The 60,948-nt window shown below is 41.4% G+C and overlaps 2 protein-coding genes across 4 annotated transcripts in view; both read left to right on the top strand.

Annotated features, from left to right (window-relative positions):
- The first annotated feature begins 557 nt into the window (after positions 1 to 557).
- LOC140119648 (baculoviral IAP repeat-containing protein 1-like) lies at positions 558 to 34,983 on the top strand. Of its 3 annotated transcripts, none has more exons than XM_072138909.1 (13): positions 558 to 1,035; positions 2,095 to 2,678; positions 4,539 to 4,638; positions 7,552 to 7,633; positions 9,220 to 9,271; positions 11,675 to 13,789; positions 22,063 to 22,125; positions 22,609 to 22,689; positions 24,355 to 24,525; positions 27,545 to 27,706; positions 30,654 to 30,740; positions 32,078 to 32,242; positions 33,434 to 34,983. In XM_072138909.1, the coding sequence occupies exons 2-13, from the start codon at positions 2,135 to 2,137 to the stop codon at positions 33,790 to 33,792; spliced, it is 3,981 nt and encodes a 1,326-aa protein (XP_071995010.1). In that variant the 5' UTR covers positions 558 to 1,035; positions 2,095 to 2,134; the 3' UTR covers positions 33,793 to 34,983. The 3 variants fall into 3 exon arrangements, with proteins under 3 accessions (XP_071995010.1, XP_071995002.1, XP_071994996.1); XM_072138901.1 differs by having other exon boundaries at positions 561 to 1,032; positions 33,431 to 34,983; XM_072138895.1 differs by having other exon boundaries at positions 561 to 1,035; positions 33,431 to 34,983.
- An 11,095-nt stretch (positions 34,984 to 46,078) lies between these two features.
- LOC140127026 (baculoviral IAP repeat-containing protein 1-like) overlaps positions 46,079 to 60,948 on the top strand; it is a 16,401-nt gene continuing 1,531 nt past the window's right edge. Inside the window, exons 1-7 of the mRNA XM_072147622.1 lie at positions 46,079 to 46,690; positions 47,641 to 47,740; positions 50,591 to 50,640; positions 53,525 to 55,672; positions 57,371 to 57,541; positions 58,973 to 59,128; positions 60,732 to 60,818. Coding sequence (XP_072003723.1) covers positions 46,141 to 46,690; positions 47,641 to 47,740; positions 50,591 to 50,640; positions 53,525 to 55,672; positions 57,371 to 57,541; positions 58,973 to 59,128; positions 60,732 to 60,818 — 3,262 coding nt within the window. The 5' untranslated portion in view covers positions 46,079 to 46,140. The remainder of the gene's footprint in view (positions 46,691 to 47,640; positions 47,741 to 50,590; positions 50,641 to 53,524; positions 55,673 to 57,370; positions 57,542 to 58,972; positions 59,129 to 60,731; positions 60,819 to 60,948) is intronic.

Raw genomic sequence — 60,948 nt, 5'->3', positions numbered from 1 at the left:
ATAATTAATAATTTCTTTACTTATATAGAGCACACAGGTTACACAGCTCTGCACAGAGCTTGCCAGATCAGTCCCTGTCCTCAATGGGTAGAGATAATACACGTCACTCTAGGAGAGTAGTTTTTCGGGTGCTCGAGTAGGCTACTAAACCATCGGCAATTTTCTCAAAAAGAATACTTGGCACTCCTTGTTCGTTTTCATTTGAACATGATAATTTTTTTTATTTATTACAAGTGGAGGTTTAGAATGGCAATCCAATTCAAAAATGCAACGTTTCGGTCTACGCAGAGACCTTCATCAGGCACTGTTCAAGACTGTCCTCAATGGGGCTCAGTCCTCAATGGGGCTCACAATCTCATCAACCTACCAGTATGTTTTGGAGTGTGGGAGGAAACCGGAGGGCCCGGAGGAAACCCACTCAAACACAGAGAGAACATACAAACTCATTGTTTTGACCTGGGGCGTAAGCCACCGTGCTGCCCATAATCTATCTATCTTGTATAAAATTCTCCCATATTACAGATTGTTTTACCATACTAAAGGGAGCCTCTTACTGACTGTATAAAAATTAATAAATGTATGTGGCTCTATGTAATTATTTTCAGCATTTTAACAATAGTGGGCAAAATTTTCTCTTTATAATTTCCTATGTAGAATCAAATATATCTGAAGAGTTTATAAAAAAAACCAATAGAAGCTTACAATAAAGCAAAGAGTTAATAGAAGGCCCAGCAAGGAGTATACAAATATGAATAGTGTCACAAGAGATTCTTTATGTTTTCCCCCACATGTCTGTCATTCCAAGAGCAAAACTTCTTTACAGAATATGTACCAGAAATAATAAAACAATCCAGTGTTTCAGGAAATACAAAAAATATGTGTCACACCTTGGTTTATTCAAAATATATTTTTCTGGCACTTCCTAGTAAGAGCTTCTCTGTTTTTGACCTTTCAGAAAGTTTCCAGTGCTTCTACAGAAGAGAAGTGCATTAAGATGTGTGGTGGACCACCCTAGAGTCTCTTGACTGACTGGTAGTGAGTTTTCTATGCTATTTTTTTTATTATTTTCTATTAATGCACATGTGTGCTTATAATTTTTGCTAATTACATTTGTGGTGCTTGTGGTTATACAGCCTAAGATACAATCATTGTTGTAAGATATAGTTTGATATGCATTTTGTGATATGTTTTCCATCCTCCACATTTGGGGCGCACAGTGAAAGCCGTAAAATCCAAGCCCACAAGAAAACGGCACAAATGCCATTTCACCACTTTCACTGCATTTGGAATTTTTTTCCCGCTTCTCAGTACATGGCATGGAATATTCAATACCATCACTATGAAGTGCAATTTGTTACATAGAAAACAAGCCGTCACACAGCTCTGTACGTGTTAAAAATAAAAAAAGTTATAGAACTTTGAAGGTGGGGAGTGAAAAAATAGAAATGAAAAAAGAGGGCCAGGTGATTAAGGGGTTAAAAGGCCATGATCAATGTTTAGTAAAGAGATATTTGAGGGTGCATTCACATATATAAATTTATTCCAGTACGTCAAACAAATGTACAATTGCACGTGCACCTATTCAGCATCGACAGATAAATATAGCCAGAATTATGTTTTGGGTTTTTTTGTCCGTTCAGAACTAAACCATTGGATCACTCAAAAGGGTAAACTGCTTTCTTCTCAGACCTTTCTGAAAAATCAAATAAAAAGTCTATAGTGGAACTTTAGAAATAGATTTTCTAATTTAATTTCTAAGAAAGTTTCAAACCGTTTCTGCGCAACTAGTGGTTTTTTGACCACATTCTAAAAAAGGGTAGTGGTGGGAAAGTGTCATCATGCTCGCCAGTTTTCTGGCATAAAGGATGATTCATATTAATAACAACTTCAAGTTTTGCCATAGATTTCTAAAATGCCAATAAGATGCCAACGTCCATGTCTATAGGACATTGTCAGTGGTGGTCTCCACTATATGATTGTGATACCTACAGTGTGGGAAAGTATAATGCCATGTAATGGAATCATGTTTTGCTTCCAACCCCCATTCTCCCATGTACTACTATGAATTTACATTTTTATATCTTTTTTTTACAGAAAGTTGAGAAAGTTGCAAGGATAATTGCCTTAAAGAATAATGGATCTTATAAATATAAATGAGTTTGATGGACCTAGAAGACTAGTATTTCCAGAATGGTTCTTGCATACGAATTTAGACAGTCTCCTTGATGATCTAAGTGAGAACTATAGGAAAATACGTGAACAGCTGCCTAAAGGACCCATCTATGCAATGAGAAGTGAAGCAAAGAGGTTAAGGAGTTTCTTAAATCTACCTTCAGAAAGTTCCTGGACAGCTAATGAGATGGCTTCTGCCGGATTCTTCAGTACTGGTGTGGAGAACAGCTGTCAGTGCTTCTGCTGTGGGCTGGTATTATGTAACGAGGCAATAAGGGCCATACCAATGAAAAGACATACACAATTCAATCCTGATTGTGCCTTTATTCAAGGAATTGATGTTGGGAATATATCAAAGTATGATATCCGTCCACAATCCATAGCGCTCAGTCCCAGTGATCACCGGATGCAGGATGAACAGGCCAGACTACAGACATTTTCCTGTTGGCCTCCGTATACATTAATGGAGCCGGACGTCCTTGCACAGGCAGGATTTTTTTCCACAGGTATTTTTTTTTAAATTATAATAATAATTCTTTATTTATATAGCGCCTATAGATTATGCAGCACTGCACAAAGCATCCAAATTGTTCCCTGTTCCCATGGGGCTCACAATCTAAACAACCTAGCAGTATGTTTTGGAGTGTGGGAGGACCCAGACATAGCCCACGCAAACACGGAGAGAACATACAAACTCTTTGCAGATGTTGACCTGGGTGGGATTCGAACGCAGGACCCCAGTGCTGCGAGGCAGAAGTGCTACCCACTCAGCCACCGTGCTGCCCTGTTATTATATATTATTATAGACAGTTATAGTTCATCAGTATTAAATCAGCTCCTTAATCATTAAAAGTAGATCAGTGTTCATAGTTCGGACACAGATCTTGCATAAACCTTAGCATGGCAACACAGGCAGAGCTGTGTTGTTCTGGCTTAAACACTGGGGGACATTTATCAAGCTGCCTAAGAGAAGACTGAGCTTAGTTGCCCATGGCAACCAATTACAGCTCAGCTTTCATTTTACCAGTACCCATGAGAATTTTAAAGGGGAGCTGTAATCGATTGCCATGGGCAACTAACCACATTCTTACTTGATAAATGTTAACTGTCTGTGTCCCTTCTATCACCTGATAAGTTTAGGTGCCTTCACATGGCAAGAAGAAGAGCTTTCCTGCACAAAACAAATTGTCCCTAAGACTCACTCCTTTTATGAAACATCCACGGCGAGTTCCAACTTTTTCCTTCTCTTAAAGGGAACCTGTCACCAGGAGACCCATTTTTAGCACTCCTCCAGTCCCCACGGAGCATAGTACATACGCTTCCAATGTGTTTTTGTATTAAAAATTGGTTTTACAGAAAAAAGATATGTTATATTGTACCTTTCATTAGCATATGCTGTGTGACTAGGCAGTTGGCAAATAGGAGGGGCTGGAAATGAGCAGTTTCCGCCCCACCCTTGGGAAACAGCTCCTCCATGTGACCTTTTCAAATATATGAAAACACCCATCACTTGGCTTAGCGACGCCCCCTGCTCTTGTACAGCCAATTCTGAGTGAGGGGAGTTATATATTTGAAAAGGTCACATGTTTCCCATGGGTGTGGGGGGGACTGCTCCTTTCCAGCCCCTCCCATTGGGCAACTGCCTAGTCACACCGCAGATGCTAATGAAAGGTACAATATAACATATCTTTTTTTCGGTAAAAACAATTTTTTATACAAAAACACTTTGGCAGTGTATGTACTATGCTCTGTGGGGACTGGGGGAGTGCTAAAAATGGGTCTCCTGGTGACAGGTTCCCTTTAAATCTCAATTCTTCACATTGATGACTTTTCCTTAGTAAAGTTCCTAGTTTACTTTGTTCCTCGTTTCCTTAGTAAAGTTCCTTAACTTCCTTAGTTCCTGGTAAAGTTTCTCAGCGCGAGAAACTTTACCAAGGTAAATATCATATGGTAAAGTTTTATAACTGACCAACCCCTTTGTGGGTAACCAAAGAATACACTGTAATAGCAAAGTGGGGAAACTCATAGTCATACTAAATTAACTTTTTTTCTTAATCAATTTCAATAAAATATGAGCTTTTAAGAATAGTTCTAAATATAGATCATAGAACGCAACAACAATGGATAAAATCATATTTTAAACTTCAGGATTATTAATATTTTGCCTTGTGCATTTATTAAAGTAAAAGATGTCCATACCAGATGTCTGAGGTTTACAGTCACCTGAATTAAATGGAACGTAGATAAATAGGGACGAGTTGTTCTGAAGGAAACTTGTTGGGAAGGCATCCCAGGTAGTTGGGAAAGAGAGATGAGCCTACTCCTTTCTTCCTTTATTGAAAATAAAGTTCCATAAATGCCCACAGGGACAAGAGACCATGTCCAGTGCTTCTCCTGTGGTGGATGTTTGGGAAACTGGGAAGAAAATGATGATCCCTGGAAAGAACATGCAAAATGGTTTCCTGAGTAAGTTTTCTTTTTTAAAAATTTGTATGGAAACTGTAGTGGGAAATAATTAATGCTAAAACAAATGGTAATGAAAAATTGGATATAATATAGCAATAGGATATATATATATATATATATATATATATATACGTCAAAGAAAACGGCAGCACTCCAAAATTGTGAAAAACTTGGTGTTTATTCCACCTCCCGCAACGTTTCGGCTGTGTTCAGCCTTTGTCAAGCAATGTGTGTCTAATTACATACAGGTATATATAGTCACAGTGTGATGACATCATCCAAATGGTAAACAAACAATGTGCACTAGTTTGTGCTTAATCTATACATGTTACAGTGATTATACAACAATCAATACAATAATACATTAATGGGGATCATACACCATTATAATCATGTAAAAAAGTGTTTTACGATTCTATAAAATAATAGAAACAATGTGCCATCTCACCTGTGTGGGAGTCTCCTCTCAGAAATCAAAACAGGCGCTCGTCGTGTACTGACAATGCGACTGCACATGACTGTGACGTATGGTGGAGAGCATGTCGCGCATGCGCCGAAAAGGGAAAAATTGATGTCAGCGCCATATTGGAAAAGGGGATATAATCTCAATAGCTATAAGCCGGCGCATGCGTGGAACATCAGCAAGTGTCCACGATCGCCATCATAAGTAAGGGGTAACTATAACAACAAAATGCCAATAAACAGTCCTGGGATGGGCATGTGCAGAGAGAGATAACTAAGCGCAATAAAATGTATAATGCGCCCATAGTAAATATATAGTGCCCTAAGGCATAATAAGGCATAACGGAGGTAACAAACCGACCCCAGAATTTTGGGCTAAGTGTATACTGTTAAGAGAGACTGTCCCAAAGTAATGTGGGTAGTAATGCCACGGCTTGCAAAAAACTGCCATCCGTGTATGTCAACAGGAGTTGCACTATACTGTAGTGGAAATGAACCCATCTCCACACCAGATAATGTGCGATCTCACCCACTAGTGGACAATGTGTGAAATAAGCCCTAGATGTCGGGATGTACCGAGTTCTGGAAGCGTATAGCTTCACTTAAATAGAACATGAAAAATCCATAGATAATAACCACATCCCATCACAGAGGGTAATTCCTAGGTAATAGAGAAAGGACTGTAGTGTATGATCTGCTACTCCATTCCCTAAGTCACAGAAAAAAGTATAAATAAAAAATAGCATGATTATAATCATTTTATTAATTAAATGCAGAATTTAACAAAAAAAGGGTCGTTGAGACAAGAGGAGAGATCCACATCAATTTTTCCCTTTTCGGCGCATGCGCGACATGCTCTCCACCATACGTCACAGTCATGCGCAGTCGCATTGTCAGTACACGACGAGCGCCTGTTTTGATTTCTGAGAGGAGACTCCCACACAGGTGAGATGGCACATTGTTTCTATTATTTTATAGAATCATAAAACACTTTTTTACATGATTATAATGGTGTATGATCCCCATTAATGTATTATTGTATTGATTGTTGTATAATCACTGTAACATGTATAGATTAAGCACAAACTAGTGCACATTGTTTGTTTACCATTTGGATGATGTCACCTGTATGTAATTAGACACACATTGCTTGACAAAGGCTGAACACAGCCGAAACGTTGCGGGAGGTGGAATAAACACCAAGTTTTTCACAATTTTGGAGTGCTGCCGTTTTCTTTGACGTATACCTACTGGACTCTGACTGGTGAGAGTTAAGGATAGCACCCATTACCTACACTTCTTACGGGGACTGTGCTGCTGATTTTTCAAAATATATATATATATGTTCAGTGCCAACAATATTAAATACATGCAGTGTTTCCAAAGGATATACATGCAACTCTTCTAACTTATACACAATAATATCTCCAAATAAAGCATCTCCAAATGACATATACATAAAGAGAGGATATATCAGTGCTTCTTTGCCAGATTTCTGCAGTAGAAGTACTGAAATAATTGCAAATTATTGGACACTGCAGAAAGAATGGGCTGGCTTGGGCGTTCCTGCCCCACACCTCTAGACTTCAGGCCTGAAGGTTTGCTGGTTCGGACCTGGCGTCGTTTTGTACACCAGCGCAGCACGGCCAACAGATACATTATAAGATCTAAGGCTGCATTCACACTGCCGCATGGGGGACGTATATACAGCCGACGTATATACGGCCAATATATGTCCCCCATAGACGGCAATGGGCGCACGACGCCCTATGGGAGCGGTACGGTGCAGCACATGTGCGACACCGTACTGCTCCGTACCCCGGGAAAAGATAGGACATGTCCTATCTTTTCCCATATTACAGCAACATGCGCCATACATCCCTATGAAGTGGGGCGGAGGTGAGCAGCGCTCACCTCCTCCTCCTCTCCCCGCACCCTGCCGTGTGTCCGCCGTGCTACGGTGCGGCGAGCAACAGCAGTGCGCATGTAGCCTAAGCCTCATGATTTATCATAAGCCTCTTAGAGCAGAACTGTTCCAGTGGCATCCGATCAGAGCTCGGCTTTCATTCTCCCATGCTGTTTATAATATTAAAGCTGAGTGCTGATTGGTTTCCACGGGCAACTAGAACAGTTTTACCTCAGAAACTTGATGATCAATCTCCCCCATAGAGAGCTAGGGTATGATAAATCTCCCCCATAGACTTTTTGCAAAAAAAGTATTGGCCCTTGTAAAGATGCCTTAACCTGACTCTTTGAAAGGCTTTTCAATAGTGTTTGTAAGTTATCTAGTTTAAGTTAAAGGTTACTTCATCTGTAAGTAAATCTTTGTGGAATTACATGAAAAGCTTTATACTACACTATACACAGGCTGGACACAGTAGTAGTAGACAATATAGCTATATGCACTCCCCATTTCAATCACGTAATCACCATATTATCTGTTTCTTTAAGGTGCCAATTTCTTCAAGGGCAAAAATCTAAAGATGAAATACAGCAGTACACTGACAATTATGAAGGATTTAGAGGAATAACGGTAAATTTTACAATCTTGTCATCAGACTTTAGATGTTGTTGGTTGAACGCAATGTAATAGAAAATTAGTTAACAAAAGTGTAGTTTCTTTCCATCCAAGTGCTATGAAGTATAGAAAGATTGGCAAGTAATATAATGCTTATATAATAACATAGGGGGATATTTATCAGGACCTCTGCGCACCGCCAGTGGCGCAGAGGCCCTGAAATAATCGCAAATGCTAGCTTATTGCTAGCTTTTGCGATTATTTCCCCCCGATAAAATGCCCCTCATTGTGTGCTGACTGCACCATGTCAATGACTTCTATGAGGGCAGAATTTATGTGGCCAGATCATGGCCCCCAATACGGGTGTGTGCATTGGGCCTAACTTCTGGGATCTCCCGTTCTCAACTCACAGATTCATTACTCTTCTCTGCTCATTTAACATGAGATTTCATATTAAAGAGGGATTTATAGAAAAAGACTTTTCATACCCTACCTGAAAGGGCTGGTGGTTTCATTGGGGGTAAAATGGAGTTTAAATACCACCTGAGAAAATGCAGTTAAATATCTTAGTCTGTCATGAAAATCTGAGGTGGTATCAGTAGCCAATGGCCCAGGTTTATTATTAGTGAGGCAAAGTGCACTAGGCCCAGGATGCAAAATCTAAGGAAAAAGATAGTGAAGACAAGAGATAACAAAGAGTTATGACTAGAAGAATACAATACAACTATTACAATAAAAGTACTAAGCAGAAGAGCCCAACAGACAGTTTGGACTAGGTAGGCCCAGCTGTTACTACAGGCAGTCCCTGACTTAAGGACACCCAACTGACAGACAAACATCTAATTACGGATAGATGTCTGACCACTGTGACCTCTGGTGAAGCTTTACTTTAGTCCCAGGCTGCAATGATCAGCTGTATGGTGTCTTTCATTAAGTTTTATTGATAGTCCTTGTTTCCATAACAGGAAAACATTTAAAAAATTTAATTGTCTCTTGGACAAAAAAAAATTTGGTCTTGTGCTAAAATTATAAAATATTCCAGTTCCAACTTACATACATATTTATAGAACCTATTTTGTACTTAACCCGTGGACTGCCTATACTTACCCAATGCAAGCATTTAGAACTAAGCACATTTGCTTGTGGTGAGGAGTAACTCCAGATGGGACTGAAATTTCAAAATACAATTCAAGCGTATGATGTGAACACATTATTTAGGTCCAGCATTAGGCGGCACCACTTCTTAAAAGCAATACATCTCTCTTGTGCCACCCAGGAGATTGTGGCCTTCTCATCTCCCCCTGGTTTGTGGCTCCTCATCTGCACAGATGCAGGTAGAGTTGAATTCCTGTAAGATACCCCTGCCAGGGCAGAAGTGTGGGCAGAGTCAGCAGTTGTCTAAGCCCACTGCTGGAATCAGTGGTACACCAACGAGCAAGTGTCTACCTACATATTCATTTAGTCGATGTTTTGTGTGTGATGTACTATATATATATTGATGTTTTATGCATTTGCTCTGTGGTCACTAATTTTCTGTTAATGAAATCATAAACCTATTTGACATATGTTATCCATAGTGTTCAATTGTGCTTTTTTTCTAGGGTTCATTTATATTCAGAAATATTCAGAACAGCGAGGTACAGTTTTCAACAGGTAACATTTTGTAGTATGTAATTACATTCAAGTATTCTGGGACTATAAAGCATTAAAGAGAACCCGTCAGGCGAAATAACCCCCTAAACAAAATATATTTTCATAAACTGCCATTAGAGAGCATTGCATCTATCCCTTCATTGTCCCTCTGCATGCCTGTAAATCTAAGCAATGAGGTCCTAAAGCTGTATGCAAATGACCTGTGAAATGTCCAAAGAGTCATTATCATATTCAAGCTGTCCACCTTATTCATTAGTGGGAGGCACAGCCACACCCCCAGTGCATGACTGACATCCTGTGTAATGCTGTGATGCTGTATAATTATGTGCTTCCTGGTGTTGGCGCCCCCTGCAGCCTGTGTGTGTGAGAGAGATACAATAGCTTCAGGCAGCCATGTTATAGCAGAACATGACAGGTACATGTGTAGCTGATGTCTGTGTCTCTGTGTATTAGGAGGATGCAGCATGTCAGCAGATGCAGCACACACACTAGCCATGCTTTACTATACATTACACACAGACATGAGCAGGGGGAGGAGAGGGGAGGGATAACAGGGGTGACATCACTGCCTCTGACCATGTGACCAATCTCATTTACATGATAAAGAAATGATGATTTTGCAATGATTAATGTATGAATTGACTAGATAAAGGTTGTGATGGGATTCTTGTGAGTGGCCCCAACAGGTAGAGGTGACAGGACAAGTGACACAGACCTGATGACAGGTGTCCTTTAAAAGTGATTTTCTTTTAGATATATATGTTACTTTTTACTATGATGAATATATGCACATTTGAAATTACTCTTTATTCTTTAGGTTGGTACAATCACATTTACCAAATTGATGTCATCTTAATACCTTAATATAGATGGGGTTTTTACCATTTTTACGTTGCGTTTTGGACATCCATACATTACTACAATAAACTGCGATACATTTAGGTGTTAAAGGAAAACTACTAGTTAGGTTACTTAAAAAACAAACCAGATATACTCACCTGCGCTTCTCTTCATTCCGTTCCCGGCTGTGTTCATTAATGTTGACACGCTGAAGCACGCGGACAAGATGTACGGCACTCCGGCTGCTAATTAGCAGATCATGATAATTAGTAGCCCAGAGCACCAGACATCTTGCCACCATGCTCCAGCCTGATAATTATATATCTTTTTTCTAGGCAATACCGCTGTATCAAGAGTGAGGTGAGTTGTTTTTAAGTAACCTAACTGGTAGTTTTCCTTTAAAGGGCAACTGATGGTTGCCCTCCATGACATCATGGTGGCAACAATTGTGGCCAAGATGGTACCAGCCATGCACAGCCACAATCTAAGTGCCGTATCATTGCGCCCTCTCCATGTGTTGCGTTTAGCAGTTAAGAAATGTTAGCCGGGGTGTTACACCAGCTTCATGATGCTTTGTGACGGGACTATTGCTTGAGTAATATTTCACATACTGTGCTGCCCAACGCCGCATATTGTTGTGTATTCATACTGATTTTCATATTTGTAATGGAATTCCAATAAATATGTCCTTGCTGTCTCCACTCACTCCCATAATGTTCACCCCTAATCTCCCTGATAGCATTGCATCAGGGGGATTTACCGTAATCGTTTTATCCAGGAGGCTTTATTGAAAGTCCAAAATGTGTTAGACCCTTGCTCCCGTTGGACCTGGTGGATAAACATCCTGTACTAGCAGATAGTCAGTTTACCAATGGCCGGATTAAGCACTTTGTAACCTCTTATTTAGTCTTAATCATTATACATTATACATAATATTAGTAATTTCTGATAGCTTTCAGTCATAACAAATGCACAGTATTTCCATATTGGTACACATATTGGGGCACATTTACTTACAGGGTCACCGGTGTTCACTGAAATTTCATTGTCTGTCTATAATGCTATGTGCAGCGATTCACTAAGATCGTGCACCAGAAATTATGAATGTGTCGCTGTGGTCCGATAGACTTCACCATCTTTTTTGTGGTGCATCTCTAACATAGGGTGTGCGACACAATTTCAAAGTTAAACACGACGATCGGTCCGAATCAGTTGGACAGTCCAATGGCACTCCCTTTAATTTGTGCAGCATGGAGACCAGCGCAGACACTTCTTAAATACCTGTGCAAGCCGTTTTCGCCATGAAGAACGTTCACAGTCCCTTAGTAAATGTGCCCCATTGTGATGCATGATGGACTCTAGACTGTGCACTTTTCCTTTGGATGCTACATTTATTTACAACACTAAACACTAATAACATAAATAAATGTATTTCTGCCAGCAAACATATCTTGTTTGTTTTTTACCAACAGTAAAAGTTGATAAAGTTTTTATGTTTGTACTTAGGGAACTCATTTATTTATTGTTTATCATTTTTTTTATTTCTAATAATTTTATTTTCAGAAACTTCTATCTGCCTGGATTTTTTGAAAAAACGTCTTACAGAAAAGTACCATGATCGCAGTTTCCAGCATGTTTCTCCTTTTGGGGATACCATTTCTGTAGATCTGGACTCTCAGTTTGCAGATATCTGTGTGATGTTGAAGGACACAAAAAATCAAGTAGTGCGGCAGCTGATATTACCAGATATCTTGTCTGAGCTGAATGACATCACCATGATAGAAGGGGAAGCAAATAGTGGGAAGACCGCTCTTCTCAGAAAGATTGCCATTCTGTGGGCCTCAGGATCCTGTCCTATACTCAGCAGGTTCAGTCTTGTGTTTTATATCTCTCTTGCTTCTGCCGAGAGCCATCAAACTCTCAGTGACATTATCTGCCAACAACTGATCGGACCCTCAGCATCTCTGACAGAAGAGAGTCTGGGGGAAATCACAGGGAAACTAAAGGATAAAGTCCTCTTCCTCCTGGATGACTATGGTTTACAGGACTCAACTCCAAAACCAGTAGAAGAGCTAATCCTGAAGAATCCTTGGAATAGACTGAATCTGGCAGTCACCGTGAGCACTGATAAGGGGAGGAAGCTACGACAATACGCAAGGACCACAATGAGCATCCAGAAATTCCCCTTATATAGTTCAATTTACATAGTAAAAAGCTTTTTTGCACGTGACGGTAAAGAGATGGATGCATTTTTAAATTCATCTGCAAAATATAAAGCCCTACTGACAACTCCTCTGATGATTCTGGCTCAGTGTTCCTCTTGGAATAAATACCCCGATGACAACACAACTGGTGAAATCCATGTCTTTAAAGAATATGTGAAATATAAGATATTAAAGTTTCCTAATGAGTATCAAGCAGTGAGTTCTCAGGTCTCTTCTTGTGGAGAACTTGCCCTCCAGGGATTGTTCAAGTCAAAGTTTAATTTTACAGAAATTGACCTAAGAGCAGCCGGTGTGGATAGAGACAAAGCCGTCAGATATGGACTTCTGAGTGAATTTACAGCACAGAGACTCCATCCAATTTACATGTTCTCCAATCCTTCATTACAAGAATTTCTTGCTGCAAAACGACTCAGTGAATTATTAGAGTCTGAAAAACCTGAAGATCTGGACAAAGGTCTCCATTACCTTCACCAGGTTAATACATTTCTTAAAATGATTGGACCTTACTGCTATTTTCTGAGATATGCAGCCATGATTTCAACAAAATCAACTCTCAAGATCATCTCATATGTATTCAGTCTATATGACAATCCTGAAGCTTTGGATTGCCATCCAGCTTTCACAATACAATTGGAGAAATATACAGACCTTGCGCTGGATGAACTTTGTTATCCTTTTGCAGTAGGGCCCACAAATATGGACATTGGTTTGGTTTTTATGAATATATTGGTGACATTTGCCATTGAGTCGGCCATTGAAGGTCAATGTCTACCAGACTGTGCTCCTATAATAATCCAGTTTCTTACCGGGAAAGCCTTTGAGTTTGGTGTCAGTCTAATCACAAACAATTCAGCAAGACACATTCTCAATTTTATAAAGAAATACCCAGAATGTATGAGTTTACTGAGCAGCATCAAGTTTTACATTTTTGCTGAAAACTTTGAAGAAATATCAGAAAATTACCATGTGAAGAGTATGAAACAAGTTGATGTTCCTACAGTAGAAAGAGATTATGCTCATGCATATGTTTCACAGAATGAGCTTGTAGAAAAGGAAAAACTGAGCAAATATCACTATGACAAAGTGCTCTCATATGTCCCCAGCCATATTTTAATAAGAGACTCAATTACTGACCCCTTTAAATCTACAGGGGGGTATAAAGTGCCAATTTTCAAAGTACAAGTAAATGGAGTGAATCGTGATAATTTTTCTCAAGTGCATTGGGAACACTTTCAGGTCCTTTTCTCAAAATCAGATACAATTGAGTTAGAATTGAACAACAGTACAGATTTTGTGGAACACCTTGAACCGGCAATTGAGCAGCATTTACATTCTTTCAGGAGATTATGTTTTTGTGATTCCTATTTGACCGCAAAGGAGCAAGATTTAATCCTCAAGATGTCTTCTCTAGAATCCCTGGAGATCCGATGTAACTATGGTATAAAGGGCCAAGGTACTATTACTTATTCTTAGATCCAGCCACTGTGACTGTGATAATCTTGTTTTCTTTGTTATTCATTGCCTACTTCCTTCTTAAATCAACTTTTAAATGATGCTAATTACCTTAAGGTCTCACTTCCCCATGTACTTTCTGCTTTTGTTCTAAGAGATTATATGCATAGATTATTTTACCCTATGCAGGATTATATTGTGTGATTAGTAATTAGGCCAAATATCAAGTTAAAACTGGTTGCAAAGGGCATGTCCCACCTTGAAGTATGTAAAGACCCGAAGACATAGATGGCATAGCAGCACTTTGTAACTCACTCAAGGGTCCAATTCATAGGAACCACAAGCATTTATGCACGTTAAAAGATGCAATGTGTTACTTAACGCTGTATTGTGATTAGTTTTTTATACCTGATGAAAGCTCCGGTCCGGAGCTGAAACGCGTCGCATCTTTTAGCGTGAATAAGCTTGTGGTTCCTATGAATTGGACCCTTGAGTGAGTTACAAAGCGCCGCTCCGCCATCTATGTCTTCGGGTCTTCACATAACTTATCAACACGTCTCCAGGATCCTGGTCCCCAGGTGAGTGTGGATATTGAGGATTGGCAGCTGTACTCCCAATTTATGATAAGCCTGATGTCACCGGTAAGAAGGTGAGAGTTTAGGAATCACGATATTGATTTTACTATTTGCATGACTATATCACACAAGGTTTGTGCTTTCTTGTTCCTCTTGTATTTCAACTATCCTGCTGGGGAGCTCCAACTTCGTTCCTGAGCCCCCTATCCAAGGTGTTTTTTGGCCATCTTGAAGTATTACAATTCCATGTTTAATAAGCCAAAGAGTATGTAAAAAATACATGATAAATGTGAATCTTACCTCTAGGATCCACATCTATCTTGGAATAGAAGGTTAGCAGCACTACAAGACAACTCTCCATTACAGTCTTTGGGAGCAACAAAAATAGTTATGCAACTAACTCGTCTAGACCTGACCCAATGGCGCTCCTGTAGACTTGAACGCATGCCCAGCCAACCCTCCTTTCATACTGGCTGCAGGACTCTTATTTTCAAAATGGACAAAGTTCCTATAAATGGAAGCTGCATCGATGATGTAGTTATAATGTATTCTGTGGATGTGTCATAAATTTAATACATGATTAAACCTCATTAAAAATTGAGAATACTTTAAAGGACTTCTACCATCAGTTTCACTGATGGTGGATATCTAGCACCTATTTTCTTTATGCACTAAGCAAAAAAGTTTTTAGTCCCTAAAGAAACGGCACACTTAATAATTATGTAAATTAGCTGGAGGTGCTCAGGCTGATCTCACCTGAACGCCTCTCGGCATCGCTGGTTTTTAATGTATTCTGCTCTGCACTGTAATTGTACCTCCTGCTCCCACCCAAGGAGGTAGGAGAGAGTTTCTGTCCCACTATCTCTAAGCCTCGGCTCACTGGCCAGCTTCTAGCTCATGGGGGGGGGGGCGGGGGCAGGCGGTACAATTACATTGCAGAGCGGGATAAATTAGAAGCCGGCGATGCGCTCAGGTGTCATCAGCCTGCGCCTCCATCTAATTTACATATATTTAAAAAAATTTATTTTCTTTGTAAGTGTGCTGTTTCTTTTTACACTAAAAACAGTTCCACTTAGTGCCTAAATAAATGGGCATGTAATGCTGCATGTTGGTGCATGTGAGTGTTTGATCTTGCAACACAATTCCTTTTTTAAATTCCGCGGTTTGTCTGAATCCGTCGGGTTGTCTGATGGCCCGCCCCCCCATTTCTGTCGCGTGCAAGCCGGCGGCGATGCGGCAAAATCCAATCGCTTGCGCCAAAAACCCGGGGCAATTCGACGCAAAACGGAAATCGTCGGCAAACTCAACGAAAATGCTTCCGACGGACCCTTAGTAAATGAGCCCCATAGAGTTAGTTAAAACGGTAATAAAAGTTTATACCTTTTTTAAAAAATTTTATTTGGGGTTAATAGTGGAAAAAAGATTTTCTTTGTAATTTGTAGTACTCTTTTTCTTTTGATTTTCAAATTAACTCAAAACTAACATTATTTATGAATTCCCTATTTGGTTTCGGTCATTTTGATATATAATGGGACAGATTTATCAAGCTGTCAGAATATTCTTAGTTGCCCATGGCAACCAATTACAGCTCAGCTTTTATTTTACCAGTGCTCATAAATATTTTAAAAGGAAGCTGTGATTGGTTGCCATGGGCAACTAAGAATATTCTGACTTTTAAACAGCTTGATAAATCTTCCCAAATATGTGTAGTCTCGGGCAAACCTGGCGACTATGGCAATGCTTGTTGTAGTGTTGCGGGGGATTTTTTTATTATATAAGGGAAATGTCAATGTGTTTTTATGAATATTTATCAATATTTTTTTGTGTGTGTTTTTACTTTATATGTCCCCCATGAGGCCATAAAAGACCCCTGGACAACATTTTCACATTTTTTAAAAATGTGACTTTATTTTTTCTCTTTAGCAAGTTTTCCCTGTAACTGAGGCATCCGTAAGAGTAATATATATGGACCTCACTAAATGACACATGGGCAGTGCCATAACTAGAAGAGGCTGGGCCCCATGACAAACTTCTGCATGGGGCCCCCCTTCTCCTGAAAAAAATATATAGACATATTTTGTACAAACATATGTATACAATTACACACATTTATATACTTCTATCTCCTTCACGCTCTGTGCCATACATACATAGCTACAAACGGTGTATGAAGGGGGCTCACAAGGTAAGCCCTCTTCATACCGAGGTTGGGTTCACTGCATATTGCAGCAAACACCCACTGCTAATACCCACAATTGCTAGCATTGATTTCGTGGGCGCCGCCATGTTTGTTGAGATCCCTTGTCCCCGCGACATCATTGCCGCGATTGGATGCCATGACAGCCTCGGGTCTGCTATTTGGCTTCTGGAGATTCAATACAATGCGCCAGTGGCTCACTGTAATGAATCCTACGTAAAAATGCCACATACTGCAAAAACCTAAAAATTCAAATCTCCCCCCCCCCCCTTTCCTTAGAACTGATATACAACTAAACAGTAAAAGTCCCAAAATGCCAGAATTTGGCTGGGTGGGGGGTGGCAAGAGCGGGCGCACAGAGTTCGACCGGTGGGGGGGGAGAGGCAGGCGGAGTTTGGGTGGGCTGGCCGGAGTTTGCGCTGGCCTGGCGGGTCCCCGGGCCCCTCCCCACAAAGGGCTGGGTCGCGGTCATGGAGGGTGTTACGCCATTGCACAAGGGGAAGAGCACAGAATTTAAAGTGTAATTGTTAATAAAAGATAATCATTGAGATATATGTACCTCAAAATGGAAAAATCTAATAATTGAGTATGCATGACTCCATGTCCAAAATTGTCCAAAATATGTAGTAGTAGTTTACACATGTTGATAATGGGAGGTTGATGACCAATGACCTAACCCTTATTATAATAGCTACTTATGTTTATACACACTCTGCAACAAACCCGCTCAGCTCTAGGTGCACAGTTCTCCAGGAACGCCTTTCTTTTCCCAAACAACTTAAACTTGAAATGGACGAGGTCGGCACTTCACTTCATGAATCCTTTATTGGTCCCTGTTGGAAGCAGCAGTTCCACACTTGTACACATAAAGATAATGCTAATCTGATGCGTTTCAGACCCGTCAGTCCTTAGTCATATTTATGTGTACAAGTTTGTAACTGCTGTTTCCACCATGGACCAATAAAGGATTCACGTTTATTCATGAACAAGTGAGTGCCGACCTCCTCCGTTTCAAGTTTATCCTTATTGTAATAGGCAAAGAGGATGCAATTGTTACAAATCATCCAACACTGTTGTCTTCCCTGAGCATCCAGGTCTTTTTGCGTGGATGAGTTCACCCAATTGTAGATTTTGCCAATCCCAATATTGTAGCAATTTCTCAAATGCTTTCTTTCACCTGCACGAAGAGCTCCATTGTCAGAAATGTCTTATTCATAGCAAGATGTTTTAACCCCTTAAGGACGGGGCCATTTTGTAGCTTAAGGCTCAGTTCCATTTTTTGGATTCTGACCTGCGTCTCTTTATATGGTTATAACTTTTGAACACTGTTACTTATCTAAACGATTCTGAGATAGTTTTTTCCCTCACATGTTGTACTTCATTTTAGTGGTACATTTTGGCTGATAAGTTTTGCGTTTATTTACAAAAAAAGAAAAAATTATGAATCTTTAGAAAAATATGCCATTTTCGAAATTCGAAATCATCACGTTTTCAGGCAGATCGATTTACCACCTAAATAACTTGCCGAATAATATTTCCCATATGTCTACTTTACATTTTCATAATTTTTTAAATGTTTGGATAATTTATTTTGACGTCACGCGGCTTACAAATCGAATATCGCTTTTCCAGATTTTCAGAATTTACTATTTTGGGGATAAATACTGTTTAAAATTAAATTTTACATATTTAGCATTAAAACCCCCTATATAATCAACCCATTTTCAAATCTGCACCCCTTAAGCTATCAGAAAAAGCTTTTCGAAGATTTTTAACCCCTTGGGATCTTCATAGTAATTGAATCAAAACGGAGGTGAAATTTAGAATGCTCAAATTTTGTCGGTTATACGTTCATTTAGCCCTAAGATTTACACATTTCCAAAAGATAAAAAAAGAAAACCCATCATAAAATTTGTTCTACAATTTCTCCTGAGTGCAGAGAACCCCACATGTGGTCGTTACTTGTGTTATGGGGGCACAGTGAGGCGCAGAAGGGAAGGAGCACCCTGCAGCTGCCAGGATTTTAGTTTCCTCATTGGCCCCTTTTGAAGGCTATAAAATTTTCGCTTTTCCGTTATTTGGGTCATGTGACGGCATTTTTTTTGTGGGATGAGATGCTTTTTCCAGTGTTAGCATTTGGGGGTTGGTATCCCCTATTGTTGAAAATTTAGGAACTTTTTTTGAGGTTACGACTAGAAAAGCATCAATTCTGTACTGGATTTTTAACTTTTTTTTTTTGTGTTCACCGTATAGCCTAATAATCATGTTATCTTTATTCTATGGGTCGATACGATTATGGGGATACCAGACATGAATATTTTTTCTTATGTTTTACTAAATTTACTAAATAAAACCCTAATGTGGGAGAAAATCTATCATTTTTGCATTGCCGTCTTCCAAGTGGCATAACATTGTTACCTTTTTGGCTACAGAGCTGGTTGATGGGTTGTTTTTGCGGGACATGTTGTAATTTGCAACAGTATCATTCTAGAGTACCTATGTTTTGTTGATCACTTTTTATTGCATTTTTAGTGGAATTCAAAAGGTAAAAATCATAATTTTTGGCGGGTTTTTAAAGTTTTTTTTACGGCGTCATACGGGTTCAATAGTTATTTAGTTTTATTCTAAGGATTGTTACAGACGCGGTGATACTATATATGTGGGGTTTGTGTTATGATTTAGACTTCTTTGAGCGTTCTATGTCTCTTTATATGTTTTGGGGCTTATGGGCATTTTTTGTGATTTATAAAGTTATTTTTTATTGAAAAACATTTTTACATTTTTTACTTGATCCACCATGGGACATGAACAAGCAATCATCTGAGGTGGGTTTAGGTGCAGTTTTGTTAATGTAGCAGGTGCAAGACATGAACTGCAAGACATGAACTGTATGGGTATCTGTTCCACAAATGTCATTCACCGGTAAATTAACCAATCTGCACCTAAAACCACCTCAAAGCTGATTGCGATGAAGTTTTTACTGCAACATGTGACTCCATCCCGAGTCAATGGTCCAATTACTTTTGGTTTAAAAACAGGGTGGCTTGTGTTATGTAGCTGAAAGTCCTCAACCCTTTATTCAATTTTAATGTAGGTACCGTCAAATAAAAGCTGAAAGTCTGGACATAATCTCCATTATATAACCATAACTTGATTTATATTTCAGTAAATGAATAAATAAAAACAAATGTTTTATCAGTGTCCAAATGTTTATGGCCCTAACTGTAAATTATAACTTCTTTTCTGGGTTGATATGATTACAGCAATACCTCAAGTATGTACTGTTTAAGGGCTCATTCAGATGGCCGTCTGCGGGGATGTATGTGCGGCCGCATATAAAATGTCCCTGTAGACGGCAATGGCGGCCAAGCCGCAGTACGATATCCCAAATGTGTTCCACGCCGTACACTGGGAAAAGAAAGAGCATGCTCTATGATCTTTTCCCGATCTTTTTCCCAATTTATCTTCAAGGATGCTATGATATTTAAATGTTATGGTTGTGAAGTTGAATGCATTTTAACTGGTTCACAACCGCCCGCCGTGTATTCACGGTGCCGGTTGGGTCCCGCTGCATGGAGAGGGTTCATGGGCTGAGCCCTCTCCTTAGCCGGTAAGTCTTTGCTGCATATTGCCGCATGGGCGCCGCCATCTTGCCTAGGATCGTCGCTCCTCGTGACGTCTCCATGGAAGACCCAAGGCTATTTCGTTTTAACCCCTTCGTTACAATGTGCTAATTGCACATTGTAATGAATGAGGAGGTATGGCAGTATATGATAGGATCTATCAGACAACCTAGGGTTAAAGTACCCTAGGGAGTCTGAAAAATAGTAAAAAGAAAATTTTTTAAAAGTTAAATAAAAAAAAAAAAGTTATAATAAAAAAACCTAAAAAGTCAAATCGCCCCCCTTTCCCTAGAACTGACATAAATATAAATAAACAGTAAAACTCATAAACACTTTAGGTATCGACACGTCCAAAAATGCCCGATCTATCAACATATATTAGCGGTTTTTCAATGCGTTTAACCCCGTAACGGAAAATAGCACCAAAAGTCGAAAATGCCATTTTGAAAAATATAAAAAAATATATAAAAAGTAATCAAAAGGTCGTACAGTCCTAAAATTGATATCATTGAAAATATTATCAAATGTTGCAAAAAATGACACCGCCCACAGCTCTGTACAACAAAGTATTAAAAAGTTATTAGCACCAGAAGATGGCAAAATAAAATAAAAAAATTTGTACAGGAGGTTTTAATTTTTGTAAATGTATGAAAACATTACAAAACCTATACAAATTTGGTATCCCCATAATCGTACCAACCCAAAGAATAAAGTAGACATATCATTTGGGGCGCTCAGTGAAAGCCATAATATCCAAGCCCACAAGAAAATGGAGCAAATGCGTTTTTTCACCATTTTCACTGCATTTGGAATTTTTTTGCTTCCCAGTACATGGCATGGAAAATTCAATACCATCGCTATGAAGTGCAATTTGTTACGCAGAAAACAAGCCGTCACACAGCTCTTTACGTGTAAAAATAAAAAAGTTATAGATTTTTGAAGGAGGGGAGTGAAAAATGGAAATGAAAAAACAGAAAAGGGCCCTGTCAGGCTTACGGGTAGTGGATCCACTGGACCACTGCAGACGATGACTCAAGCCACTACCTGGGACCGGAGTCTAAGTGGTACCCGGTTTTCACCAGAGCCCGCCGCAAAGCGGGTTAGACAAGCTGCGGCGTGGTACCACCAGGTCGTTCCTTGTCTGCAGTGGCGGCCAAGGTTGAGGTACAAGAACGGCAATCAATCTCGTGGTCAAAGTCCAGGCACAGGGTCAGGGCAGGTGGCAGAGATGCAATGTCAGGGTTCAATCCGGGGTCAGCAACAGGAGGTCCAAACAGAGGGGTACGGGAACACACAACAGCAGCACGGAGGAACACTGGTACACGGAAACACGGAGGAGCTCAGGTAACACAGGAACACGGAGGGACACAGGAACGCAGGAGACACAGGAACGCAGGATACACAGGAACACAGGCTAATCGCAGTAAAGCTTTCTCTCAGGCTGTGAGGCACAAAGATCCGGCAAGAGATACAGGAAGAGGCAGGCTTAAGTAGTTTTAGTGAAAATGGCCAGCGCCAATTAGTGGCGTGCTGGCCCTTTAAATTTGCCAAAGGGGACGCGCGCACCGTGCTGCCGGAGTCGGCGTGGGAACGGGACGGGGTAAGTAAGAAGCCGAGGGACCGGGGCAGCCATGAAGCGCGGCACGGGTGCCCCTGCGACCCGGGAGGGAGGTCACAGAAGCACCCGTGACAGGCCCGGTCCTGAACCGGTTAAAATATTTTCACAGTTTTGCATTGGAATGTATTTTTGCCAAAAACTTCAACTACTATGAATGTAAGCATTGTAACATAGGCCCTGGAGTGAAAAACCAAGAAAGTTCTAGAAAGTGGGAATTATTTTCCGTCTGGTGATAATTTATTTGTGATTATTATTTTACAGCGGAGATACGAAATATGGAGGTCAAGCTTTCTTCAGTAATGGAGTACCGTGGGCACTACCCAGGTATTTAGGATTTATTTGCTTTTAGAATATCTGTGAGCAATTTAGCTGTTAATGCAGGACTACAATGTTTTTTTTACCAGATTGGAAAATGTGGGCAAGTGGGCACTGTTTTCATGCCTTTCATTGTAAGTTTTATTAGGTTTTAATAGATTTTTTTTAAAAATACTTTTTGAACAAAAAACTATTTGTTTGTTTTGCCATATTCTGATGCTAATAACTTTCTCACACTTTGCCATTTTTTTCTAACACATCATGTTTTCATTTTTTGGACGTGTAATCTTTTGATCACGTTTTCTTCATTTTGTATGAATTGCAAATGCCATAATAGTGGCAATTTGGACATTTGGGCACGATTTTTCACTAAGGAGTTCCCCGATTGGAATAACCGTTTTTATATTTTGATAGATAGGGAATTTTGGGATGCAGTTATACCTAACTTATAATTTTTTTCTTGTTTATTTATTTGTGATTGCTATTTTACAGCTGAGCTACAAAATATGACTGTCAATGGATCTTCTCTGCCAAATATGGAGTTTGGATATAACTATGATGACAACTACCCAGGTAATTCCCAGTAGCAGGATGATTTGCATTTACAGTGCCTTGCAGTATTCAGCAACCCTGAATTTCAGGCTTCAAAATTGTAATTTTTTTGGTGAACAAGCAAAAACTTTTGTGAAGTGGAACGAAATTTATTGGATATTTAAAACTTTTGTAAAAAAAAAAGAGTAAACTGAAAAGTGGGGCGCGCAATATTATTTGGACCCTTTACTTTCAGTGCAGCAAACTCACTCCAAAAGTTCAGTAAGGATCTCTGAATGATCCAATGTCGTCCTAAATGACTGATGATGAGATATATAATCCCTCTGTGTAATCAAGTCTCCTTATGAATACACCTGCTCTGTGATAGTCTCAGGGTTCTGCATCATGAAGACCAAGGAACACCCCAGGCAGGTTCTTGATACTGTTGTGGAGAAGTTTAAAGCCAGATTTGGATACAAAAAGATTTCAAAAACTTTAAACATCCCGAGGAGCCCTGTGCAAGTGATCACGCCCTGTGCAAATCTACCAAGGCCCGGCTGTCCCTCTAAACTTTCATCTCAGACAAGGTGAAGACTTATCAGAGATGCAGCCAAGATGCCCTTGATCACTCTGGATGAACTGCAGAGATCTACAGCTGAGGTGGGAGAGTCGTACACTGCACAAATCTGGCCTTCATGGAAGAGTGGCAAGAAGAAAGCCATTTCTCAAAGATATCCAAAAAAAGTTTGCCACAAGCCACCTGGGAGACACCAACCATGTGTAAGAAGGTGCTCTGGTGAGATGAAACTTAAATCAAACTTTTTGGCCACAATCTCAAACGATATGTTTGGCGTAAAAGAAACACAGCTCCTCACCCCCAACACAGCATCCCCACTGTCACACATGGTGGGGGCAGCATCATGGTTTTGGCTTTTTTTCATCAGGACAGGGAAGATGGTTAAAATTGATAGAAAGATGGATAAAGCCAAATACAGGATCATCCTGGAGGAAAACCTGCTGGAGTCTGCAAAAGACCTGAGACTGGGTTGGAGATTTATCTTGCAACAAGACAATGATCCCAAACATAAAGCAAAATCTACAATGGAAGGTTCACAAATAGATGTATCCAGGTGTAAGAATGGTCAAGACACAGTCCAGAGCTGAATCCAATCAAGAATCTGTGGAAAGAGCTGAAAACTGCTGTTCACAGTCGGTCTCCACCCAACCTCACAGAGGTCCAGCTGCTTTCCAAGGAAGAAGTGGCAAGAATTTCAGTCTCCCGATGTCCAAAACTGATAGAAACCTGATAACCCACGCAACCTGCAGCTGTAATCTCAGCAAAAGGTGGCCCCACTTTTCAGTTTATTATTCTTTACAAAAGTTTAAAATCTCTTGTTGTTGATTCTTCACCAAAAAATTACAATTTTATAACTTTATGTTTGAAGACTGAAAAGTGGCAAAGGGTAGAAAAGTCCAAGGGGGCCGAATAATTTCGGTATGTATGAAATCCTGGACAACTTTTTCAGAGAAGACAGCTATGTTTTACTCTGAAAGGATTTGGCTTTCAGAGAAAACATTGTTTCACAAATGAACTGGATGCAGTGTTGACCTCTTTTTGTGTTTGTCAGACCCATTTAGCATTAGAACCCACACACTTTATGGGAAATTTTTTAAAATCAATATTTAATATTCATCCTTTTCCTTTAGAGCATCTGATTCGTGGAATACACAACTTTCCTTACTTATCAGAAGTAACTATTGAGCTGCAGAAAAACCACAAGGTGATGGACGATTTGCCTATTGAATTTGAAAGACTATTTCGAATGAAGAAACTTGCCTTAGGTTGCACAGGTTTAGGGACTGGATCAAGCAAACTTGGTAAGTATGTAAAGGAAAAGAAAACAAGAACTTGATTACCGTATATACTCGAGTTTAAGCCGACCTGAGTATAAGCCGAGACCCCTAATTTTACCACCAAAAACTGGGGAAAACTATTGACTCAAGTATAAGCCGAGGGTGGGAAATGCATTGGTCACAGCCTCCAAGTATGTAGCCAGCAAGCCCCCAGTAGCATATAGCCAGCCCTCTATAGTATATAGCCAGCCAGCCCCCAGTAGTATATAGCCAGACAGCTCCCAGTAGTATATAGCCAGACAGCCCCCAGTAGTATACAGCAAGCCTGCCCAATGTAGTATACAGCCAGCCTGCCCTATGTAGTATACAGCCAGCCTGCCCCCTCTAGTATACAGCCAGCCTGCCCACTCTAGTATACAGCCAGCCAGCCCCTTCTAGTATACAGCAAGCCCAGCCTGCCCCCAGTAGTATACAGCCTGCCCACCCTGCCCCCAGTAGTATACAGCCAGCCCAGCCTGCCCCGTGTAGTATACAGCCAGCTCAGCTAGCCCTCAGTAGTATACAGCCAGCCCAGCCTGCCCCCAGTAGTATACAGCCAGCCCAGCCTGCCCCCTGTGGTATACAGCCTGCCCAGCCTGCCCCGAGTAGTATACAGCACAGCCCAGCCTACCCCCTGTACTATACAGCCAGCCCAGCCTGCCCCCAGTGGTATACAGCCAGCCCAGCCTGCCCCCTGTGGTATACTGCCAGCCCAGCCTGCCCCCTGTAGTATACTGCCAGCCCAGCCTGCCCCCAGTAGTATACAGCGAGCCCAGCCTGCCCCCTGTAGTATACTGCCAGCCCACCCTCATAATAAAAAAATAAACTTATATACTCACCCTCCGGCGGCTCCCTGATGTCCGTGCGACTCCCCCGATGTCCGCGCGGCTCCACTTCTTTCTTTCTTGTGGCTCTGCTTCAATCTTCCGTCTTCTTTAAAAACCTGCAGGGCGCAGCCATGATCACTTTCCGGCCGGAGGGCACATACTATGATGCGGCCGCTGCTGACTTCATAGTATGCGCCTGCCGGCCGGGAGATACCGAGGCCGCGCCCTGCAGGCTTTTAAAGAAGACGGAAGACAGAATAGGAGCCACAAGGAAGAAAGAAGCGGAGCCGCCGGAGGGTGAGTATATAATTTTTTTTTTTTTTATTGACTCGTCCATAAGCCGAGGTGAGGTTTTTCAGCACATTTTTTGTGCTGAAAAACTCGTCTTATACATGAGTATATACGGTATTTATTTTACAGGAACATTAGAAGAGGAGCTTCTGTGAGACCCAAGTATATGGTTAAAGGGCTTCTCCACATTATTAAACTACTTCTTTAACCTACCCCTAAATAATCACTTATTCTTAATAGCTAATTTTACCTTAATGAATAGTATATGTAAATATAAGCAGGAATTATATATATAAGGAAAGTCCTAATTTCTTCACTTTTTGGTTCCTCTCATGCTTTCTAGCTGATAAAAATTATATATTTTTCCCCGAGGTCTCTGCCGAATTCCATCTAACTGGATAAAAAAGACAGATCACATTACCTGTAAACTTTTTGGAAAGGACAGGTTGAGGAGTAAGCAGGAACTTATTGGCTCGAGTAGTGCAGCAACTACCCTTTAATAAAATGTCTAGTAGCATCCTCCCCTGAGCCATGACTCTCTGCAGATTTGGCAACACAAAAATATTAGCATCTTTTTAACTTAAATTTATGCTGTTCTTGTAAAGATCGCTATAACGTTGCTATATTATAGGCAGAGTGCACCCCCAGTAGTCAATTTTGTATCAGTGTACCTATAGCAGCCAGTATAGTAACATTGCCCTCGCATTAGCCAATATAATGTTGCTCTCTCATATTTGAGGTACCTCCACAGTAGTCAATGTAGTAAAAGTACCCCCACAATTCCCAGTCATATACCATCCTTGTAGAATTTTCAGGGCAGGGGGGATACTGGGACTCCTGGGCCTTCTCTTCTGGCCAGGCCATGACCAATCTCACAATTGGTACTGTTGGCATCTGTATTACTAGAAAAAACAATCACGTGGAATAAACATGATATGATGTGATATAAAAGAAAGGCAATAGTAAGAAATCTCATCATATCTTTTACTTCTTAAAATATAATACATGAAGTTTGTTATTGCAGTTTTTCTTTAAGACAATTTTATAAATCTGCCCTAAAGTTTTAAAAATGAACTGAGCACCAGGAATATAAATCAGGACACGGGAAGAGATGTGGCTTTCCCCAATTTTGGTGCAGCTTTATTAACGACTCATTGTACTTGTGTATAGACATTTCAAAGAATATGAGTAGGGACGGAAACACTCTTACATACATGATCTAGCTAGTAAAACATAGCTGCTGAGCAGGGGCGTTACTACAGGGGTAGAAGCCATAGCAGCTGCTATGGGGCCCACGGTGTCAGGGGGCCCTGACATCTGGGGTATTTGGTGTGAATATGTTATATGTATGTATTTGTGATGTGTATATGCTCTAAATGTGTTTGCATATGTGATGTTTATATGCTGTATGTGTATATGATGCATGGGGTTATATGGTAGTGTATGTATGTGTGTACATATGGAGTGTATATATTGTATGTATATTTTTTTAAGGGGTAAGTGGGGCCCCATTCAGAAATCCGCTATGGGGCCCTGCCTTTCCTAGTTACTCCACTGCTGCTGAGGTTCCTTGATTTCATGATACCCAAGGATAGGACAGTACGAACCTCATGACAATTCCCCTTTAAACTGAAGATGAGAAATTTGGTGAATCTTGGTGCCACAAATTTAAAAACTAAACTGCCCCTGTTTCTGTTGCACGCAATAGTAACATGGAGGTCTGTGGAGGCTTGTCCCTTTTGTAAAATCTATCTTTTTTCTTTATCCTCTTTTCCTGCGACTTTAGAGGAAGTCAAGATTTTTAAAAAGAAGCAAATTTTGTCATGTGGCAAAATGTTCAACTTTTATAATCAATCTATCACATTTTTCTCTATTTTGCTTTGCAGTTCCAATCATTAAACAGTTTACAGATCTGGAGGTCCTGCACTTATCATTACATCGTCATGAAGACTTCAGTGGTCTGATGAACTCACTCTCTGAATGCAAGAAGCTGGAAGAACTGAGCTTCTTTGGGTCTTATCTGTTACAAGATGACATGGCGGTTCTTGGTAAGAATTCTCATTAACAATGAACATATATTTTTTTTAAGTAGATTCCTGGCAAATCCAGGCAAAATAAACCAGAAATTACAAATACATGTACTACAGATGTGCTTACAAATATTGTTAAAAGGATATTACATTTTACATACACTTTATATTACAATCTTAGTATACTGTATATACTCAAGTATAAGCCTACCCGGGTATAAGCCGAGTTATTTATTTTTGCCACAAAAAACTGGGAAAACTTATTGGCTCGAGTAGTGCATCAGCTACCTTTTAATAAAATGTCTAGTAGCATCCTCCCCTCATCAATAAAATGTCTAGAAGAGCCCCCCTGTAAAAAAAAATGTCCAGCAGAGCCCCTATTTATAGAAATGTCCAGCAGAGCCCCCTTTAAAAAAAATGTCCAGCAGTGCCCCCTTTTATAGAAAAGTCTAGCAGTGCCCCTTCATGATAAAATAATAAACTTCGTACTCAACTACGGCTCTCACCCCCAGCGTGTCAGCTCTTGCTTTCAGGCAGTGCGGGCATTGGCGCGTCTATGCTCTCTGCCCGCACGCGCACACTTTGACGCGTCGTATAGCCGCCTGATGATGTCATACCATGTGTGTGCATGTAGGCAGAGAGCAGGGGATGTCTCTGCCCACAGTGCTTAGAAGGCGGAAGAGCCGAGGGAGAAGAGGAAGCCGTGGGTGAGTTTTTTAAAAATATACCCGAGTATAAACAAACATTGTATTGAAAAACTTATACATAATAATATACACTCACCGGCCACTTTATTAGGTACACCATGCTAGTAACGGGTTGGACAGAACTGCCTCAATTCTTCGTGGCATAGATTCAACAAGGTGCTGGAAGCTCCTCTGAGATTTTGGTCCATATTGACATGATGGCATCACACAGTTGCCGCAGATTTGTCGGCTGCACATCCATGATGCGAATCTCCCGTTCCACCACATCCCAAAGATGCTCTTTTGGATTGAGATCTGGTGACTGGAGGCCATTTGAGTACAGTGACCTCATTGTCATGTTCAAGAAACCAGTCTGAGATGATTCCAGCTTTATGACATGGCGCATTATCCTGCTGAAAGTAGTCATCAGATGTTACAGGGTACATTGTGGTCATAAAGGGATGGACATGGTCAGCAACAATACTCAGGTAGGCTGTGGCGTTACAACAATGCTCAATTGGTACCAAGGGGCCCAAAGAGTGCCAAGAAAATATTCCCCACACCATGACACCACCACCACCAGCCTGAACCGTTGATACAAGGCAGGATGGATCCATGCTTTCATGTTGTTGACTCCAAATTCTGACCCTACCATCCGAATGTCGCAGCAGAAATCGAGACTCATTAGACCAGGCAACGTTTTTCCAATCTTCTACTGTCCAATTTCGATGAGCTTGTGCAAATTGTAGCCTCAGTTTCTTGTTCTTAGCTGAAAGGAGTGGCACCCGGTGTGGTCTTCTGCTGTTGTAGCCCATCTGCCTCAAAGTTCGACATACTGTGCATTCAGAGATGCTCTTCTGCCTACCTTGGTTGTAACAGGTGGCGATTTGAGTCACTGTTGCCTTTCTATCAGCTCGAACCAGTCTGATCATTCTCCTCTGACCTCTGGCATCAACAAGGCATTTCCGCCCACAGAACTGCCGCTCACTGGATGTTTTTTTCTTTTTCGGACCATTCTCTGTAAACCCTAGAGATGGTTGTGCGTGAAAATCCCAGTAGATCAGCAGTTTCTGAAATACTCAGACCAGCCCTTCTGGCACCAACAACCATGCCATGTTCAAAGGCACTCAAATCACCTTCCTTCCCCATACTGATGCTCGGTTTGAACTGCAGGAGATTGTCTTGACCATGTCTACATGCCTAAATGCACTGAGTTGCCGCCATGTGATTGGCTGATTAGAAATTAAGTGTTAACGAGCAGTTGGACAGGTGTACCTAATAAAGTGGCCGGTGAGTGTATATGGTAATTAAAAGTTATACACTTTGCTAATATACTCTATGGAGGTTACTTATCATTGTTTTTTTCTGGGCTTTTATGGTGTAAAAAAAGTCTCAAAAAAGCCGCATTGAGGTTTTTTGGGACTTTTCACTACTTAAAGGTCTCACAGGGCTATCTTCATCACTTCAGTAATCTGGCATAAACATGGAACTACTGCTAGTGCCATACAATGCAGATTCATGACTTGGGACTTTTGCAAAAAGTCCCATAAAAAGTCCCAGCCTTATTGCCTATAAAGGATATATATTATCTCTGGCTGTGTGATGGAGATATGGTGCACAAAGCAATTATGGTACAGTCATATGATCACTTACCACTGACCTGATATCCTAATTTAAGGAGAACCTGTCAGCAGAAATTGACTGAATAATCCATTACCAATATGTTATCAATACCTTCCAGATCATGTTTCTTTCAGTGTGGGGTATCTTCTAGAAAATCAACTTTGAAGTGACATGTAAACTGGTTGTATAAAGTCACAGAGGCATAGAGTTTAGTACTGAAGTCAAGTTCTCTCTGCCTCACAATGTCCTCTTCATGGTACATGATGGTTCTGTGTCCAGGGGAATCATAACCATATCTCCAAAAGTCTTATGCCTGATGTCAAACAAAGCAGAGGGGGTGTTATGAGGCAAGGAGAGCTTGACTTCAGCACTAAACTCAATGCCTCTGTGACTTTATACAACCCTTTTGGATTCCACTACAAAGTTGATTTTCTGCAAGATGTCCCCACACTAACCCATGAAAAAACAGGTATCTGTAGGGTGCAAAACTGATAGACAATATCTGGTATTTTTTTTAGTTCAATTTCTGCCAACATGTGCCATTTGACATTTACATCTATATATGCCTTTTTGATATGGCCTGATACAGTAACAAAATGCTGTATGTAATATAATATACATTTAGACTTTAACTCACTGATTTTATTTCTTTACAGCATCCACAATGAAGAATTTTAAAAGTCTGAAAATACTAGATTTGATGTGTCAAGTAATTATGTTAAAAGAGGTTTCTGAGACCTTTGGTAAAGTTTGCAATATATTTATCTATTATGTTTTGTCACATGGAGCATTACTACAGTAATTACTACTCACCTATGGATAAATATAGTTTTTTATATCAGTAACCTTGTGATAGGGCAGTGGTGGCGAACCTATGGCACGGGTGCCAGCGGTGGCACTCGGAGCCCTCGCTGTGGGCACCCAGGCTGTTACCCTAGCACATTGTTCACTAGACAAGACTCAAGGCCTCCTCCTGAAGTCCATGGAAACCTAGGACATGCCGTGCTCAGTACTATTTTCAAGCACACATCCTGTTCTGCCTGAGACTACTGGAGGAGCGAGAAGGTGTGGACAGCACTGGATTTGCACCAGGCCCCACCATTCTTCATGGTCTTGGGATCCTGGAGGGAAGCTACAATGATACACAGAATTTCTCCACTTTCTTTCTACTGTATTAGTGTCACTATCACCTACCCTTGCACTGAAAAATATATTAAAGCAGAATTTAATGTTTGTGCCATTCTTACTTCAACAAGGGATGAGGCTTTAGTTGTTTGGTTGTTGTGATTTTTAGAGAGGTTGTTCACAGTCAATTAGTTCTTTTCTCACTTCTTTCAGAATTACTTGTGCTTCTAACTTAATCATAACAGAACATCCACCCCTATAACAACAAACAAATATCCATCCGAGGGCAATATGAAAATATATTTTCCAGGATGGGATATGGGAAACAGTGCATCTTTAGCTACTTTGAAAGGCAGCCCCTTAACATCATGCGTGATTTTCAAGAAGACTAATGATTAAGGCCAAACCTTAACCTTATATATCTCTCCTAGAAGCAATACATTCCCAACTGTAGACGGTGCAGATTTGACTTGGTTGCGTCTCTTCAGTACAGTGTAGGGAACTGATTTTGCTGAGTGAGAGGCTTTTCCTAACGGATACTTATCCAATTAAGACCGCCTTGCAGGCATACAGTACATTCCAGGGTCTATTAGAACCTGTCATCATATAATAATGACCTTCCTGATGACATTTTCCCTTTAAAGATGAATTCCAGGTGATATCAAAGGGTTAGCAATAAACATTATATAGAGAAAGTTTATGTTGCTCCATGCCCACAGCAGCATCTTGGATCCAACACGCAGACCCACATGTAAACGTATAAAGAGATAAGTAGAGTTGCTGGAGCTCAGAAGCGTGTTGGTTTGTTACCTGTTTGCCTCTAGCAGGGATTTTTTTCTCATTTATATATGGCTTATCACTTCTATGATTTTAAGTTATTGTTACTTATCATGGTATTGTATATTATTGAAAGCTCATCGTATATATAGAGTAACACATGCATATTTGTTGACAGCTATGGCACTGGGCTCTCTCTGCCTTTTGGAGAAATTGCTGCTACCAGCTGGAGATGGAATGGCTCACTCTGTCAAACTGGTCATTAAACAACTGCAAAATGTCCCAAATCTTAAGTTTCTTAACATTGTTGAAATATTAGATGATGAAAGCATTGCCTTATTAGGTAAGTCTATGACTTGCAGATAATGTTAAAGATTTTTCTCCTAATTCATTCCTGAATAAATAATTTTCCTCATTTATTGTTAAATTTCCCCTCGCCTATAATGAGTGAGATGATGCAAAAATTCTAGCAGGATGATATAAAGTAAATTCATAGATGTGTTTGAATCTTCTCCAAGGACCAGGCCTCTTCCAATTCAGTTTTCAACCTTTATTGTGAAATAAACTGTCCCCGAAAAAGGGTGCAGATCACTGTGTAAACTTTGGCATTATGCAACCAGAAGAGAATGGGGGGGATTTGTAATTATGTCGATGGTAGAATTCTGGCTCTCCTACCATTAGCTCGGGAGATGGGGCGTGGCCTATGAAAGGGGTGTGGCCTAATGCCAAAAAGTTTGTGCAAAAATACTGCTGACCGACAAAATTGTGGCCTAACTAATCGGAGGTGCAGAGTACGACTAGACAGTCTTATCCCGCACGAGACACTTATATGAATCTGGTGCAGAATAAGACGGTCTAGTCATATTCTGCACTGTTTAAACTTAGGATGCTTTTTATAAATCTGCCCCAATATGTTGGGAATTATTGATTCCGGGAACGTATATAGGCTCCATAGATTTGTTCTTAAGTTGAATTTGTATGTAAGTCGAAACTGTATATTTTATTATTGTAGATCCAGACAATATGTATTTTGCTGTAATTGGACCAAGGATTATCAATAAAGCTTCATTGCAGACACATTACAGCTGATCATTGCATTCTGGGACTATAGTAAAGCATTCAGAGAGCTTCACCAGAGGTCAAAGAGGGCAGAGGTGTCCATCTTTAACTAGGGGTTGTCTGTAAGTCGAGTGTCCATAAGTAGGGGACCGCCTGTATATCAAAAAATATTTAGTCATGCATATATAAAAGAATATTATAACCGTCTTCCGAACATTACATCTATGAGTAAGTGTTCCTGGTTTATCACAATGGATTTTGATGGTAGATTTCCTTTTAGGAAGGACTTTTACTTCGCCAGCCTTGTAATATTGATCATATTGATCGAACTGCAATGTGTATTATTTTTTTACTATTAGTACTGCTATAGAACATGCCCAGAATCTCCATTCGATTTCATTCAACTGGAGGTTTCTCTCTACGTTTCTTAGAGTTCTTTTAAATTAAGTATCTTTGTATTTCAACTTCACAGCAGAAGAAGCAAAATATGGAAACCTGAAAAAGCTTCAACGTCTTGAAATGCTAAATAATTCTAAAGTCACAGAATCTGGGTGGGAAACTTTCTTTGAGGAAGCAAAACACATGCCGGAGCTAAATTATCTAAATATCGACCTAGGAAATTCTGAGATTAAGTGTCGTCCTACCACCGTGACATCTTTTGTCAGATTTGTGTCCAGACTTCCCAGTCTGGTCAGGATAATAATGTTTGGATGGCTGCTTGATAAAGATGATCTGGACATGTTCAATGCTATGAAAGAGAAACATCCGCAATCCAAGAGTTTGTGGATTCAGTCAATAAAAATGTTGCCTTTTCCTCCAACCATCGAGGATTAAAATTGCAGATTATTGCCGGGTTATTTGTAAAGTCCCTGTTTCATCACATATGCTTTATATTATGTCTTCTTGAATTCTTTTTTATGTAACTTTTGATTACACTTTAATTGTGGCTTTTCTATTTCCATTGTCTGGTAACTTATAAAACATATGATGCCTTTTGATCTTGGTTACTATGCTGTGCAATTCGGTCCTAGATGCCATGGCGAATAGAGAAAAACATAACAACTAAGCCACATCAGAGTATAGGGATAGGGATTCCGACCAGGGTGTGAGGGGGCAAAGTTGTTTTCTAGAATGCAGATTCAGAGATTGTGAATTGAGGCTGAGGTGGAGCTGAAGATCTTTCCAATAATCATGATATTAAGCCGTTAAGCCGAGTTGTTCTAGTCTTAAGAAGCAGACCTTAGGGAAGGTAAGCAAGATCATTTAGCTCCTCGCCCAGTGATGGCGAACCTTTTAGAGGCCGAGTGCCCAAACTGCAACCCAAAACCCTGCTTATTTATCGCGAGGTGCCAACCAAAAATTAAAGCTGTAACTTATTGCTCCCCATGTTCAACATCTTTCAATCATATTGGCTTCCTGAGGACAGCAACACAGTAGAAAGATGGAAAATTTTCATAATTTTAGCTTCTTTCCAGTTTCCCTCTGTACACAGAGAATCATGGGGCCAGCAGGAGGTCCTCCAAAAATAATTCAACCCTGTCTAATTCTCCCTCTTCCTACAGTCCCAAGAATATATGACCGAAAGCAGCATCTTTTAAGTTGCTTGGAACTGCAGGAAGATTCTTTGAGTCCTGTCTGGTGTCCTGGGGCAATCGCCCGAGTGCCCACAACAAGGGCTTTGAGTGCCGCCTCTGGCACCCGTGCCATAGGTTTGCCACCACTGTCCTAGCCGCTAGTTTAGGAGAGCCAAACTATATCTGTGAAAGTGATACCATTGAGCTTCTCTACCTGCAAGAAAATATACTGTATACTCCCTTTGTAGCTGATTATGGGTTTGTTGCTCAAGAAGCCCTTTAAAAACAACCTGTTTTACAGCACTTTCTTTCTATTTCTTCAATTATAAAGCTTTGTGAGGGCTTGATTTTTGCAGAATTAATTCTTCATTGGTAACATATTTGAATAAATCTGCTTTTTTGTTTGCCTTTTATTTTATATTTTTCCAACAGTTTTTAAAATATTTCATCCTTGTTGACATTTTATTTTAGGAGAAAAAAATATATATATATTATTGTGCAACATACTTTTGACACAATTTCTGATTTGTCATGTAAACAAGTGCAGGATTGAAGGTGGTGGACCTACTGAACCATCGTGAGTGATGAGGTAAGCCGACGCCTGGAAGTTGAGTCTAAGTGGCACCCGGTTTTCACCAGAGCCCGCCGCAAATCAGGTTAGACTTGCAGCGGGACACCACCAGGTCGCTCCACAGGTGCGACTTGCTTGCGGAAGTGGCCAAGGCGAGGTACAGGTAGAACAGCAGGTAGAATCAGAGTCATAGTCAGGCTGGAGGTCAGGACAGGCGGCACAGGATCAGAGTCGGGGCCGTAGCGAACTGTCAAGACAGGCAACAGAGAATCGAGGTCAGGAAACAAAGCAGAGGTCACAACGGATAGAACACAAAAGTCTCAATATAATGCTTTCTCTCAGGCAATTGGGCACAAAGATCCAACAGCAAACAACGAAGAGGCAGGCAATATATCAGGGCAGCGACTGATCAGCGGTTATTAGCAGCACGCTGGCCCTTTAAATTTCCCAAAGCCGGCGCACGCACATATTAAGGGGCAGGGATGTGCTTGCCCGACCACAGATGCTGTCGCTGAAGTGTGGAAAGATGAGTAACCCCGTAGCTGCCCCCCTGAAGTACCTGGGGATACACGGGTGTGCCTGCGACCCGAGCATTGAGGCAGCAGCACCTGTGACACTCTGTTTTTGCTACTTCTTACTTATTTTGTAGTGTGGTTTTTCAAAATCAAATAAAATGTTTTGCAAATAAAAAAAAATACTCTTCTAATAAAATAATTAGAAGGGGTGTGGTAATAGCGGTGTGAAGACGTGCACTGCCCGGGCTCCGTACCTCCAGAAGCTATTACCTCAAATCCTCTCATCTTCCCCTAAGCCCGACATGTTAGCCTGATGGGGGAGAAGCACATGGCGACAGTAAACCTCCTCCAGCTCCCGTCCAGCGGTCACTGGCACGAACCTGGACAACTTCTTCCACACCATGTGCGGCCAGAATGGCGCCAGACCGAGCTACACCAGGTACAGCAGTCCCAGAAATTGTCCCCAGCCCCAATATCAGGGGGACACTGGCCCCAGTATCTCCACTGCATGTGCCTCTCCTGGTCACACAACAACAGGCCCAGACCCCTCCAGCAAGGGGAACTATGGGAGCCTCTCCTAGCTTGCAGCATCCAGCTCCAGAAATTAACCTGGACTCTGTTATTCAGAGACTTGAGCTTAAACAACAGCAGGCTTTGGAGGGGGTCATGGCAAAGCACATACCCCTCGCAGGGGGAATCCCCAGAGTTTGGTATGATACATAGCCAGCAAACGGAAGATCAGTATAGTTGTCAGTATAGATAACCAGAGTAGGACTGCTCATTTCTTGAATGTTGAAAATGCGTCTGCCCCATACTGCTGAATCAGGTGTCCCCCATAGATATGTCCTATGCCACCTACACTATTTTACGGACAAGGAAACAACACAAGTTAGAAATACTGAAATTCTGAAGTACTGAAATTCTGAGCGTCTTCACAGCAGACTCGTCGTCAAAGTGCTTCCAAGTCCAGGAGACGTCCCCCAATAGAAGGCACATCACCACAACTATCTAAAACCCTTGGAGAACATTCCATCAGGACCGGACTTATCCATGGGACCCTACACCCTGTGTCCCCTACACAGATTCTGCAGGTACTGACTCCATCGTGAGTGACCCCCCTAAAACTCCCCACTATGTCTTACTATCTGGGGTGTCTTACTATCGGGGAAACTTGTTCCATTAAAATAAAGAAAATGGTAGCGCTCTAATATAGTGAAAACAAAAGGTGATTTTCTGGATGATGGAACCATGCTTGACAATGAAAGAAACATAATCTGGAAGGCGTAAAGATGCTAGACAACATACTGGAAATAGTTTATTAGACCAATTTCTGATTACATGTTCCCTTTAATTTTCCAATTATACCTTCTATCATGGTCCCTTAACATTGTCATCCTGCTGCTACCACTAATATAGTTCTCCCAATCACTGGGCTACACAAATAATACTCTGAAATGCCCCCTATTCTACCTTGTACTGTAAAAAGCTTGCAAAAAATCTGTGAGGATGCGCAAGAAAAGTAACACGATCATTATTAATTTTCCATCATCTACATGGCTACAAATTCCATTTAATTTTACTGCTACTGTATTACAATGCATGTTTTATGCACAAAAATCTGCATGTAAAATCTGCAACCTGTGCAGATAACCATATTATCCTATAACCACATTATTATTTAGTAACCATTTCATGTCCTGTTAACATGAAATTGTTACTAAATATTTTTGTTATGAATTATTGGCACAATCCATTAATTGATGCGGCCCGCTGCATCACATTGCATCTTCGCATATTCGCACCCTTACGGTGTTTAGGACATATCCTGCGTCCCCTGAATACTGCTCACATCTCCTAATCACCCATCCTGACCCCTACTCAAATCCCCTGACCCTGCTCCCACCTTCTGCTCACATCCCCTGACCCTGCTCACACCTCCTTCTCACATCCCCTGACCCTGCTCACGTCCACCAGACCCTGCTCAGACCTCCTGCTCACATCCCCTGACCTCTGCTCACACCTCCTGCTCACATCCCCTGACCCTGCTCACATCCCCTGACCCTGCTCACACCTCCTACTCACATCCCCTGACCCTGCTCACACCTCCTGCTCACATCCCCTGACCTCTGCTCACACCTCCTTCTCACATCCCCTGACCCTGCTCACGTCCACTGGACCCTGCTCAGACCTCCTGCTCACATCCCCTGACCCTGCTGACACCTCCTGCTCAAATCCCCTGACCCTGCTCACATCCCCTGACCCTGCTCACACCTCCTACTCACATCCCCTGACCCTGCTCACACCTCCTGCTCAGATCCCCTGACCCTGCTCAGATCCCCTGACCCGGCTCACACCTCCTGCTCACATCCCCTGACCCTGCTCACATCCCCTGACCCCTGCTCACACCTCCTGACCCTGATCACATCCCCTGACCTCTGCTCACACCTCCTTCTCACATCCCCTGACCCTGCTCACATCCCCTGAACCTGCTCACATCCCCTGACCTCTGCTCACACCTCCTGCTCACATCCCCTGACCCTGCTCACATCCCCTGAGCCCTGCTGATACCTTCTGACCCTGTTTACACCTCTTGACACCAACTGACCCCTATTTTGATTCACCTGTCTAGGTGTCACTCATCTGCTGGCTTTCTCCTACTTCCTTCTTCTTAGCTCCGCCCACTACTCGCGTTCCCAGCATCTTCTCCTTCTGCAGTTGAATGGCTGTTGTTCCCTCCCTTCAGACCACGATGTGGGGGCGGGGCTGCCTGCAATTACTCCTCCCTCCTCACCACCAGCCACAACATGATGCTGTTAGTGTGGCAGAGGCCCCTGTCTGTTGAGCTCCTATAATCTGCAGGGACTTTATAGCGGTACACGGAGCTGACTACTCTGTGCTCCTCCACAGTGCTTAATTCTTTCTGCATCCTGAGGATGCAGGACGAGGTGATATCGGCTGATGCAGCCCAAGGAGATTCGGGGCCCAGGAAAAAAAATCCAGGGCACCAGCCCCGGATCTTTTGACCTAGCGATGCCCCTGTTCAGGTCTACTATTATAGGTGCTTAAATAGGGTTTATTGCTATTCACTCATATACATATATTTCCAAAGGATTGAAGATTGTACATATAGGGACAGGGAACCAGTACTTTAACCTTTTCCGGAGAGGTCATCTGCCAAATATCCATGCATTTAATTATTGCTCCTGAATTTCACCCACGGAGACCGGATGCGTTCAATAGGTTGGGTTCTAAGGAAACCAAAAGTAAGTGCCTTCTCGCATCCATGTGTTGTCTCTATTTTAGCAATTATCGTATATACTCGAGTATAAGCCGACCCGAGTATTAGCCGAGACCCCTAATTTTACAACCAAAAACTGGGAAAACCTATTGGCTCAAGTATAAGCCGAGGGTGGGAAATGCATTGATCACAGACCCCCCCCCCCCAGTATATAGCCAGCAAGCCCCCAGTAGTATATAACCAGCAAGTCCCCAGTAGTATATAGCCAGCAAGTCCCCAGTAGTATACAGCCAGCCAGCTCCCTGTAGTATACAGCCAGCCTGCCCCCAGTAGTATACAGCCAGCCTGCCCCCTGTAGTATACAGCCAGCCCAGCCTGCCCCCAGTAGTATACAGCCTGCCCGCTGTAATATACAGCCAGCTCAGCCTGCCCCCAGTAGTAAACAGTCAGCCCAGCCTGCACGTGTAGTATACAGCCAGCCCAGCCTGCCCCCAGTAGTATACAGACAGCCCAGCCTGCCCCCAGTAGTATACAGACAGCCCAGCCTGGCCCCAGTAGTATACAGCCAGTCCAGCCTTCCCCGTATAGTATACAGCCAGCCCAGTCTGTCCCCAGTAGTATACAGCCAGCCCAGCACTAAAATAAAAAAAACCTATAAACTCACCCTCCGGCAGCCTGATGCGCAGCGCTGCTCCCACGATGTCCGCGCGGCTCGTCTTCTGTCTTCCGCGCCCGTCTTCTGTCTTCTGTAACATCCTGCAGGGCCATGTTCTCCCGGCCGGCAGGCACATAGTATGACACCCATGTGCTGCCATCTTTTTGAAGCCGCTGGCGGCAATCAGCGGGGAACCGCCTGCGATCAGTGCTGTCAACGATAAGCCTTTGCTGCAATATGCAGCAAAGACTTACCGGCTCCATGCACCCATACCCGGCATGTGACGTAGTATTACATCACATGTCGGTAAGGGGTTAAATAGCTAAACACTGTCAGCTAGTGTTGGAGGGGGAAGTGGCTGTGAAGCTTGTGAAAGCATGGAGGGGATTTTGTTACACCTGAAGAGTTCTTCAGGCTCATTAGCATAATTTTAAAAATTTATTTTAGTAGGAAGGAGGCCACAGATAACAAATATAAGAATATTACCAGAGTCACAGTGCCTGGATCTATGAACACTTACTGTATTAATAGCAGTAACTGATGTAAAAGAGTGAAGGTCCTTCTGAGTCTAAAATCTAGTGGGTGGTTTGGGTGACCATAGGCATCCTACAAGGCTTGGGCCCCGGGCAACACCAAAACCTCCAATATTAAAATCCATTACTGCACCTAATAAACTCAGTCCTCTAAGGAATGGTGCTTCCATTCCTGCTCTCTTACTTTATTGTGCATAAAACCTGTATTTTTTATGCTGGTTCAAATAGACAAAAGTACTCTGATATAAGGTAATTTAATGTACTCACATTACCCTACATGTATTTATTCCACTAAGTTAGCTTGAACATCGCTCCCCCCAAATTAATTTTAACATACACAGAGCCCCCCTTTAATTACAATTTGTACAATGTTTTTCAAATTATATTGTTGTTCCTGTCATTAATTATTATAATAGCAAAGTACATAAAGCAAAGCAAATAAAGCACCAGAACAAATATTACTACATAAATACAACATCAGAATGGAGCTCAATACATAAAGTACTAGAACCGAGCTTTGTACAGAAACACAGCACCAGTCCCTCTATATACATATATACAGTTTCCCAAATTCTAATTTACATGTATACAGAACCCCAATTATGAATTAATACATAGAGTCCCTTCTTTAAATTTATACTGGGCACCCTGTTATAAATATCGATATATATTGTGCCCTCTCTATTAGATTTATACTACAGTCTCTCTATTAGATATACTGTATAGCAGTGATGGTGAACCTTTTAGAGCCTGAGTGCCCAAACTTCAACCAAAAGCCACTTATTTATTGCAAAGTGCCAGCGCAGCAATTTAAGCAGTAATTTATTTCTCCTTGTTCTTTTTACAATTTTCAATCGTATCGGCCTCCTGAGGACACCAATGCAGTTGAAAGGAGGAGGGCAAATTCAGACATCATTGCAAGAAGATTCAGCAGGAAGATTCTTTGAGTCCTGTCTAGTGAACTCCGTTTTGGGGTGATGACCTGGGTGACCACAGAGAGGGCTCTGAGTGCCGCCTCTGGCACCCGTGCCATAGGTTCGTCACCGCTGCTATATACTATGTCCCCTCTGTTAAATACTATGCTCCCGCCATTAGATGTACTGTATATACTGTGCCCCCTTTATTAGATATATACTGTGCCCCCTCTATTAGATATGTGTACTGTGCCACCTCTCTATAAGATATATATACTGTCTCCCCTCTATTAGATACATACTGTGCCCCCTCTTACTACATACTGTTCCCCCCTCAATTAGATATGTACTGTGCCCCCTTCTATTAGTTATATACTGTTCCCCCTTCTATTAGGTATATACTGTGTCTTCTTCTATTAGATATATACTGTGCCCCCTCTTACTATATACAGAGCTTTCTCTTTAATACACTACCCCCTTCTTTTACACTCTGTGTCCCTTCTTTTATACACCGTGTCCCTTCTTTTATACACTGTACCCTTCTCTTTATTATACTGTGCCCCCCTCTTTTACACTTTGTCCTTTTCTTTAATACACTGTACCCCCTGCTTTTAGATGATGTGCCCCCTCTTTTGTGTATTGTGTCCACTGTTTTAAATACTGTGCCTCCTTCTATTAACTAGTGTGCCCACTCTATTATATACTGTTTTCCCCTTTTATATATACGTTCCCTTCTCTTTTTTACACAGTGCCCTCCTATAACATAATAAAATCACTTACAGTACGTTTCCCACGCTCCCGCAAGTCCTTGACTTCCTCCTCCACCTGTTACCACCGATTCCTGACTTCTGCAAACTCTGGCAGTATGATGACAGCATCACGCTGCTAAGTCACAAAGAAGGTGCCGCAGACGCGCTTTTTTTACTGCTATGTACCCGGGTGGCGGGTGCAAAGCAGTGACAATTTTAGTATAATTTGACGATTTTAGTATAATTTGACGATTTTAGTACAAATTGGAGTAGGCAGGGGGGCGCATGCTTCAATTTGAGGGGGGGCTACTCCGGCAGGCAATGGACCCACCCAGTGGTAGAAACAGACCTGTCTCTCAGTGGCCTATTACCTTGTACAGTAGAGAGATGCGTAGATTTCTGACAGAGGAAAAAGCTTTTTGGTTATTTATCTCTGAGGATGTTAGCCATCTCCAATAAATTTTATATATGTACATAATTATTTTTTCCTAAATTCTGAAGTTCTCCATTATGTTATGTGAGATCATTTGCAGTTTGTAAAAACAGAAAATGAAGATGAAATTGTAGAATCATTTATCTTGCTGGAGGACAAATAGTATACATTTTGAAATGTCCAAACCTGCTCTACAGCTTTCCTGGTGACACCATTTGTAGATAAAGAAATAGTTATTAGAAATCATGTATTGTTGTCACATCCCTTCTCCTCCCTTCAGTAGCAGAATACATTATCCAAAAATAACACTAATTGCTGAGAGTCAGGGACAAGTTTATAGATACACCTTTATATTTATTACTTACTATTTTAAAGGCATAGTTCAGAATTTTATTCATCATCTATACTTTTGGTAACGAGATCAGCTGGGGTCAGACACACTGCAGACTCTTTATTACCTTCTAACACATTGAGGCTCATTTACTAAGGGTCTGCAGAGCGAATTTTCGTCGGGTTTCCCGGCGATTTCCGTTGTGCGCCGCATTTAACAGGGGATTTTGGCGCATGCGATCAGATTTTGGCGCATCGGCACCGGTATGCACGCGACAAATCAGGGGGCATGGCCGTCGGACAGCCCGACAGATTTGGACTATGCGCAGGATTTAACATTTCGAATTGTGTCGCAAGACATGCACTTACAAGCACTGGGAAGAAGAAGGTGAACTCCTGCGGACTTCAGCGGTGAAGCGACGGATGCAGGAACTCGGGCGCACGAGCTACGTGAATCGCGCCGGACTTCATCTTCGTCGGACCGTCCGAATCGGGGACCGGGTAAGTAAATTTACCCCATTGATTTATAGTGAAATTTTGCCCCAATGGCTTTAGGAAAACTGAACTGAAAATAGCGGATGTCATGTATAGACATTAATTCACATTCCTGTAAAGTGGAAGTGGTAATCTCAGAAATACCATAATCGCTGACAACATGGGTGCTAGTTATCAAATCCCAAACCCCAAAACTGACATCTCAGCATTTGGAAATCCTCTTTACGTTGCTTTTCTAGTTACATTACAGTGTTACCTGTGTATGTATCTTTTAGATCCATAGACCATATACTTGCCATTATTCAGAAGAAGCAGCTACTGTATCAGTTGGTTATTACTGAATATTAACTACACCTGTGACTCACCTATGGGAAGCCTTCCATCACCAGTGTGTCCCCACCTGCTACCTGCAGGCTAGTCTATTTAAGTGGTAACGATACTTCATTAGACCTCATTTGGACCACTTATTTGGCCATCCAGAGCCCCGGACCATTATCCTCTATAGCAGTGATGGCTAACCTATGGCACTGGTGGCAGAGGTGGCACTCAGAGCCCTTTCTGTGGGCACTCAGGCCAACACCAGAGAGGACTCCAGGTATCTTCCTGCAGTCCCAGACGGCCCAGGACTTGCTGTGTACAGAGCTATTTTAAAGTGACAGCTCTAGCTGGGACTATTTTCTGCTTTATTGGTGTCCTCAGGGTGCTGCTATCAATGAAAACTGTGACAGAGAAGGGAGTATAAATCATAAATTAAATTTCTGTGTTGGCACTTTGCGATAAATAAGTGGGACTTGGTTATAGTTTGGGCACTCGGCCTCTAAAAGGTTTGCCATCACTGCTCTATAGGAACTCCTTGTTCATACTAATGAATACTATACATAAATATTAATAGGATTACCGTATATATTCGAGTATAAGCCGACCCGAGTATAAGCCGAGACCCCTAATTTCAACACAAAAAACTGGGAAAACCTATTGACTCGAGTATAAGCCGAGGGTGGGAAATGCATTGGTTACAGCCTCCCAGTATATAGTCTGCCAGCCCCTGTAGCATACAGCCTGCCCAGCCTCTGTAGTAGGAAAAAAAATAACACTGTACTCATCTTTCCGACGTCCCCCATAGGTCCTCTTCTGTCTCAGACTGTCTCAGACAGAGGAGGACCTACGGGTGACGTCAGAAAGGTGAGTTTTGTCTTTATTTTTTTAGTTGACTCGAGTATAAGCCGAGTTAGGGTTTTTGAGCACAAATTTTGTGCTGAAAAACTAGGCTTATACTCGAGTATATAAGGTATTCCTCCTCCGCTCTCTTTATCTTTCTTTCGTCTATATGTCACAGGATTATGTAACATTATGTTAATGATTCTCCTTGTTGCTGTGGTTAGTGATAGCCTTTAGCTGAGATCCTCCCTGTCCTAGAGTAACAACAGTTGCAATGTCAATAAATAGCTTGAGTTTTCTCGCTATAATTTCCTCCTTACTTTTGTCATGTGACTGCAAGGAAGCACTCATCAATGTGACATGCAGTAGCGATGAAGTAGCGTCTCTTAAATGGATGGTTTCACTCCTATGACAGTTTCTTGCTAATAATCTGTTGTAAGTATAATGTGTGAATATTGACGTGTGATACATTAATATATGTGTTTTGATCATTATCCACAAATGGTTCAGGGAATTGTGGATTGTTTATATTTTTCAATATTACTTGTTCTGATTATGTGGGAGATTGGGACTGTTTGGCTTGTACTTATATAATTCATTTCTAATGGTAATAGATCATTTGTATGTGAATATCTGTATTCCAAAACTATAATATACTTCTGAATGTGTCTTTACATATTTGCTTCATGCGATTCCTGCCATGTATACAGCTGCACTATGTGTTGTGTAATGGGATAGGGTCTTAGAGTGCATTAAATTGCCTTATATCAGAGTACTGTTGTCTATTTGAACCAGCATAAAATATACAGGCTTTATGCACAATATAGTAAGAGAGCAGGCATGGAAGCTCCATTTCTTAGAGGAGTGAGTTTATTAGGTGCAGTAATGGATTTTAATATCAGAGGTTTGGGTGTTGCCCGGGGCCCAAGTCTTGTAGGATGCCTATGGCCACCCAAACCACCCACGGGATTTTAGACCTTCACCCTTTTACATAAATTACTGCTCTTAATACAGTAAGTGTCCCTACACTTGCTCATAGATCCAGGCACTGTGACTGTGGTAATATTCTTATATTTGTTATCCGTGGCCTCCTTCCTACTAAATTAAACGTTAAAATTTATGCTAATGAGCCTGAAGAATGAGCCTCTTCGGGAGTAACAAAATCCCCTCCATGCTGAAGTTTCATAGGCTTCACGGCCACTTCCCCTTCCGACTGTGTGCTGAAGCTTCCATTGCTGCAGTAAGATTACATCAGGCAGAGGGAGGGGGAAAGTGCTGAGGGAGCAGGGGAATTACCAGAACTCTAACATAGTTCTAGTTAATGTAACTGCACAGAACTTTGAGTTTCTATATATTTTTATATAGAAACTTTATATTTTTTCCTCTCATGACCAGGGTAGATACACAATAGCAGTCTGATAACTGTCCAGAACCTGCAATCGGCCCTCATATAACTTCATGTAACATATAGGGCCACAATTATCACACCATATGATGGTACTCCTACCTACCGGCACTAGCTGGGTCTACCGGAAGCTTTGGCCTTCTGATAAATCCCAGGGAGCAGCTGCGAAACAGTGACTGGTGGGGCACCTCTATGGCAGGTTTAACCTGAACTGCATCCTAGTTCAGGAACAGATTAAAGGAGGAGTGCAGGCGCAGGGCAGGAATTCCCTGCCTTGACCCAATCAGCTACTAACCGTGCTCCTTTAAACACCTGTCCATGCCCACTTGGTGTGGAGGTGATGAAATATGTGCAATTTCTAGCCGTGCGCCAGTAGTTGCTCCTATTTCAGGGCTTGCACAGATTAATGTGGTCCATTATATAACCTGGACAAAAAGAAATGAAAGAAACCTAATGCGACTTAAATTTTTTTTTAAAACATAACAACACCCTTATTATATTAAAGTATTTTACTAAACTATATTGTTTTATTACTACACTGCAGGACAAAAATTCGACAGAAACTCAAACTTACAGGTTTGCTGCTATCTTATTTTAAAATACTTTGAGAAGATGGACCTAATACATTTTTCAGAGTTTGATTCTTCCCATAGTCCACCTTTACCTTCGTATATGAATCATGTTGATGTAGAAAGAGCGATCCATAGGCTGGAAGAACAACACAGACAAATCCGAGAGCAGCTGCCTACACAACCCAACTGCTCCATGAGAAGTGAAATAAAGAGACTGAAGAGCCACTGGACTCTTGATCCTTTCTCCTCCTGGTCTCCACAAGAGTTGGCCTCCGCTGGATTCTTCCGCACTGGTGTGGAGAACAGTAGTCAATGCTTCTGCTGTGGGTTGGTGCTGTGCGCACAATCCTTAGCTTCTACTCCGATGGAAAAACATGAAAAATGCAATCCTTCCTGTGCATTTATTCAGGGCCAAGATGTTGGTAATATACCAATTTATGATATCCGCGTGAAGCCAATGGAGATTATTCCAGAGGATGTCCTAGAATCCATGGGAAATGAACAGAACAGACAACAATCATATTCCCACTGGCCTGTGTATGCTTTAATAAAGCCCTCTTCTCTTGCAGAGGCCGGATTCTTCTTCACAGGTAATCCAATTTTGTTGGCAAAAGATATGGAGGTTCACATGCGAGTAGAATGGAAAGTTGGGTGGTAGTAAAAGTAATGAGAGCTGCAAAGGTAGTCAAATGTAAACAATCTAAATGGGACTGATTTATTAAGACAAGCCTTTACATGCAAATTTTCATCATTGTAGATGTAGATAGGTCATCAGTATGAAAAATGAAGAGGGGGTCAAAAAATTTCAAATCCTTTAAAAACCCCTAAAACATTGTTATCCCTGCATGAAAACCACTTTTGATAGGCAGCTAATATGTCATTTGACCCCATTAATGGACAAACAAAAGTCATAGAATAGGTTGCACTACAACCCGGGTGCGGGTGAATGGAGAGGGCTCACGGGCCTCTCCATAGCTGTTAAGTCTTTGTGGGTGTTATCCCGTCGAACGCCGCGGGAAAAGCTGCCACTGGCTTCAAAAGGATCGCAGTGCATCGGTGCCACCATCTTGGTGACGATCGTCACTCACCGTGATGTCATCGGGGAGCGGCAATCGGTCGCTATGACAGCTTCGGGTCAGCCTTGTTTTAACCCATGAATGAGGCAGAAAATTCCCATATACTGCCATACTGTAGTGCAATTTAGAGCTCATAGAGCTCTTTACGTGTAAAAATAAAAAAGTCATAGATTTTTGAAGGTGGGGAGTGAAAAATGCAAATAAAAAAAACATAAAAGGGCCAGGTCGTTAAGGGGTTCATAAATGTGGCCCAATGTCTTCTCAACCTAGCACAGAACACGGAAGATGCTGACGTAGACATGACACTTTTCTTCTCTGTGCTGTTTTAAGTGAGAATTTATTGGATGGATAATTATATTATATTATTATAATACATAATACAGATAAAACATACATAATACATAATGACACACAGATATATTTGGAAAATGTATGATAAACCTATGCAACATATATTTACCCAGGAACAAGAGACCATGTCCAGTGCTTCTCCTGTGGTGGATGTCTAGGAAATTGGGAGGAGAATGATGACCCCTGGAGAGAACATGCAAAATGGTTTCCTGAGTGAGTTGTATATCACATACTGTACTAGTGTTGTAGCTACACATGGTACCTGTATATATGCTATATATATGCTACCCATGCTACATAATAAACTATGAGCATGTGTTATTGCCCTGATTTTCCCTGTATCTCCTATAGACTAGGCTGTATTGCATTTGTCCATTATATTTGCCTCTAGAATTTTAAATTTCTGCATTTTCTTGCAAGTGTTGACCTGATATTTAAAAAATACTAAAATATCCATGTATTTTTTTTAAAGGTGTACATTTCTTCAGAGCAAAAAAACAAATGAGGAAATTCAGCATTTCATCAGAAGTGGATTTGTGGAATTAACAGTAAATATCAGGTGGAATTGGTGTTGGTCACTTCAATTTAATTTTCTTGTGGGGCTTTGGGGCAGGCTAATTTTCACTTACCTTCATAACGACGTCTCCAGCATTGCCCAGATCCTCCTGTGCGATATGGCAGCCTCTTCTCCATCTTCTCTCTTCTTGCAGTCCATCTTGGCCGGCTCCGTCACTGGAGGAACACGTGACATTCCTCTCGTCGTGTGTGCAATCCTGTGACGTCTTCTGTTCTGAATGTTCACAGCTTCGTGACTGCATTGGCAAAGTTTAGAATATTTTCTATGAATAAAAGCAGAAGTTCAATTTTATTATACACACATGCTGGAGAGAGTATTAGAGTTTAGCGAAATTTCTGCAGCAAATTACACTATTGCTGAAAATATTGCCATAGATTAGCATATTGATAAGCAGCTTGTGTAGAAAAGTGTAAAATTATGTTTTTAAAGGTACTGCTCTTATGATACATACATGGTGTAACAAAATGGTCAGGACGGTGGAATCTCTCGCGAAATACACATCGGTTCGAAAGACATAACGTATGTCAAATATTTTTTTTAAATCTATCCAAGATAACTAACCCGGCCCCCTACCTGCATTCTCTGGGCGAGGGGCAACTTTAAAATCTTAAATGTGAACACTCATTTATTATTGCAGATTTAGATTTCCCAGGAAAAATTAAGTATTTTTCAATTTTGGAAAAACGTTGCAAAAACGTTGAAAAAAGGAATATTTCAGCAAATACACTTCAAATACAAAATCTGACCAATGCCATTTTTTCTAGGCCGCCGGCGATGGACTGGTTACCACCCACGATCAGTGCTAGCACTGTGAGCCCTCTCCGTGCACCCGCACCCGACATGTGATGTACTATTACGTCACATGTCGGGAACGGGTTAAGTGGCAGATAGTTCTCATGACATTTCCATTAAACTTTTTCTTCTGGGTTTACCTAAAAAGCTGTGTTGTCTACAGACCAAAACCCTCCTAACTACTGATCTTCTATAAAGGATCATAGACTAAACAGCACTTATTAATCCACAAATTAAAAACTCTATAGACAGATTTTACTATTGATAAAGAATTGTCACATTCAACCAGGTGCGCAGTTTGAGCTCTTAATGTAAAGCATTCAATATTTGAACAGGCAACAACAGAAATCCCCATCTTCAGAGCGGTGGAGACTTAAGTTACTCAAGCTCTTCGATATATGTGAGAGGCAGGGACTCGCATTACACCAGCCCCCAAAGAGAACAGAAGACTTATACATATGCTAAATGAAGTTTCTACTTAAAGGACTCCTGTCATCAGGTTTGTGTCACTTGTCCTGTCACCTCTACCTGTTGGAGCAGCTCACAAGGATCCCATCCCAGCCTTTATCTAGTTATTTCATACATTATTCATTGTAAAATCATCTATTCTTTATCATGTAAATGAGGCTGTGATGTCACCCCTGTTCCCCCTCCCCTCTCCTCCCCCTGCTCATGTCTGTGTGTAATGTATAGTAAAGCATGGCTAGTGTGTGTGCTGGATCTGCTGACATGCTGCATCCTCCTAATATACAGGTGGGAGACACAGACATGAGCTACACATGAATCTGACATGTTCTGCTGTAACATGGCTGCATGGAGCTGCTGTATCTCTCCTATACACACACACATGCACACACAGGCTGCAGGGGGCGTGGCCACCAGCACCAGGAAGCACATCATTATACAGCCTCACATCATTATACAGGCTGTCAGTCATGCACTGGGGGTGTGGCTGTGCCTCCCACTCATGAATAGAGTGGACAGCTTGAATATGCTAATGCTTCATTGGACATTTCACAGGTCATTTGCATACAGCTTTAGGACCTCATTGCTTAGGTTTACAGGCATGTAGAGGGACAATGAAGGGATAGAGGCAATGCTCTCTAATGGCAGTTTATGCAAATATATTTAGTTTAGAGGGGTTATTTTGCATGACGGGTTCTCTTTAAAATACAAGATTACCCACATCTCATCCCATGGGTGAAAATACAGGGTCACCTTTAGTTTCAGTTGATTTTTAAGAGATATTTGTCACATATTTATTTGTTTTTTTACCCGATGTGCATTTCTAAAGATAACCTCATTTTTTTTTTACTCATTTTTTTTTAATTTAGGTGATTTTAGCACCATCTGTCAATTAAAATGACCTAAATTGTAGATTGAATCAATGTAATTTTTCCTGGGGAATCAAAATCTGCAATAAAAAATGGTGGTTCCCATTTAAGAAATTAAAGTTGCCCGCGCCCCCACCCTCATGGAGTGGTGGGAGGCCGAGTCTGGTATCATTGGATAGGTTTTTGAAAAATATTTTAGCTTTTCGATCCGATGTATATTTGGCAAGATATTCCACCGTCCCAAACTTACACCCTGTATATCTGATCAGGTCGAGTCTAGAGTAAAAATAAGAAAAAGATACAGCTATTGCATAGTTTTCTATCAAAAATTGTGTTTTGGATATATTATGTGTTTTTCAGGGAACATCTTTCACATTTATTTCTAAAAAAAAGTGCTCATCCAGTAACAGGTAAATATAATCTATCTATATTGTAATTTTTCCATCTATCTCATAGACACTAAGCACAAAGTACTGAGAAACAGCTCTTACATGTCATTTACTAACATTTTATGTGGGACAGTAGTCACTCTATGCCAGGGGTGCCCAAACTTTTTACATAGGGGGGCATTCATGGTCCCTCTCTGACCATTGGAGTGCTGGACTAAAGTTTAAAAAAAAAAAAGAAATTCCTCTGTACACTTCACATATCTTATTTTAAAGTAAAAAGACAAAACAGGAACAAATACAATATTTAATGTAGAGAGCAAGTACTTACCAGCATCTCAGTGGAAAGTATGAGCCTGCTTTTGGTTGATAAGATGGTCAATGTCCGGTTCCAATTACCGTATATACTCGAGTATAAGCCGACCCGAGTATAAGCCGAGGCCCCTAATTTTGACTCGAGTGTAAGCCGAGGGTGGGAAATGCATTGGTCACAGACCCCACCAGTATATAGCCAGCCAGCCCCCTATAGTATACAGCCTGCCCCCTGTAGTATACAGCCTGCCCCCAGTAGTATACAGCCAGCCCAGCCTGCCCCCAATAGTATACAGCCAGCCCAGCTTGCCCCCAGTAGTATACAGCCAGCCCAGCTTTCCCCAGTAGTATACAGCCAGCCCAGCTTGCCCCCAGTAGTATACAGCCAGCCCATCCTGCCTCCAGTAGTACACAGCTTGCCCCCAGTAGTATACAGCCACCTCAGCCTGCCCCCAGTAGTATACAGCACTGCCCCCAGTAGTACACAGCCTGCTCCCAGTAGTATACAGCATGCCCCCAGTAGTATACAGCATGCCCCCAGTAGTACACAGCCTGCTCCCAGTAGTATACAGCATGCCCCCAGTAGTATACAGCATGCCCCCAGTAGTATACAGCCTGCCGCCAGTAGTACACAGCCTGCCCCCAGTAGTATACAGCACTCCAGCCTGCCCCGTGTAGTATACAGCCCAGCCTGCCCCCAGTAGTATACAGCCTGCCCCCAGTAGTATACAGCACCCCAGCTTGCCCCGTGTAGTATACAGCCCAGCCCAGCCTGCCCCCAGTAGTATACAGCCTGCCCCCAGTAGTATACAGCACCCCAGCCTGCCCCGTGTAGTATACAGCCCAGCCCAGCCTGCCCCCAGTAGTATACAGCCTGCCCCCAGTAGTATACAGCACCCCAGCTTGCCCCGTGTAGTATACAGCCCAGCCCAGCCTGCCCCCAGTAGTATACAGCCTGCCCCGTGTAGTATACAGCCTGCCCAGCATAAAAAAAAATAAAATAAACTTATATACTCACCCTCCGGTGGCCCCGACATGCAGCACTGCTCCCCCGATGTCCGAGCGTCTCGTCTTCAGGCTTCTGTGCCCGTCTTCTTTCTTCTGTTGGGCGCCGCCATTGCTCTCTCCCGGGCGGCGCCTAGCATGACGTGCCGCTGAAAAACAATGGCGGCGCCCTGCAGAAGAAAGAAGACGGGCGCAGAAGCCTGAAGACGAGTTGCGCGGACATCGGGGGAGCATCGCTGCGCATCGGGGCCACCGGAGGGTAAGTATGTAAGTTTTGTAATTTTTACTGACTGATTTTACTGTATTGACTCGTGTATAAGCCGTGGGGACGTTTTTCAGCACGTTTTTTGTGCTGAAAAACTCGTCTTATACACGAGTATATACGGTAATTATTCCCTATGCTGCCCCCCACCATTATTTCCTATGCTGCCCCTCCACCATTATTTCCTATGCTGCCCCCCACCATAATTTCCTATGATGCCCCTCCACCATTATTTCCTATGCTGCCCCTCATAATTAATTATTTCCTATGCTTGCACTCCACCATTAATTATTTTCTAAAATGCCCCCATAATTAATCGTCTCATATATTAGGGCCCCCGGCCCACAACAATCTTTTCACTGCTGTTTAAAAAAAAAATCCTGTACTCACAGGCAGTGGCTCCAGCATTGCCTTTCTCCGGCTGCTGCTGGACAGGAAGGGGTGCGTGGCCGCGTGATGATGTAATCATGTGGCTGCGCATCCAGGTTCAAGGAGCTGTGTATGCCAGGCTTGTCTTCCAGCCATATCGCTCCACCGGCAGTAATAGTGCTTCAGCGGCTGTTTTTCGACCGCATCGAGCACTATACAGTGACGGGCAGGAGCTTCCTGTCCAGACGAAATTTTAAATTCGCATGAAAGCAGGCGCCGATGCAGCAAATTCCGATCGCATGCGCAAAAAACCCCTGTGCAATTCAGGGCAAATCGGAAATATTCGGGAAACCCAATGGAAATGCGTCCGACGGACCCTTAGTAAATATGCCCCACTGTGTTGGGAAGTATTCACATTATGTATTCAATAATGTGTTTAGTTTGGTAGTTACCAGCACACCGTGAGGTATTCATAGTATGTGTCACCTTTTCTCTCTCTGTTCAGTTTAGTTTTCAAACATATTTTGTATTTGTATTTGTAGTATGATATAACTTTCTCTCACTGGTCTCCTGAATAATATTAATGTTGTAGCTGTTTGATGTTTTTTATACCATGAATAAGAACCAGTCGGTTCGAACGAGCAGGTCTAGTCCAGTGTGACAGTTTTTTAAACTATTATGAAAATAAAGTCTTGATGGTTTATGGAGGGGCCACAGACACATTTTTTCTATGTCCAAGACCTATTTTTAAGACGTTTTGCGGTGTTGTAGCTCAGCTTCTTAGAGATAAGTGAGGGGTGAGCAGCTTACAGCATGCACTGCTCTGGCAGTGTGTATGAAGCCCAAGTTGATTGTTGCAGAGTAACAGGTGTAAAGACTTCAGTAATAACAGTAACGAAGATAACATTATATTGTCATAACCTCCTATAATGGTTTTTACTTTCTTTTACAATTTTCTAGAATCACCAAATCAACAAACACAGATACATGAAAAAGTAGATAATTTAAGAAAACATCTGACTGAAAAGTATCATGACCCTACATTCTGCTGTGCATCTCCTTTTGGAGACTCTGTTGCTATAGATCTAAAATCAAAATTTGCTGACATTTCTGTAATGTTGAAAGATACAAAAAATCAGCCCGTGCGGCAGCTGACATTACCAGATATTTTGTCTGAGCTGAATGACATCACCATGATAGAAGGGGAAGCTGGATGCGGCAAAACCGCTCTTCTCAGAAAGATTGCCATTCTGTGGGCCTCAGGATCCTGTCCTATACTCAGCAGGTTCAGTCTTGTGTTTTATATCTCTCTTGCTTCTGCCGAGAGCCATCAAACTCTCAGTGACATCATCTGCCAACAACTGATCGGACCCTCAACATCTCTGACAGAAGAGAGTCTGGGGGAAATCACAGGGAAACTAAAGGATAAAGTCCTCTTCCTCCTGGATGACTATGGTGTGCAGGACTCAACTCCAAAACCAGTAGAAGAGCTAATCCTGAAGAATCCTTGGAATAGACTGAATCTGGCAGTCACCGTGAGCACTGATAAGGGAAGGAAGCTACGACAATATGCAAGGACCATAATGAGCATCCAGAAATTCCCCTTATATAGTTCAATTTACCTAGCCAAAAAACTTTTTCCACATGATCGTAAAAAGATTGAAGCATTTATGCTGGAGCTACAAACCTCCCCACATTTTCCACCCATACTAACAACTCCTCTGATGATTCTGGCTCAGTGTTCCTGTTGGATTAAATTCCCTGATGACAACACAACTGGTGACATCCATGTGTTTAAGGAATATGTGAAATATAATATATCAAAGTTTCCTAATGAGATTCAAGCAGTGAATTCTCAGGTCTCTTCTTGTGGAGAACTTGCCCTCCAGGGATTGTTCAAGTCCCAGTTTAATTTTACAGAGAATGACCTGAGAGCAGCCGATGTGGATGGGGACAAAGCCATCAGATATGGACTTCTGAGTAAATTTACAGCACAGAGGCTCCATCCAATATACATGTTCTATAATCCTTCATTCCAGGAGTTTCTAGCTGGAAAAAGACTCAGTGAGTTAATAGAGTCTGAGAAACCTGAAGATCTGGACAAAGGTCTCTATTACCTTCATCAGATAAATAATTTTCTTAAAATAATTGGACCTTACTGCTATTTTCTTAATTATGCAACCAGGATTTCTACAAAGGCAACTCTCAAAATTATTTCCTATATGTTCAGTCTTTATGGAAACCCCAAAGCTTTGGATTGTCACCTAGACAGCACCGAATATTTGGAAAGGCACCCAGAACTTAAACTGGAAGAAGAAGGTTTTTTTGTAATACTCCATAAATACAATCCTATAAACATTGATGTGATTCTCATAAATTTATTGACAAGCCTTGCCATTGGATCAGCCATTGAAAGCCAATGTCTACCAGACTGTGCTCCTATTATAATGCAGTTCCTTACAGGAAAATCTTTTGAGTTTGGCGTTACTCTCACCACCAACAATTCTGCAGAAAAAATTCTATTTTTTATAGAAAAATACCCAGAATGTATTGGTTTACTGAGCAGCATCAAGTTCAACATTAACGCAGAAAAACAGCAAACACCTCCCGATTTTTCGAGGTTGGAGGGAGCTTTGCAACAATATGGAGTGCCTACTGTAGAGCGGGATTATGCAGATGCTTATCTATCACTAAATGATATGAAGAAAAAGAATGAAAAGCTAAATAATGATTGTTCTGAATTCTACTCAGTTTTTCCCAGCCAGATTGTAATAATGGACTCAATTATTGACGCATTTAGGTCTATTGAGGGGCATAAGGTGCCAATTTTCAAAATTCAAGTAAATGAAGTAAACCATTATAATTTTTCTAATGTGGATTGTGAACACTTTAAGATTCTTTTCTCAATATCAGATAGAATTGAGCTAGAATTGAATAACTGCACAGATTTTGTGAGGCACCTGGCGCCTGCAATTGAGCAGCACTTAAGTTCTTTCAGGAAATTATGTATATGTGATTCCTATTTGACAACAGAGGAGCAATATTTGATTCTCAAAATGCCTCTAGAATGTCTGGAGATTGGATGCAACAATGGGGGAAACTACCCAGGTATTGTCCATTTCTATGTGTGTAAGTTCGATTTGGGTCACTTTGCTGTACACATGGGATTAGGCAATGTTCACAACATCTTTATGACAGTCAATTTTCCATCTAGTACATTTTTTTATTTGTAGCTTAATGTGTCTTATATTTTTAATAGGTAATTTCCCCCCTTTCATAAACTTCGTGCATGTTTTAATAGCACGCCAAGAATTAAAGTCCTTCCCGATGCAGGACGCACAATGGGGCTTATTTACTAGGGGTTGCGGATCACACTTTCGTCGCTTTGTTCGCCGTTTTTGGGATTTACACATCTTTGACAGGTATTTAACAGGGGTTTGCGCTTGTGACGGAGCTGCGCTGGTTTTCATGCGACAGAAAATCAGGGGGGCGTGCCGCCGGATCGTCCGCCTGATTCGGGAGTAGCGCGGGATTTAACTGTCAATTTGTGTCACAAGACAATGCACTTACATGCACCAGAAAGAAGAAGGTAAACTCTGGCAGACCTGAGAGGGGAAGCGACACATGCAGGATATTGGGCGCACAATCTTAGTGAATCGCGGCACAGTGCACTTTCTGTGAACTCCTCGGACCGGGTAAGTAAATGTGCCCCAATGCGAGGTGACTTCCCGCAATGTGCTGAACTATTACATCATGTTTATGGCACCAATTCACAAGCAGAGTCAGTGCCTTAAACTTATTCTATATTACAGCTAACAACCCCTCCTGTAACATGCACGATAAGAGATAGCTCCAATCATAGCAGCTGAAAACTTATCCAGCAAAATCTGCCCTCTAAAAAGGAAAATGGTTCTTTTCCCTTCTCTGCCTCGCCATGTACCCATACAATAAAAATGAGAACTCTTGTGCAACTCTGAAAGAGTCAGCAGACTTTCTAAAAGCTGTTTTAACAATTATAAGGCATGTTGTTTGAAAGAAATGCTTGTATATTTAAGACTTCTAACATCCTAAAAATAGAAATATTTGCTTAAAGGGAACCAGTCATCAGGAAGGTAATTTTTATATGATGGCAGGCTCCAACAGCCTCTAGCACGTTGATTTCAAAAATTCCTTTGTGGTGAAACTGAATAATTCCAGTACTTTTCAATAATTTCTTTAACATTATCTGGCTCTATACCAGCAGTTTATGATGAGTCCCAGAGGAGGAGGGCAGTTTAAACAAAAATTGTTTGCAGAAGTGAGCTGAGGAAGGAAAGGAATGGCAATGAGTGAGGAGAAAATGAGGCATTAAGCAGAAGATGACTTGTTACATATGAACTGCTGCTTCCCCCTTCATGTCTCCCGAGGACTCACCACACACTGCTGGCAGGGAGACATGACATGCTATAAAAACATGGGCCAATATGGGGCATTCCTATCCTGCACAAAAGCTATAGTCTGCTGGTAGAACACACTACACCATACATACATGTTGCCCCTTGTCACAAAAAACAAAACGCTAAATCTGGATATGTTAAAGCATTCCAAAGTTATAACCACATAAAGTGACGCAGGTTTAAAAAAAATGTCTGTGTCAGGAAGCTAAAAAATGGGAAAGCCATTAGGGGGTTAAAGCTTTTAGAGCACTATAATTATAATTACTACAGTAAACAAAATAACATAATACAATAGCAACAACATAAAATGTAAGAATATAAATTCAGCATTAAAAGCACGTAATTATATAATCATTATTCTTTGGTTTAGAGCATCTGATTCGTGAAATACACAACTTTTGCAGCCTAACTGATGTAACTATCTATCTTCTACAAAACCCGGAAGTACTTGACCATTTACCAATTGAATTTGGAACACTGGGCAAAATGAAAAAACTTGCTTTTGGTTGCACAAGTTTTGACGCCGGATCAACCAAATTTGGTAAGTTACATATATGATAGAAAATATCCAATCCTTCCTTGTAATGCTACAGTATAAAAAGGTCTTCTGTCAATACTTTCAAACTTCTCTGCCTATAATATTAACAATCTAGATCACAGGTGTCAAACACAAGGCCTGTGGCCCGATTTTGGGTTGGCTGCCCCTGGTCTGTGGCACTTAGTCACTGTCCTAGTGATTAGCACGCCAGCAGAGCAAAGTAGGAAGTGCTGCGTGCGTGACTTGCACTGACCTTGCTGTGTAGGTGTGCTGTGCAGCACCACCCATGCATCAGCATCAGAAGGAGGTAACACTGATCGTTACTGGGCAGGTTTATTGTTAGATTCTGGGATGCACTGTGAGATGGCTACTGGGAGCACTGTAACTTGGCCACTGAGGAACACTATGACTTGGCCTCTGGGCGTACAGTAACTTGGTCACAGAAAGCACTGTGACATGGCTTCTGAGGAGCGTTGTGAATCAGTTTCTGGGGAGCACTGTGACATGGCTACTGAGGAGCGTTATAAATAGGCTGCTGGGGAGCACTGTGACATGGCTACTGAGGAGCGCTATGAATAGACTGCTGGGGAGCACTGTGACATGGCGTGTTTATATATGTGTCTAATGCATATAAAGGCTAGAAGATTGTATAATAAAAGCGGATATCCAAATGGAATCACCACGTATTACATGCTGTGGGGAAAAGGCCTACGCGTTTCAAGTGCTATATAGTGCTATAAATTATTTATATGCTGCAATCACACACCATATACTGCACATAAATATATACAGCACAGCAGGGCAGCCATCAGGCAGATATAGACATCATGTACTGTAATTAGTTACAGCCTGTGCATTCTGTCTTCATTCTGTTGGACCCCACGTAGAAGTTGATTCTTCTCCATCAGGTATAGGACAACAGCTTCTCCTGGCCATGCTTTATTGCTGATAAATTTGCTTCCCGAGTGCCTTCAGCTCCATGCATCACACTGTGCCCCCAAAGCTACCACATACTGCATAATTGACTTTATTAACTTGTAGGGCAGCACGGTGGCCTAGTGGTTAGCATTACAGACTGGGGTCCTGGGTTCAAGTCGCAGGTTCAACATCTGAAAAGAGTTTGTACGTTCTCTCCGTGTTTGCGTGGGTTTCCTTCGGGTCCTCGGGTTTCCTCCCACACCCCAAAACATACTGGTAGGTTGAATAGATTGTGAGCCCCATGGGGACAGGGACTGAATTGTGTTGCGCAGCGTAATCTGTGTGTGCTATATAAATAAAGGAATTATTATTAACTATCTCAGCCTCTTAAGTAATAATAACAAACACCAAAACACTCAAAGATAACTTCAGCGCATATGCTATGTAAATTTCTGACTATGCATACCCTTCATAGAAAGCTTTAACAGACATGAATTTAATATTTTTATTTTTCAGCTCCAATCATTAAAAACTTTGCAGATCTGGAGGTCCTGCACCTTTCATTAAAACACTATGAAGATGGTCTGATGAGCTCACTAGCTGAATGTAAGAAGCTGAAAGAACTGAACTTTGTTGGATCCTTTCTTCGGCAAGATGAATTGGCTTTACTTGGTAAGAATTCTCGAGAAAGCTTCGGGTTATACTTTAGTTTGAGGCCTCACTCATCCGGCACTGAATCACTGCATGTAGGGGTCACAATGACTGTGCTGACTCTCTTCTTCCTTTCCCCGGACACTCATGAATTAGATACATTTTTTGCAGTCACATGGCAAACCTGACACAGCCGCTTTAGCAGTGACTAAACTCCAGACCTTATGACAGGGACATAGACCTTCGGAGGATTTTTGGTCAGAATTTTGGAATTGGTGTGTGGCCTCACAATGGAGTGTTCCTGGATTGCTAAGTCAGTTTCTGAGACCTCCCAGATTTAGGGTTCATTGGTCAGTTAGCTGTCCCCTGACTCTTTAGAAACACATATATATTTATATATATATATATATATATATATATATATATATATATATATATATATATATATATATACGTTTTCTAGGATGGGACAGGGAAAAACAACTCTCTTTTTGGCACCTTGAAAGGCAGCCCCATTAACATGAGCCTAATGACATGATGTGGAATTAAAGCCAAACCAGCATAATTATTCCAGAAGGAACAGATACCCAACTGTAGACAGCAATATGGTTGGAATAGATTACAGCTCAGCTTTCATTTTACCAGTGCTCATGAATATTTTAAAGAGCTGTGATTCGTTGCCATGAGCAACTAAGAATATTCTGACTTCCAGACAGTTTGATAAATCTGCCCCATTGTTTTCCTTGTCCCATCCTGGAAAACTAATTTACTTATTTCCCAGAATCTCCTAGTGGAGCATGAATGGCTATAAGTCTTCACACGCCTTAATTGTCAAAGTCTCCATAAAGAAAACTCTTCCTTCCTGACCCTGATCTTTAGAAACAACGATGACTATTCAAATTAGTTAACCCTTGTCACTCAGCACAGATGTGACAGTAGAAAGGTTCCTGTGTACAGATATCTGCCTGCGAAGCTGCCACTAAAAACTTAGGCCTAAGGCATTTACAATTCAAACACATAATATAAATTATATATATACTGTGTGTATACAGGCGGTCCCCTACTTAAGGACACCCGACTTACAGACAACCCATAGTTACAGACAGACCTCTCTGACCTCTGGTGAAGCTTTCTGAATGCTTCACTATAGTCCCAGATTGTAATGATCAGCTGTAAGGTGTCTGTACTGAAGCTTTATTGATTATCCTTGGTCCCATAACAGCAAAAAATGTTTAAACTCCTATTGTCACTGGGGCCAAAATTTTTTTTGTCTGGATTTACAATTATAAAATATACAGTTTCGACTTACATACAAATTCAACTTAAGTACAAACCTCCGGACCCTATCTTGTATGTAACCCGGGGACTGCCTGTATATATATATATATATATATATATATATATATATATATATATATATATATATACGAACAAAAACTCTTCTTTTGTCTCTATAACATTTACACAAACAAAACAAAGAAATATGAATAAAATGATTCAGTACAAAAATAAAATCATCATGGTCTGCTTGGGTTATATTGGGTTATAATACTGTAGAAGTCTCTAAAATTACATATTATTTACATGACAAAACCCTTACCATGACTTACCTTCTCCCTGACAGCTGGAGCATTGAAGAATTTCACATCTCTGAAAATTCTTAATTTGGATCGGCAGATAATATTTGGAACAGAAAGCGCTGAGACATTTGGTAAAGTACAAGCATTAATATGTGTCACAGGTGCTCTCGCGTCGCGGGCTCACCCGTGCCACTCTCTACATGCTGACGCGGCGTCCACGCTTCTCACCTGTCCCCGCTCTTGATCTTGGTCTTGGTGTGT

This window comes from Engystomops pustulosus, chromosome 1 (genome assembly GCF_040894005.1).
Source record: "Engystomops pustulosus chromosome 1, aEngPut4.maternal, whole genome shotgun sequence".
NCBI lineage: Eukaryota > Metazoa > Chordata > Amphibia > Anura > Leptodactylidae > Engystomops > Engystomops pustulosus.
Note: the sequence above shows the minus strand (reverse complement) of the source record. Positions and strands in the feature narration are given on the sequence as shown.

What these genes read in the sequence shown, in the direction of transcription:
- LOC140119648 (XM_072138901.1), top strand. Translation starts at nt 2,135, where the DNA reads ATGGATCTTATAAATATAAATGAGTTTGATGGACCTAGAAGACTAGTA. An exon ending in CGAGGTACAGTTTTCAACAG is followed by an intron (nt 9,272 to 11,674) that starts GTAACATTTTGT and finishes TTTTATTTTCAG; the next exon opens with AAACTTCTATCTGCCTGGAT. An exon ending in GACTGGATCAAGCAAACTTG is followed by an intron (nt 24,526 to 27,544) that starts GTAAGTATGTAA and finishes TTTGCTTTGCAG; the next exon opens with TTCCAATCATTAAACAGTTT.